This window comes from Cottoperca gobio, chromosome 19 (genome assembly GCF_900634415.1).
Source record: "Cottoperca gobio chromosome 19, fCotGob3.1, whole genome shotgun sequence".
Lineage (NCBI taxonomy): Eukaryota > Metazoa > Chordata > Actinopteri > Perciformes > Bovichtidae > Cottoperca > Cottoperca gobio.
Window position 1 is genome coordinate 6,942,586 of NC_041373.1, and position 62,918 is coordinate 7,005,503.

Here is a 62,918-nt window from a genome sequence, read left to right on the forward strand (position 1 = left end):
CGTTGCATGTCTGTGCACCCAGTCAAAAAGCTCAGACTTGGCCGTGAGCCAGGCTCTGGCGATGGGTATCGGCATGCTTGCTGGTATTTGCACGCTGAGTCATTACAGTAGATCTGTAAATAGCAACCGACCTAAAAGGAAATATTTAGATCAAATTAGAACACGAGTGTCTCTAACTACTTCCTAAACCAGCACACACACACACACACGTACACACACACACTCTGCCTCGTCTTCTGAGGATTAAAGGATTGCTGAGATGATGACTCAGCCACACCTTTGCTATGATCATGTTAACAAGCGATTAAGTTAATTTTATGAAATTGTTGCCACACTGCTTCATTGGCAGTTGATGGAGAATCGCAGCGGCCTCTGTTGACGTGTCCCATTCACACTTTTAATTTAGATTCTACACCAGATGTCCTTTGCTGTGGCACTACTCAGTGATCCCCGTGGTCGATATGTTTTGCTCAGATTACACATTTTCCTCTATGTGAGCGCAGCATGTCAGGGCATAAGAATGAAGTGATCAGCGGGGTCTCCTCTGAAAAGGCTCCCACGAAATGAATTGAGATACTACAACAACTTCACAACACACTTCCCCGGTCCCAGAGGCTACATCCAGACTAAAGTGTAGCTGTTAATCTTGTGGATACAGGATACAATGGCTCCGCTATGGCTGCAATGCAGACTCAAATCTCCCTTTTGTCCCCTTTGTTTAGGGGACACGCATCTGATATTGTATTTGTCTTAACTAGGGTTTATTTACGGTGGTCCAAACTTTTAGATTTTCATCTCTTTGTGGTAGAGTAGGAAATGTAACAATCCAAGTGGTTTTATTTTAAAATTAGGTTGTCTAAATGGCCAAACATCAGATTTTATGCGTTTCTTTTTCCTTGCTCAGATCAGACGGGCACCCAGGCTGTTAGTCGTTTTTATTATAATAATTTGATATAAAATTTAAAGATATGGCATGAATGTGAGCTTCTCCTTACTGAGAAAATAAACGGGAATCCACATGAGAATGATTTTATTAAGAGACCGCATTAGTGCCACAAAATGCTTGAAAACAGATGTGTGTTAAAAATGTCAATACAGCCTTAGTCCTATGGGTAATGTGTCAGGATTATGCAGAGTGTGTAAATGTAGCCAGTGACATTTGCGTACATTGAGAGTGCAGTCGTATGTCATTTTACTTTGCTGGAGGTTTTTGTCCGATCCAGGAATGTATAGGAGGCCCCATGAGGTGACATCACCATCCTCTGTACGACTCCCTGGAGCTGTAATGATGACCACGACCAAGCATTGCGGTCATGACCTTTTGGTCTGTCAATGACGAGCTCAAAGACAGAATGATGCAATTAGTTTTAACTAGTGGCAACGACCTACACAGCACAAGTAGAAACATGTTTCCCATAGTGCTTAATCACCAATGTAAAGGTGGTTTATTGCTCAAAATCTTATCTGAATTACACAAAGACTATAAAGAAATCTTGTTCTCAGGCCATTACACATAAATAAATTAGAATCTACAGTCATGTTATGTGAGGATGTGGTTAGGCACAGCCGTTTCTTCTTTGAGCTAAATGTCAGCGTACTAACAGGCTTACGTTAAGAACACATAATGTTTACCATGGTCACCAACTTAGTTTAGTGTTGGCATGGTTAAACTTACTGTACTAAACAGTAATGATGGGAATGTCGGGAATGTCATTACTTTTGCAAGAATGCAGTCATACACCAAAGTCTTGAGACACATCAAATTGTTGTTCTGATGGCGCTAGAGCAAAAGTAAATCACCAAGGTTAACTAATCAAGAGGGGGGCATGAATGTCTGAACCATATAACATGACAATCCATCCAATAGTTGTCAAGACATTTGATTAAAAACCACAAATGTTAATCTCATGGTGGCGCTGGAGGAAAACTTTGGGGGTAGCCAAAGTCGGTAGAATAAATCGCCTGGGAACCATCAATGTTTGTACAAAATGTTGTGTCAATCCATCTTGTAAATGTTGGGATATTTTACTGAAACTTTGAAAATTCAAGAGATCACAAAAGTCAGTAGGATTAATCCTTTTCAAAATGTCATGGCAATCCATCACTTAGTTGTTGAGACCAAAACTATGAACTGACTGGTGTTGCCATCCCTAACACCACACCAATTGTGTGGCTAAAAAGCATGATGATTGAACTATTACTACTTCATCGAGGTCATTACTCTACAGATGAATATGAGGCAGATCGGGCATTAAAAACTCCAAGTACTGCAGTCAAATGCAACACTAGCACCACAAAGTACAGCTTCAAAACATACCACAGAGCTGAAGCATCTGAAGACATAATTCTCAGCTACTCAACAGGTTTATTGCAGACAATTACATCATACTGGGGCTTCTATTTTGCTAGTCACTTTTTGGGTCACTCATGTGCAGTAAATTAGCTCTTTATTGCACATTCTTGTGGATGTTATTATGAAAAGATAATGGGTTTTAAAAGTACAGGAGGTGTGGGGCAAGCACTGCCAAATAATTGTGTAGAGAAGATAAGCTTTATCATTGTTGTTGTGAGGCCTACTGGTCATTGTTAGAGCTTGACAAGGTAATTATTTAATGGCCCATCAATCTCAAAACGTTAAAATTAATAGTTAGGATTTTATCAATATAAAAAGATTCATTTGAAAACAGGGTGCAAAATAAATAACAAGAGTTATTGTGCAGCTATTAATAAGGAAGGTTGTAAAAAATACTGACGGTACCAACACCCAGTGCCCATGATGTATGGCAGTGGTGGTACCTGTGTTGCTGTGTGTGTGTGTGTGTGTGTGTGTGTGTGTGTGTGTGTGTGTGTGTGTGTGTGTGTGTGTGTGTCAGTTCTGTGGTGGTGGAACCCTGAGCTGGCTCCCTCCCAGCAGCTCAGAGGCAGAGGCGAGCCTCGCTGCCAGGCCTGGCCCCACTGTGGGAAACAGCCTCTGTGTTATTGTACGAGCTATGAATTGCTGATGACGCATTTGTTTATGCGCTCGCTCAAATAATGGGAACATTAAATATTTGGCATCAAATAATAATAATCCATTTCCTTGCCACCACAGAAACATGAACAATCACATGAAAATTTTAAATAAGCGACAAATGTATATTGTGGATATGATGGAGATGTGTCTGCACACGCCCTTCATGGTAAACATTACCTCAGATTTATGTGCACCATTAATGGGATCCGCCCTTTACATTAGTGCGGCTGCACATTCCTTTGGAAAATCATTACGTTGTTAGAATGATTGGAAAATTCGGCAATTGAAGACCCTGTCCATTTTTGTAGTGTCTTTAGCAGAAGTATGGAAATTCTGATCAAGATCATGAATCTCATAGTGTTTGGCACTGAAAATAATGCCTGGAATTAAAGGATGGATCAAACTGTGCTGCATGTGTACCCTCAAAGTCAGCATCTTCGGTGGAAACTCCAACCCTCTCATGCAAATCCTTCCATCTAATACAGAAAACTTTCCTCTCACAGTGAATCTGACCACAGAGCTGTTATTCCCTTGTGACAGATATTCCTCTGTCAGGAACTATTACTTTCTCCCACAGTCATTCTCACACGCTCCTCGCCTCACAAATGCAGCGGGAGAAAATTCTCTGAAGAAACTAAAGGCCAGGACATGTGAAGATCAAACACAGGAATATAACACTATAAACATCACACGCATACGCAGGACTCTTTATGGCCAGCAGCTCTTGACTGACAGGCAGCATGCTGGTTTGCATGTCTATTCATTGAATTTCCTGTTTATATGTGGCGTGATTTGTCTTGGGCTGTGTTCGGAGGCTGAGCTGTGGGAGTGTTTATAAATGGCTGACTGGCAGAGAGGAGAAGGGAAGGGTGTGAGAAGTCTGGGGGAGAGGAGACAAACTTGACGAGGTCATTTAAATTAGTGAGGTTTGCCTGAGAGGGTTAGGGTGTCTGTGTGCTGGGACAGCAGTATAGAGTTTAGAAGAATAGCAGAGTGACAAGCATGGTGTAAGGTTTACAAATAGGGAAGCATGCTGGGAGGTGGAAAGGTCTGCAAGCAGGTAGGCCACCTAGGCAGACAAGAAGTTATGTTTCCAGTCAAATGTTACTCACGTTTTAAGCCAATGTTTGAAATTTCTCAGATAAATAAAATGTGAATCCATCAACAACCTTTATGTAAAGGGCCATGGCCTGAACTTTGGAAATACTGAGGTTATGAGACCAAGCACCTAAATGCCCCCCAGAAAAATGTAAAACATGTGAAATGTTTTCATGGATGATTAAAAATATATTATTGTGTCTGAGACTAAATAAAATGCATTTTACCAAATAAAATATACAAAACAATCTGATAAAATGATGCAGTTGCTTGTTTTTTGGTCCTCCCAGGGTTCAGAGAAGGTAACATAGCAGTCAAATAATAAGTAAACTTTTCTATAGGAAAATACCAACGTAGTTCACATATATAGAATGGTTCATGAGGTGCATAACTATCGTAACAAATAATTAATTACCAAAAATAACAACGACATTCATAAGTATCAATATATTAACTGCTACGTAGTTGCTTTTGTTGGCCTAAAAGTAGTCATATTTAATATATTGTGTGCAAAATGTGGAATCAGCCAACAAAATACCTCCTATGCGTAAGTCGTTAGGCTATCCACAAACTATTTCCCCCAAACTTTCTTTGACAGTGCTTAAAACAAGACTTCAACAGATGTACAGTATTTGTTTTTCTCTGCAGCTGTTATTTATCAGTAGATGGGAGTAAAACAAGTCATCTTGCTTGTGTATCTTTCTCATACATCACTACTGATCAGCCTCGATCATTTCGCAGAGCAGACTATGATGAAATACTGCAAGTCACATACAACATCCGCAGGGACAAGATCATATTCATAGTTCAGACAGCCTGGAGGAATAACCAACCTGATGCATAGCAAACAATAAAAATGCTTGATTCATCAAGCTTGGCCCTTTTCACCAAAACCAATCACCCCCAATTTATTTTCTTGGCCTTTATGTTTAGGTGATAAAGGCATTGGAATGTGTACTCTTCTGTCCCAGAGAGCAGAAGCAGGGGACTTTTAAGAGAAGAAGACTCAGGTTAAGACTTATCTCGCCAGACATTCCTAATGAACTCAGCTGTCTGGGGACTTGCAATGTCAGCCTGCCTTCCGGCAATCTTATCATCACCCACACAAAGCCTTCCCACCAATCAAACTGGATTCTGGAGAGGAAGTTGAAAATGTCAAAGGCTATTAATTCTGGTGCAGCCCTCTTTGTCTGCCTCAGAATACTAATCGGGGAGTAAGTGTGGGCCAACCCTGTTTTTGTATTTCTTTTTTTAGGGCTTTCTGTGAGGAAGCATGTGAATGAGGCCGTCGATTACAAGGAAAGTGAAAATCTTTTAAAGACGAGCGTGGCTACAACTCAAATGGGAACCATGTAAAACCCTGTTATTTTAAGATTCAGCCTAAGACCCTAAGACCACCAACACAATGAGGTATTCACATTTTTAATAGCAGGTTGTTGGCACTGGTTAAGCCTCGTTTCCTCTTTAATAGTAATGATATCCTGTTCTGCACACTTTCTTTCAAAGTAACTCAGGTAAAGCATGGGTGGGACCTTCCGCTTCATGACACATTTTGTCGAAGTGATGGCTTTTCTTTGTGCCTGTGCATATAAAAGGAGCTAAAGTATACTCTTTCATACAGACACAGAACCCTTTAAAGAAACTCTGTAAATGTTTTCCTTGAAGCAGTCACACTGTGTCTAAACAGTTATCTTTGCTTGAAGCTATAGTACTTTAACAGCACATGTGCCCTGCTATTATCATATTACTTTGGTTTGTCATTTGTTCCAAAAAACTAAAACCATACATGCTGGAGTTCCAGTAATTTAGGACATTTGTTATCTCAATGTAACTTGCCTCAGATGACAGTAAGCATATTGCTTGTTTTTTTCTTAGAGCAATTGTTCCCATACTGCAAGCAAACATATTTGTTAGATACAGCATGGTTTGAACACACTCCAAAGTGGGCCTATCTATGTCAAGAACAATTTTGCTTTGTTGCTTCTACAAAGCAAATGAGGGACTCATTTTAAAACATATGTGATGCATGGCCTGTAATACTTTTTCCACAACAAGCTATAGAGTTGTATCTGCATCATACAGTTTATCTGCATTATATCTACAGCGACCATTTTTAGACATCTCAATCGTTTGTGTGTATTGTTTAAAACCAATATGGTTTTATTGAATTAGTGCATTACTGCAGTTGGAATTGATTTTCTAGCCAATCCCACTGGAAATGAAAACTCCACTCTGCAGCTTTGTAGAGTTTTTAGCCACTTTCATGTTATTGTTTTTTTTTGGCCAAGCATTGAATGGCCTTCAACAACTTCCAAATACAAAACTATAGGCAATGTGCCAAAGTAAATAATTAAATAAAAGATACACATGTTGTTCTGTCTTGAATATGTAGCTTATTGATTGCTAACACAATAGCAATGAGACCTCGATAAGCCAATTGTATATGAAGCGGTCAAATATTGGGTATTCTTTAAAACTGATCTTTGAATTACTCCCTGCAATGTGAATGGGTTGATATAATTGCCAATTACCCTCAGTTAATTACAGTGAGGTAAAATAAGATTAAAACAATAATAATACCTTTTAGACACTTTTTGGCCAAACCATAGCTATAAAAAGGTCAAGTAATCACTGGACTACAATTCATTAAGGGATAAAGAGGACTCCAATGTGAGTTCTGGGTCTGCTGATCATGTAAATAACAGTAGATAGTTAATTGCTAACAAGCTAGCGATAACAACTTGATAAGCCGATTGTATACAAAGGCGTTGTCTGCCCCTTAGTGGTCAAATATTGTCTAATATAGGTTTAAAAAAAGTTAAATATAATGAAATTAAAGTGTAAAAAAGGTGCACTATATCAACAGCAAAAGTAATGTCTTTGATGTTTTTGATTTGTAATGCTTCCTCAACTACCATGAAGACTAAAGGATAAGTGGCCAGGGACATTTGTGTTTAACATTTTCCTTTCAGTGAGACAACACAAACCAACTTTCACTGCCAGTTCTAATTGAAGAAAAACATTTCTGTCCCCAAGATGATTTCATTGCCATTGTAATTCAGCCCTACTAATCGCCAAATCATAATGCATATTAAAAAAACTGATAAAAACATCAAAGCCCAATGATGGTGAAAGAACACTGTTGATGCTGACTTGGAAAACAAACACACAAATAAATGATGAAACAGGAAATTCTTGTGTAAGTGTGTTTTTTCAGAAGTTTTGGATCTGAAATCTGACATCCTCATGCCATTTGAAAGTCGTTTTTTTTTTTCCCTTTCCAGTTTTTTGCGGTTGCGTTGAAAACAAAAATCATCTGTTTAAGTGTCCTCCTTTGGGCCATGTTGCCAAATGTAGCCAAGAGTGGAGGCTCAGGGGTTGGTGACTAAGGCAAGATGTAATGTTTGGCATAAGACACAAGCTCTTTTTACCCTTTCCTCTAAATTCCCTCACTTTGGAGTGTGCTGGAGGATCAACAGGCTAAGGTGCAAACTGTTTTGTGTGATGTAAAACATTGAACTTGGCTCATGTTCTTTTGTTCTTATTTTTCTCTTTCTGAATCATCTTCCCTGATGTTCTTGACATTACACTGAGCAATAAAAGAAACAAAGAGCACATAAACCTCACTTGTTCTTTTCTCTCAGCCAACGCTCTTCGCTGAGCTTGTTGTCTGGAAGCTGGAACGGATGATGGGAGCGTGCTCAACAGACCTTAGAGCGTCTTAAAATGGACATATGTGTAGGAGCTTTGTTTGAGCATGAGACCTCTGGCAGGGTGCGCCTGTGGTGCCGTAGGCGTTCAGAGACAACCAGGAGGTACATCAATGAAGTCATCTCTAACAGTAAAAATTCTGTTCCAGTTGAAAGGAATAACAGGTCAAATGCAGGGGCGAAAGTGTGGGATCGGCATGGTTTACTTTACTTACTCCACAAGATCTGTTCCGATGACCTCATTTCCTCAGGGCATCCCACTGGATGTACCCTCTTGGATGCTGGTCAACCACTCAGGGCTGAATGATAGGGTGTGATTTAAATTGGCAGATCCATGAATGTTTTGCACATCATTGTTTTGCAGACATGATCCATTATCCATGACACCTTCACATTCTTCCTTTCAGTCCAGTCCAAGCCAGACCTGACCACACTGAACCAGACCAGGCTCTCTTCTGTCCCTGGGTAAGGGATCTGTTTGGGGCTAGGTGGTTTAGGGAAAGGTCCCTAGAGGTTGATATTTCCTCCTTGCTGCTTGTGTGCAGACCTCCGAAGTTTCATTTAATTCTTAGGGCTGAATCTGCAAGTTGGTTTTGTTGAAGTCTCCCATTTGTTGACGTCAGTGGAATGTTGTTGAAATGGCCCAGTTACCATGGTTGCACTTGATGTCTATGTGATGCTTCAGTCTCGTTCTGCTTAGCAGGCGACTACTTTCCTGATTGGCAATACTAATAAAGTATTTTCAAACCAAAGTCGATATACTAAAAGTGACATATAATGGTACTATAGTGTGTAACTTCATGTCTTTATCAAGGAACAAATTACCCTTTTCATCATGGACCATTTCATTCATTAAGCTTGATAGATTTTTACTTAATTTAACAATAAATTACAGGAGGATTGGCCATCTTTGTTGCACTTGAAACACAATTTAATTTAACACTCATCTACTTGCTGAATGTTATAAAGTTGTTATGGCAAATATGTTAGCAAACAAACAACAATATTAGCAATCATTTCAATAACGTAAATCTAGTAATTAGTCTTCTTTTAGCAGATTTTCATCTGTATAAATATATTTGTCTGTTTAACGTTTGGTGCTGGCCAGGTAGTGTACAGGGTGTTTATAACAGCTGCCATCTGTGTCTGGAAAAAAGATTGATGACAGCTGAGTTTGCAGGCTGAAAAACCAAAATAAGAAGATATAAGTGGCTCTATAGTACTGCTTCAAATTTGCTTATAATTCTCTGTGGGTTCATCACATTACATAGTCCTTCGATCCATTGTTAATCAGCCTTACACAACAATGCAGCTTTAATTTAGAAGAGAAATGTGAATTTAACATTTATGTAGTAAGGTACTATATCTTATGAAGAAGTAGCTGAAGTGGAGGAAGTTGTTGGTTGTTGGCTGTTGTGGCTGAGTTTAGAGCCCATGGTGTGGTGTTGTTTCTGGGTATTGTGGGATTGTTTCAAGTGCTCTTGAATGCTCCATTGCAGCCCAGTGTATGGAGGTATCATACCACTGTGACAGCCCTTTTGTGAGCTGGTGGAACGTATTAAACCCTGCTCCGCCCAAGTTGTAGAGCAATCAAAATATAGAATAAAAAAAGAAAGAGACAAAAAAAAGAAAAAGATACAGGTTTACACCTCTGTCTCCTCCTCACTCTGTCTTCTTTCATTCTCTAACCTTCTCTTTCCGTTTCTCATTATCTCTGTATCTTCACCACCTGTTACCTGACACACATTGGCCCTCAGCCACAATGCACTGCTTTTGGGACCAGGACAATAGCTTGCCCTATGAAGAGCTGCTAAATCCATAGGGTGGTGTGACTGTGAGTTTACAGTCAGCTATTGTTGGCCAACACAATACAGAAGCACATCCCCTCCTTCACAGTATTATGGCAATTGTGCTCTAAACAGTTATTCTGGGGCTATTCCATGCGCCGAGCTGATTTCCTTTTGCAAAGTATCATTTTTCAGCTTATTGATGTCTCGTTTTTGTTATTGGAGGCTTTCACGCAGAAGGTCAATGGTTCTCTTGGAACAGGTTGTCCAGTTTGTGTGAGAGAATGTGACTGGGGAGGAAATATTACAGAAACATAGGATGTAGTCAGCTTTTCACCTTTATCCTCTGGCTCATTTCTCTTATACCCCCCTTTGTTTTTCTTGTCTGCCTGTGGGAAGATCAAGTTTTGTTTTTGCAAAGCAGATACTTTGGGGGTTTTCGGCTATAATTATATTGACCAATAAACAGATTAAACACTGCGGGGGAGTAAAAGTTAATATTTTCAGAACTAATTTAAATATAATGTGTTCAGTTTGTTGTTTGAAATTAAGTGTTTACTCCACTAGTTTTAACTACTTGTATTGTACTTCATTACATTGCAATTAATCAAGCTTTCAATGTGAGTGTGTGAACTTTATTTTGTGAAAGTTCATTAAGTGTCACCATGTCCTTAAACTATATATAAATAGTGCATGTTTGCCAGTAAGGAGGTGATTGATGGGTGGATTGTCAGGTCAAATAGCTGCGTCGTCAATATGTTTGAACACTGAGACCTTTTGACCTCTGATCATCTGTTCCCACCAACCTACTGCTACGGGTGTCACTCATGCTAAGTTTTACTTAATTGGCCTAAAAAACACGAACTCATGTAAAGGATGATGAACAAATCTCATAAATGTATAGGGTAGAATTTGACTATTAGTCATTCTTATTAACACCCTTCTTTACATTAAAACTGCTCTGATCAATATGCTCATATTTACAAGGGACTAAATGACTACATGACAAACCAATAGCCAATTATCAACTGTTTTAGTGTTTTTCAGCTCACAGCAGAAACATTTCTGATTAATTCCACAATACACTACCAACACATCACCTAACAGCAGACAGACAAAGTTAGTGACTAGCTGGTGAACACTGTGGAGCATTTAGCAGCTAAAGATCTATAAATTTCCCTCAGGAGTTGTTGGAGACCAAACCAGAGCTGAAAGAAGAGTAAATATTGGATTAATATTTGTCAGATGACCAGAAACAGTACTCCAAATAAATGATAATGTTGCTCCATATCTGCTGTATGTGTAAAAAGGCATTTCTTCTAAGGTGATGATAACAGACGGTGTGTTTTAATCTTGTTCAGCTACCCCCAAAATCAGTGAGATGTATTGTACAGGGTATCTGCTCACAATCTTTTAAAATACAAATGTAATGACTTTAAAGACCTATTTAGTACAGGCTTCAGGTCGGGACGAGGACCAGAGTGAGGATTGGTTGCAACAGTGTGCCGGTAGCACAGTGGCAGCTGCCAAGCTTCCTGGATACTACCCTCCGAGGAGACCAGCGAACACCGACAGGCAACGATCGACCACTGAGGCAAACGTATATGCCTCAAGCTTTTGACTTTTTGACATTATAAGTAACTAGTAACTAGTGGCAGTTCTTTGCCATATGTGTATGTGGTGTTTGTTCTTTAAAAAAAAAAGAAAAAAGCCATTCATGTACATATAACTCTTGGATTACAGACCACACTAAACCAAAGCCTTACTTTTAATTAGATCAAAGTTAGTATTTGAATCAGAGGAATAACTTCTAATCTGTGACATGGCCAAAAGGTTTCTGGTGTTTACTTGGGTGGTGGCATAAACATACGAGAGCTAGACCATATTGGAAAAACAAGTTTGAAAATATTTGGAAATTCATGTGGAATCGCTCATTTAACTAATCTCACAGCGGCTCACACAGCTTTATGGCTCCTTGACTGATTTGGTAGTCAACCTTTCATGTCTGGTTGTTCAAATATTTTAAGCTATTTAGGTTTACAAATATTTTGAAAATGTTTTTTGAACTATAGCATGCCATCCACTGAAAAGAGTCTCGACAGGGTAAGGAGAATATTGGACTTGGCACACACATATACACACACACACACACCCTGTCTGAGAACCAGCTGGCCCTGGTAACCTCTGGCAGCATGGCACTATGACTTGGGCCTTGTAGCATTGACCCCCAACTAGCTAGAGACAGCCCAGGGAGCCATGGGGACCAGTAATTAAAAATGGGGGGCTTCCCATGAGCCCACGTGTGGTCCCTAATTAAACAGAATCACATTCCTTTAGCTGGGATAGCAATGGAATAGCGGGAGCATTTGGAAGAACCAAATGCATCCCTTTGACTTCATTTTCCCACAGAAAGTGTTGAAGGCGATTCCATCATTGCCTCGGCAAACCAAATATTTACAAGCGTGGGCAAGACCATTATCATCTGGGGTTGCAGTGTTGTTGAATCATTAATTTGGCCGTGTATTTGAAAGCAGAGCAAGGCTGACTTAAGCCATGCGGTTTGTTTGGTTAATAAACACAATGAGAGAGGGGCTGGTTTTATCCTTTAATCTTGCTTTAACAGGGGCTAAATATCTTGACATTACAGAGCTTCTGAGAGATGCAGCCTTCAATTAAGATTTATGGCCATGAAGCTTTGGATGACCTTTTAAGTGAGCCAACAGAAAGCTCTGTCAGAAAATACAGGAATGAGATATGTTCTCTTCTCAGACCAAGACCTCTGTGATGTTGAGCATAATGACTCTTCTGTGGTGCAATATAAAAAAGTCCCTTTTTTGAGGAATTTAATTATTTCATCATTTCAGTGATATCTGGTTCTTGAGCCGAGGGTTAAATGATGACATGATCATCAATTCAATCTACTGGCAAAAAAACAAGCCAAAATCAGCCATGATTTGTGAACATTTGCATACAAATTAAAAAGGTTTTTTCTTGGCATCTGCCAAATACAGATTTCATGGGAAATCACTTGAGAGGTCTAGTCCAAAGGTGAAACTGCAGGTGTGGAATATTTGTGTGTATAACATGGAAAGGGGATAAAGATTTAGTATTGCTCACATCCAGTTTTTTATTTCAAATGAGGCAAAACATCACCAGGGATCTAGTGAAAGACTGAAAAGGTAAGGTGAAAACTATTGTACCATATAATCAATTTGAGGCTGGATTTGCACCAATGTAAACACTGGCTTGATGAAAAAGTGATCACAGATTCTTGACAAAAGAACTTCCAGTGTGACCTGCATATGGGTTTGTTTTGGCTGATTTTCATGGCTAGTTGCCACTCAAAAGCACAGGGATCTCTAAATCCTCTTTTCTCAGTTCACTTTATACAGACCACTAGCACCTCCTGTATCTACATGCACACATAGGCATGTACACATGTAGGCCTTTAGACTGCTGGGAAGAGGAGGCCATTCAGCGGTTAACAAGACTAAAGGGGCGTCCACACAATAAGAACAAGAACAATAAGCATAACGATTACTATACATATATCAATGTGAGCATCCATACTGATGAATGATAACTTTCTGTTCTGTAAACAGTGGCACCAGGCATGCGCTGTTCACTCAAGCTGTGCCAGAGCCCCAAAAACGATATTAATGACCAGTAATTGCTAAGTGTTGCGCAGAGGAAGAAATTAAGATAAAGATATAATTAATGAGAATAAGAGAACAGTTGAAAGGTAGCGCTGTATTAAGTACACTTTATTGCTTATAGGAAATATGTTCAAGGAGCATTTTACTAATCCATCCTCCTGTGTGGAAGAAATATATCTTCGTATTCATATGGATTTTGATAAGCTGTCAGTGTTTCTATCGTTCTGAAAGTGATCCCAACGATATTGCTATCCACTTGAGTTAGAACCAATTTTAAAACAATACATTTCTAATAATATAGAGAGTCTACAGCGATGCCATCAGCTCTGTGGGCTGTACAAGAGCTATGCTGCTAGCTAAAAACAAAAAGGTGGACCAAATGATAGTTAAAGAATGCAGTACAAAAACAAACAAAAAAAATTATTCACAACTCACTTTTCACATTGACAGGTGCTCTTTTATTAAATAAACTAAACGCTTATGCTATTGATCTAATTTATGTGCACGATTCAGTCTGCACTGTCTACTTTGCAGCATTCGCATTCACATTCTCTCTTTCGCTCCATTTTGCGAAGGGCGGGGCTTCGCAGCTGACACACACACACGTGCGCACACACCTACAGAGCGGAAGAAAGGAGAGGGGAGAACTAAATAGAAACCGAGCCATGCACGCACACGCAATCTCCCAAATGGTCGCAATGGATCTGTACTATTTTGTGCAGTGAGTTGAGAAAGCTTCTAGATTTTACAAAGTGGCTTTTCAAAAGAAAACAGTACAAACCTATTCGAACACACACACACACACACACACACACACACACACACACACACACACACACACACACACACACACACACACACACACACACACACACACACACACACACACACACACACACACACACACACACACACACACACACACACACACACACACACACGGCAGGGCAGGGCAGGGCAGGGACGGTAGACTGTTTATTCATCACCGGGGCGGTTTAGGGAAAACAAACACAGGAAAATGTGATTCAGGTGTGTGGGAAATGATGGTATACAAAGCGCAGCGCAACAGGCATATAAACTGGGCTGTGGAAACATTTTTAATTCTATGAGTGGGTGAGAAAGAGACAAATTAGGCATCCTGTACTGGGTGTTGTCTTGGAGAATGAAGAGAAACAGAATAGAAGAGGATCAAGTGGCATTTAAACATTCAAGAGGCAACAGGTCATCCTTCACGGTCAACAGATACTCAGAAATGGCTGCTGTTGTCTACTTCAATGAATTATAAAAGTCTGTATCAAAGCTTTTTTGCACAGACCAGAGGCGTTGTTAGGGTATTTAATTGACATCAGTGAGTGTGAAGTGATATTGTTTATGTGCAATGTTGTGTGGCATGACATCAGCTGCGCCTCTAAAAGCTGGCTTTCTGCCTCCCTGATTACAGAAATTAATGCACAGCATGAGGAGCGTCATCTGATGTGCCAGACTCCCACAGCGTGAAGCCATGTGCCATCCCCCCCCTCCCCCCCCAGTCCTCCTTCAAATGTTAAAGGGCCTCTTTAACCCTGGTAATCATTTTAAGATGTCAAAAAATGGCCCAGCCTTTCTGGGCAGAGTATCTATCACAATTGATGTCTGTGGCATTCTAATGGATCTTAAGCTGAGATGATAAAGGGGCTAGTTCAAAGAACAACACCCCCTTGTACCTTGAAATCTTTAAAAGCCCCCCTCCTCAAAGCCTGTGCAAGCATCTCAACTGGGCCCCACCCTTAAATAAATTTGGCTCCACTGCCGGCGACTGCCAAGAATGTAATTGATGGGGGCTGACCAGTAATACTTTGAATGCAAACACTTTGGGAGGATTGTGATGGTTCAACAGCATTTCTAGGAAGGACCCTTGGTCTCTGGGCAGTTTACTGGCTCTCTGCGACCAATGGGAGAGGTGATGCAAAAGGCTGATATGTAATGCACACTGACAATAGGCCCTGGTTTTCATTTGGACCTGCATTTACTATATTTTCTGCCATTAACTCTCAGAACAACACAGAATCAACCTAAAGCCCCTACACTGAAGCAGGGGACTAAAGCATTGCATTTAGTTGATGCATAGATTAGGACAGAGTGTATACAGACATGCACAAGGGACGGATGGTAAAGCTCCGTAACGCAGCTTGAATTTATTAACCCAGAGCACCTTAACAACGGAACTAAAAGCTCCATCTGTCAGAACAGAATAATTCTCAATACACGTAAACCCTCCAGTGACCAGTGTGACAGCCACTCCAAATATTTAGACTAAAACTCTATAGTGTAAATCTACTGTAGGTAAATGTACGTGGTTCATCTATGCTTGTGCATGTCTGTGAGTGTTTTATGCTTGTATGTCTATATGGGTCACTCCCATGTTGCTATGCCAGCACAGGGTGGCAGCTGAAGAATTTGGCCACAACATTTATCTGGCTCACTTACTCTCTTATCTTTCTCTCAATCCATCAATCAAAACTACTACTCTGAAGCTCTCATTCAATCGCACCTGTTTATCGATTAAACTGGAATTGTATTTCAGCAAAGATGCAATGTGTAGTGTTGCCCCGAGCGTCACAGAAGCCGATTGACTGATCCATCTTCCTGTCGATAAGCAGGTTTGAAATGGACACGATAGCGTTATACTCAAAGTCCATACAAGTACAACAGAAAAAAGCTGTGCGAATCTCTACGAACAACAACCGCACACATTCTTTTGCAGACTGGAAAGCATCATCCAGCTCTTTGCCAATTGTCAGAAAATGTATAAAATATTTTCAAATCGTTTAAGTAATTTATTGTGCAAATATGTGCCGCTTCCAGCTTCTTAAAGGCTTATTTTCTTACGATTGTCTAGTTATTGTAATTTGAATGTCTTTGCGTTTTGGACTGCTGATCAATGTGAGGCATTTGAAGACGTCACCTTGGGCTCGGAGTACAGTTCTCACATTTTTTATCTGCAGGGCTAAACGATTAGGAGATTAATTTAAAGAGTAATCAACAGATTAATATAATAATAATAATTACAACAACTAGAAAGGTTAAGTTATAAGGAAATCAGGCAATAAATTATGCTAATTACATGTATGAGATAAGTACAGAGCCAGATGTGAATTCTTTTTGCCAAAAATGTATGCATTTGCCCCACAACTGTTTGACTATGGAAAGTAGGATTTTACTTATGAGAGTCTGTACCAAGTTTGTATGCATACGGATATGTATTTTGAAAACAACCCTATGATTGACACAAGAGCAGCAAAACATTGAGGAGCTCATGTTCTGCCAAAAGGCCAAATCAAAAAACAATCAACTGAGGAATTAGTACAACATTCGGCTTTTATCAGATGAAAACCACAGTTACTCCCTTGTTTAGAGAGCCAGGGATGATGAGTGTGTGAGACTGGGTGCTGGAGGGATGAGGGGATGGTGGATGGTGGGACGGAGGGATGAGGGGATGGTGGATGGTGGGACGGGGGTATGAGGGAGGTATAGAAAGTGAAGGTTTATAGGTTCGGCCTTGACCCCAGAGCTTTCCCAGGTTGTAAGACTGTCGCAAGGGATGCCGGTGCTGCAAAACTCAGAGATGCAGCCCTGTGATAAGGCCTTTCAGACTCCACCCTTTCCCGCTATCTTCATCTATAGCCACCACGAGGGGGGTAAAAAGGGGCACTCCAAGCCCCCACCTTCCCCCCTCTCCTTTCTTACACCATCTGCATTCCTCTAATGCCCACGGGATAGGTTTAGTCCTTTTTTTCATATGGTTGCGTATGTTTCACAGATGTATGCAACAATGCTTAGTACACAGAGACACCTTGACACAGGCACAAACACATTCGCATACACAATCACACTCTGATCTCAGAATTGATAGATGTATGAGGGCCTCTCTAAGTGTATAACATGTGTGCCATATGAAGCTACGGCCCCAAAGAGGGATGACTCAATCACGTTTCGAGTATGTACTGACAGATCTGAAGTCGCTGTCCATTTAGAATAGCTTTTTACTGTGGTGATGAGGTTAGGGCCCTCTGCGGACGGCCGTGATGCATTTCCCCACATCTGATTTGCATTTGTTTACATTCATTTTTCAAAGCATTTGATGTAGCATGATTTATTTGCATGAGCATTTTTGTTTGTCCCAAAGGAGTTTTTGAACAGAAAGTTGGGAGTTTCATGAACAAATACTCGAGCCAAGCTACATTTATGTGAGACGTCCACAGAGGCTGGTAGAAAATACTGAGTTGGCTCGTCAGTGACATTAATCTAAAACACTTTTTAAACTGTTTTTTATATTGATAAGTGAAAACATTCCTAATCTGTTGAATATTGAAATAAAAAGCAGTATTTGTTGAATAAAAATGCACAAATGACTTTCAGATACAAACATGAACTTTTTTAATTCTCTGTAAATCTGACAATTCACCATTTATTCTATGTTTCCCTAAAAATGCCCAAAATAGTCTTATCAAAGATTAAAGCTAGCCTAAATATAATATTGGCACAACAAGCTGTAAACAAAACATTGACATGCTATCACCATCAAAGTTAAGGAAAACATGTTAGCAAGCAGCCAGCAGAGAGTCGTGTTTCTAGACACCTGATGTTCTTTCCTTTTAGTTCTGTTTTGGTCTTCATCAGCTCCTGAGAAAAATAGCTGGCTCTATAGTTGCTAAATGCTCACTTTGTTTACAAGCTACTATCTAAACGTGTACCGCTGCCATTTAGTGCTGGTCAGGTAGTGTAGCACAAATTTAATAGAGCTTTTTCACAGCAGGCTAAAAACAAGGTTGATGAGAGAGACTGAACCAAAACAGTAAAGTTAGAGCTGAGCTGTAAGTAGTGATAATAATAATAATGATAATAATAATAATAATAATAATAATAATAATAATAATAATAAAACTATATATCAGTTATTTTTGAACATTTAGAGCACATTTTAATAATTTGTCACTATAATCCTAATATGAAATTTTAATACCGTTTCATCTCCATCTTTCACGTTACACGTCGTAATTTGATCCACTTTTAAAATAAAAAAAATTATTGCAGCTTTAAGTTTCTGCAGGACACAGACAACATCACACATGTGCTTCCAGAGCTACAGCGTCACACGCCAATGACGCAGGTGCCTGTAGCAGGTACCACACACACACACACACACACACAACACACAACACACAACACACAACACACAACACACACACACACGCTGTAGGCCATGCAGTGCTGGAGGGGGAGGGATGAAGCTAGCAATGATAACTCAATTCTTCCATGGAAAAGCCTGAGTCACAGGGTGAACATCCTCTGTTACATGTGTCTGCTGGAGTGGGCCGCACGTTCATGGTTATTAGATTACAGCAATACCTGCTCGCCTTGTATCCTCCAGATGAAAGTGGTTAGGACAGCCCAATTAGGAAATTATGCTTGATGTTTCTAATCAGGCACTCTGCTAGAACAAAGAGAAAGAGACTCACCCTGGCCCATGGGGCTAGTGCGCACGGATGTGGCCACGGGTATGTGTGTGTTTATACGCACATGAAATCTGGATGAGCCCCAGTCCCTTACCGAAATAAAGAACACTAGTTCAATCACTTTTCTTGTGCAGATACACAACATTACTCCCTGGCGTGTCTTTTTCCCCAACAATAATTACAATTCTGAGGATAAATATGGTCTTTATTAACTAACTGCAGATTTCACTTTAAGTATGACTAAATAGCATCATCACGGTTGTTGTTTAGTTGTCCATAGGACCTCTCTGTCGGTTTATATTACTAAACTGTCCTAATGAAATAGAAAACATCATGTTCAACCACAACCATTTTGCATAAATTGCACTGCTTTGAGCTGAACTCCTTTTATGGACTGAAGTTCATAGTGTGCCATGGTTGTCTTTTGACCCGAGTTCAAGCAAGAGAAAAGTGGTGATTCAAAAAAAACAAAACTTAACTGTTGTTTTAACTATTTAAGAGCGAGAGAGAGATTTTGACCACAAGCCAGTGTGCTGTAACATTATCCACTTTTATGTGCTCATAAAGCCACCACTGCACTGCTTGTTTGTGAAAACACTGGCAACAGAAAATCTCTTGAAGTATTTTATCAATAGATGCAGAGTTAGACAGTAATGCATGTCTGGAGAAGTAATCATTTGTTTCCTGAATGCTTGTTACTTTTTATGGTGATGTGATGAGTCAAGACAGTTTTACAAATTAAAAATGTAGTCAAAAAGAAAGAAAACTAACAGTGTTTCTTACATTCTGCTGATTATTTATTCAAGATTCAATTAATAATCGTTTGGTCTGTAAAATGTCAGAAAATAGTGAAAAATGTCTGTGTTTCTTTAAGTCCAAGATCAAGTGTCTTGTTTTTGAGAAACCGAAAGATATTCAGCTTAATATGATATAAAACAGGAAATTTCCATATTAGGGTGCTGAAAACAGCATTTTCTGCCATTTTTGCACAAAACAATTAAAATAGTTGACGATTATCTTTCTGGTGATCGACTAATCGATTAGTCGACTAATCGTTGCAGCTCTACACACAATAATAAACAGGATTAAACTCTGATTCCATGGCTATGCTTTTGACTGCACATATGTACATACATCTAAATAGTATTGCTCCCAGGCAGTTGGCCTGCAACATTATCACAATGTAAATGTCTTTTTCGGGTTCATGTTATCGTAACCACATTGAGAAACCTTGAATAAATTGACTTGAGTGTACAGAGTTGGAACAAAGTGAGCCGATAGAGCAGCGAGGTTGTCTGTGGGTCACATTATGAACATGAGGGGTCACTGTTAATATCCTCTGTGGGGGAGATCACATCACTCCAGAGGGAGGGAGGTTTGGCAAAGAGCCACGAGGTGTCAGATTGTCATTGTTCACAAAGAAAGAAGATGTGAGGAAAATACTCAAAGCCAAGCTAACTGTACTCACTGCAATAAACACAACAGTGCTGTCAAGTTGGGTGAAATATCGGCCCAATTCAGTCTTCACCTCTTTTTCTTCTTTCCTCCTCTTGGCTGCTTTTTCATCCTTTATCATTAGTTCCTGCTTTTTTTAATCTCTGTCAGCTGTCTCCCTATCTGTCTCCCAGGAGGGCAAAGTGCTGTTCTAATGAAATTGTTCAACTTGACTTTGGAAGCACATTAAAGAAGGGGGTGGACAACTGTTAATGGTGCTTCTGCCAAGACGAACAGAAATGGCCAAAGTAAGTATTCTGCCCCCTTGGAAGCTGAGCTCAGACACATTCACTTCAGGAAACACACAGTCCATCTCCTCTCTGCCGACACGTAGCATTTATCTTTCTTTTCTCCTTGTTTTCACAGTTTCATTCCAAGATTATAAGCCACGCTAGTGGTGTTGATCTAGGAATGTCGGCTGTTGGTCCACCACTTTGGTCAAGACCGTTATATCTGGACAACTACTGGATTGATTGCCGTGAAATGTGTACAAATATTCAATATATGCATATGTTTCCCAGACAATAAATCTTAATGAATTTGCTGATCCTCTCACTTTACATCTAGCGCAATCATATAGTTTTATTTTGTCCAATACTTTAGTTTATGACCAAATACCTGCAAAACTAACATACATGCTTGCCTAGTAGCAAATAACGAAAAGTGCGTTCCAATACGTTTCGTCCTAGAACTTAAACCTTTTTACAGTGTGTTTTCAGTTTATGAAAGTTAATTGTGACATTTTGGTCGCCTAAAAATGTCTTGTTTAGTGTTCAGTTGTGCGAAGCTCCACACTATTGTTAAGTTAAAGTTAAATGAGATTCAGAGTGCAACTCTGTCCTCGTGTGCAAAAAATACAAAGACATACATAACATTAAAAACACGGCAGTAGGACAGACAACATAAGTAATCATACGGGGGGAACAAATCATTAAAAATATTGATAGAAAAATAGTTTATACTTTTTAAAAGTGCATTCAGAGTGTGTATATGTGTGAAAATGGTTATGGTTATTGCATTAGGTGTGGTGGTTAAGCAGCCTGACGGCCCAGGGGTAGAAACTGTTTTTAGTCTGTTTGTCCGTGATTTGAAGCTCCTGTATCTTCTCCCAGAAGGCAGGAGAGAGAGCAGTCTGTGACCTGGGTGAGAGCTGTCCTTTATTATTTAGTTTGCTCTGCTGAGGCAGCGGGAGGTGGAGATGTGTTCCAGAGAGGGCAGGGGGCAGCCAAATTGTGTCACCTATGGTGCTAAAAAACGAAGACAGAAACAGCTAAAAGCCAAGATGTGACAGCCAAAAATGCCAAACTCGAGGCTTAAAAACAGTAATCCACAAACCAATGGGTGACGTCAAAGTGACTACATCCACTTCTTATATACGGTCTATGCTCAAAGCATCACTGTGTCACAAGGATTCTAGATCATTTCTGTTTCAGGTGAAGCGTTCTCATAAATGTGGTCAAGCTGCAACACACATCTACATATTTCGATTGTCAAAATTACACAAGATTTGTGTGACTTTTTGTAAAAGAAAATAATTTAAAAAGCCTTCCTCTTGCTTGCAATGTTTTCTTGACAAAGAAAAGAGGCGGTCCAGTGAATGAAGTCTGAGTCATGGGGCTTATAGGCCAGTCGACCTCTCCCAGCTGGCTTGTGTGAGTGCCGCGAGCAATGGGGTGAGTGTGATGATGTTATGGGATTATTTTTATAGAACTGCAGCATGAGGACACTTTGCCTGTGTTGCCATGAATTATTCAACCCCCATCTGCGTTGTTGGAGAATGCAGTGTTTTTTTTGGGAACTCTGCAAAAGAGGGAGCTGCTCTTTTTCAAGGAGAAGGGGATTAAACGCTCGCTGCCTTTTTTATATGACGCGTCACCTCAGATGTACGTTTGGCTGCCAGTGCTAAGTCCTCAGTGAGCTGTTTAAATTCACGACAGAGTTGCTTGCTCCCACACTAGACGCCCTCCCCTCCACCTTCATCACACACACTCACGTACCAGCTTGCAATGTGCCATACACACTCATTTTTTTCTGCATGAAAAGCCACTTTGCCAGGCTTGCCTCAGTGCCAGGTCTTTCTCCGAGCACTTAGATGACTGAACGCGTTGACTTTGTAGGTTGAAGACCACCAGGAAAGAAACGAAAAGTTGCCAGATTTGCTGTGCCAAAAACCCTATAGTGACAACACACACACACACACACACACACACACACACACACACACACACACACACACACACACACACACACACACACACACACACACACACACACACACACACACACACACACACACACACACACACACACTGAAGTTTCCCACAACAAAGTCTAAAAGACATCAATGTCATGCTTCAACACAACATCATTTTGCGATCTGAGGCCAGCTGTGGACAGGTGAAATTGCTTGAAAAATAGGAATAGTCAAAACGTAAGCTCAAGGGAAAGCCCTCGTTTTCCTTGCATCATTAAATTGAAATACGTCTTGGGAAACATAACTGCTTTTGCTACCACAGAGCAGCACGTCGGCCATGTCTGGCACGGGCCTTAAAAGCGTGCATCACTATTTTCCAGCTCTTCCATAGTGAAAGTGGCCTGATTGGGTGAGAATTAAATAGCAGTCACAGCCAATAGTCAGTCTGCATTAAGAAGAACAGATGAGGGATTCTGTTGGGACTCCTTAGTCACGTCTACTCAGTCAATCAACTCCCCACAAGAAATGCTCAGAAAATATAAGGTTACCACCAACTAAATCTCCCAGAGATGGAACAAATTCACTCCCATATGTATTCACTCACTGGCATTAGGGGCTCTTATGTCTCACTGCATTACGAGAGATACTTGGTAAGAACACAGATTTCTAGCCAATAAGTCCAAATAATTCCCAAATATTAGATTTGTGGTACTGGGACTTGATGTAATAAGCACTCTGGTAGAAGTCCAATAATTTAATTTGAGAAGATTGAGGACTGCAGTGGTTGACCAACTTAGAAAAACCCTTACATAGAGAAACCAAAGTTTCCACTTCTATTTGCAGTCAACGAAACGTAACATGTAGTAACACCCTAAACACCCTACTCTGACCTGCAATCAGAAACAACTACACAGCCTAATTTAGGCTTATTCAACATTAAATACCAGACAATATAAATTAGAATTATTTGCTGACAGCTCGATTGTGATTTACAAATACTATTTTGCCTTCCTTACTTGTAATTAACCAAACTAAAAACTTTAAACAGATAATAATATATTTATAATAAATAGGAATAACTAAAAATATCAATAACCCCAACTAATAAACATATTTTCTTTCTACACAAAATAATTCAAAAGGGCTGCAACTAATGTTTACAATCAAGAAAATGTAGCTTACTTAAAATATCAAAAGAAAAAGTACTCAATTCTGAAACAATGCTGCTGGGAGTGAGTGAGATCATTATCACTCATTCATCAATGTGGAAGCAGACCATTTCTAACAATTTCATATTGGGCTGCAACTAATGACTCATTATGAGTAGGGGGTAATTAGTCATTACCGGACTTATAATGATTATGGATTCGTCTGCTGATCATTTAATCAAGTGATTGTTTTGTTTGTAAAACTTCAGAAAATAACCGTCAGAATTACCCAGAAACAAATTGACTCCTTCAAATTGCTTTTTATTTCCCCAACCAATACTCAAACCTAAATCTTCAGTTAACTGTATTTCAAGACAACGAATAAGCAGCAAATCCTCACATTTAAGAAGCTGGAACTATGAAATCGCCTTTTTGCATGAAAAGTTACTTACATGCTTATCAGTTATCGAAATAGTTTCAATTGTCTGTCTATTGATTCTAATTTTATATATGGTTGGGTAGTTTAATGTACAACAATGCATCCTATTAAATTAGCTCTGTATATGCTGTGAATGCAAAATATTAAATGGTGAAGTGCAGCTGTGCTTGTGTAAAAAGTCAAGTACAACATTCATCTCTGAATTGTAGTGGAGTAAAAGAACAAAGCAGAACAAATAAAAATACTCACGTAAAGTACTACAAGTACCTCACATTTGTAATGTTGTGCAGTAGTTATATAAAAAGTCCCTGAATGATCTGCTTTGGCAAATATTCACTTAAATACTCAATACAACATTTAACAAAAGATTTCACTGCAGTTCACTAACGTTATATAGTAAGTGTGCGTGCACACTTAATAATACAACACATTGCAGACCTGAATGTTGCTCAGTGCTGAAGTAAATACCTCTTCACTAAATAAATCAAATGTAAAACTTACAGTTCTGTCTGTCTGAGTGCCGGAGAAAGGAAACTGTCGGGCTGCTGCGGCGGAGGCTGAAATCTTTATTAAACTGTCCACCAATGGCACCTGAACAATCCAGCATCTTCATCAGAGGACCCACAGCTTTCCCGGTCACTGCGGGGGCTTTCTGAACTTGAGGCGCTTGGTCCAAGTTCACCCTCGTCTGTGGTTTTACTTATCTAGTCACGTTAGTCCCACTAGCTAACTTTAAGAGGCTAGCGCCAGCCGTTGTTAGCGCGCTAGCTTCAAGGTTAGCATGCTTATTTTCACTAGCTTAGCCGCTAACATAAACACAATAACCTACGTCCAGCTGTCTACTCTTAATTTCCATTAGGTGAAGAAAAAGTGTGTGAAAGCGTATTACCGGTACTTTCTCTTTGCTAGGCTATTCGGACAACATCCAACCTGCCGACCACCTGCCGTTTTTTCGCTTCCCCCATACTTTGCGTGTCACCCCGCCATCTTCGTGTCTCTTCCTCACCTACAACCGATCTCAACAGGTGTATCTGGCTGACCACTGACCGGTGAACAAAAAACCTAAAGGGTCAATAATAAAGATAAAATGTTGTATATGTTTTAACTTAACGTTTCACCTCTGTGGTTATTTTTAAAGTTTAATGTTTGTAGTTTTAAGTATTAAAATGACGGTCTATTGCCAAGTAGGTTTTCACTTACAAGGAATGTGCCTGTTTGGTGGATACAATAAACAAATAAAAAGAACAGTCAAAGTACTTAAAAAGTCAAGAACATAAATATAGATTAGAAAAAAACACAATAAAAATCTGAAAACGATAATAGAAAAATACTATAACAAATATGTACAATATAACTGTTTTAGAATAAGAGAGCTGTACAGCTATGTGCAGTATATGCACAAATATTGATCAGGGATGTGCAAACGTTCAGAAGTCTCTTACATTGGTAGATGAGATCTTTTACGTAAGTGAAAGTGGTATTTCTACAGTGTAGAAATACTCTGTTACAAGTAAAAGTCCTGCATTATAATTCTTACTCAACATAAAGTGCAATATTTGCCTCCAAAATGTAGTAGAGTAGACGTTTAAAGTAGCATGAAATGGAAATACTAAAGTAGAGTACAAGTACCTCAAAATTGTAATCAAGTATAGCACTTGAGTAACTGTAGTAACATTAGTTAGTACTGTAGTAACTAAGTTACATTCCACTGCTGGTCCCTTACTTAACTATTTAAATATGTTCTTCTTTATTTGAAACAAAATTATTTTTAGGTTTGTAAACACACTAACAAATGTACTATACCTCTCACAGGACTATAATCTATTGTATCCCAAGTTTACATAGTATTAAACCAAATCTTTCCTTTTTGTGTAGCTGTGAATTTATAGCAAAAGCTTATTTTTTGCAGCCATAACTTAACAAACGTCAGCACTTCAGTCTCTTAACTGACCTGTGTCTTGTTAGCAAGTGTCATCAGTAATGTCAACAAGTCTGTAGGAAGCTACAGTGTTTGTCTCAGTTCTCTAAACATCTTGTAAAACCATTATCACTTTTCTTTGATATGTTAATCACAGACACGAGTGGTTACAGAGAGTCTATGTTTCGTTACACGTATGAGTGATTCTATTTTTTCTTTACTACTAAGTATTGATTGAGTTTTGACGTCTTCTATGGCTCTATCAACAGCTCTGATGTTGCCATTTGTTATTATAAATTTCCCATTATTGAGTCTTTAATTCTTTCTTAATTTTTAACACATGGATGTACTGAAGGAGCAGGATTTGTGACATTATGTTATGCAACCTATGCAAGTGTGATGTGGAAACTTGAAGACTGCAGTGCACAAACACTGAGAATGGACTTTTCACTGAAGTACATTTTGTGTTCAGCTGGTAAACTTTAGTATTTACATATTTAGAAATGTATGTGTAACTCCAAGATTTTCTAAGAAGTAATTTAACTTTTTTGTGGAAAACCATCTCAAACAAAAGACAAGTTTTTGTTCCAAGCAGAGTATTTTTATATGTCTTCAAATGTGGATAGTTGGCTCAATCAATTAATTGTTTTTCTAGTTTGACATTAGAGTAATAAGAATCAGATTTAACTGCTTGAAACTGCTCTGTAACAGCAACAGCCTCTCTTCTTCTTTCTTTGCACTTGTTGCTCCATGACTGACTGCTCCGTAACGTGCACAAGCTTGGCTGATTTACTGAGTGTCAGACAAGTCGTGATCTCTGGACTTTACAGACAGCCAGTGGCAGTAAAACACACTCCCCATATGTAACCAACCTCCTCCACTAATGAAGCCCGTAAACTAGACTGTTTGACAAGCAGCGAACACAGCTGAGAGAGCAGGCTGTTTTAATCGGGCCTCTGGAGGGAGACCCACACCTACGGGGAGAGGACCCCGGGACACGCCGACATACATCAGGCACGACAGGGAGGCCCAAGGCTCCATGCATGGCTTGAACAGGGACCGTCCCTGAGGTCCTCGCCTGCACAGGTGCATGATGGAGCCACAGGGGAAGAGGTCAGGCTTCACTGACTGTGCAGGATTGGAAATGGTTTTCGGCTCTTTTTCTTTTCTTTCTCCTGTGTCAGGTTGTGGGAGTGAAAAGAGTGATGTCATCCGCAGTTGTGATCAGTGACTGGAGTTGTTACCATGGCCTGGGAGGTTATATTTGTTTGTCCGTCTAGTCGTTTATCTGTTACCTTTCATTAAAATAACATATTCAGAGGATTGCACAGCCTTATTATCAGTAGAGGCCAGCTGTAATACATTAATGCCCTTAGTAAATGTCACATCAGTTGGTATTTCATTACTGGGTTGTATATTATTTTGTTTAACGACTCTTGTGTTTAATTGCTATGATACTAGACTAAACTTTACTACCAAAACAATGCAAGAACGGATCATTTCCGACCAGAGCAGAACCAGCTATTATCCTTATTTAAACAAACTCATTCCATTTGATATGCCTCTATTAAACTGATCACGTCTCAGGTTTTTCTTTACTTAAAAAAAAAAGTTATAAACTGGACTCAAGATGTTGGACTATTTCAGAATTAAGGCTAGTTCTGCTATTTCAGAAGATTAATCAATTTCACATGGTGCAAGAAATCATTTAAGCAGAAAAAAAAAAAAAAGCTGAAAGTTCCATCGGAAAATAAAGCAACAGATGCTGAAGCACTCCGAGACAGAGCCTGCCAACCGAGGGTTTAGCAGAATGATTCCCCGGCCGTTTTTTTCCCCCTGAACTTGCAAGGAAAATAAAAATCTCTCCTTGGCTGCAGATTAAGCATAGATGGAGGGGGGTCGACCTTGCTGATGCCTTTTCATCATAATTTATACTCCATCTGCCGGCTCAATCAGCACCTCAGAGACACCCTGCTCTATTTGTCCACAGAACAATTATTCCTAATGGATAATGCAGCACCTTTCGATGACCAGCGTAAAAACACATTACACAATTATCTGAGCCATCCTGAGTTTACCCTGCTTTGCTCCTGAAGCTGAACTGTAGATACAAGAGGAGTCAGATGGCACTATATTGCTCAAGATGCGTGTGTGATAGTGGTTCCAAAAGGAAGACATTAACTTGCAAAAGGTTTTTCTTTCTCCCTGCGGTGATCTTAGGTTTCGACACAACAGCCCATTTGGACAGCGTTCTGTAGTTATTCACAAGAGGACGCATGTTTTTAATGGCGCAAACATCAGTGCAGCGTTTTGCCTCCCCCCCCCCCCTTCACTTGTTGAACTTGTAACATGAAGTCAAATGTTTGCTGTATATGGCAGATAGTTTTGGCTGAACAATCTTGTGTATTATTTCAACTAGATCTATGGTTTTGTACAATTCAGGGTCGAATATGTAATGCAGAAATGTGCAATTACAGCTAAATTTGTTAAATTCAGTCCTTTGGGTGTTTGTGATTTAGCAGAAATATGCCTCAGGGCAATGGAATCTCTCAGAAAATATTTGGATTGCAGCTGCCTCGAACGCAAAATATCCTCCCAGCGGAGCCAAATAATACACACAATTGCAGACAAAGCTCAAGAATAACTTGTGAGCTGTTTCTTACAGTACAATTACATATGCATTATATGACATGTTTGATTGACTGATTAATCTTTATTTGGGCCTTTAAAATAGAATAAATAATAACAAACATGTACATGATTGCTTTCACAGCCACAAAATAATAAATCAAGTGAAAAGCCGATTGAATTACAATATAATACCTAATACCAGTACAAACATTTATGAACAAGCCACACAGTCCAGACTATAAATAAACTTTAGTAAGGCAAGTACACAAGTGTATCCAAGCATTGCATGTACACACACACGCACAGTATATACTCACATGTATGCACACACACACACACACACACACACACACACACACACACACACACACACACACACGCATGTCCAGCCTCTCTACATTATGGGTTATGGCAATGAGCAGTGGTCACTCTCTAATACCTCAGAACTCAGGACCCCTTTTTGTTTTTAGCATTGTTGGAAAACCTGTGACTTTCTGTTCTTTACAGACTCAGAGGGACATTTGTGTTTTTGAGTGTTTGGTCTGTTTCCTAACAGACCAAATTTTACAACCTGAGAAAAATTGGCTCATATAGACACACGCCATGCCAGCGCCTTTATAAGAACTGTGTGTGTGTGTGTGTGTGTGTGTGTGTGTGTGTGTGTGTGTGTGTGTGTGTGTGTGTGTGTGTGTGTGTGTGTGTGTGTGTGTCCAAGAGTATATCTAGTGTTTGGAAATCCATGAAATGCACTAATTGTTTGTCGAGTCATTTACTTTAATCGCAGCCCTCCTGTTTTTGACCAATCGCAGCTGTGGAGGCATCAAGTGAAAGAGTAATCATTTATTTGATGGGTGGCTGCAATAAAGAAAGAGTACACATCAGTCTGCCTGTCCATGCCAGGTTATCAATAGGCTAACAATTTAATCATGGAAGAGGAGATGCCCAATGTGTCACAGCCTTCATAAAAAGAGAAAAGGAAAAACAAATAAATAAAAGAGGCGTCTCTTTCATTGTTATAACGTGCGTCAGTATTTCTCAAATCAGACATGTGTCTGACATGTGTGTAGCATATATGAAGCTACAGCAAGCAGCTAGTAAGCTTAGCTTAGTTTAGTAGTTTCAGGCAACCGGGCGGAGGCAAAGTCCACCTGGAAGGAGGTTGAGGTGGAAGGATGGGTCAAACAAACACATGACTTTGTGTCTTGTGTGAAACCAAAAGTCAACACATAAAGTTGTTTAGAGTTACGTATGTGAAAAGGTTCCACGTTATGTTGGCATACTATGTAACATACTTATTTTAACCCGAACCATGATCTTTTCCCAAACCTAACCATGTAGGTTTAACCATGTTGCCTAAACAAACGTGTTTAAAACTACAACCTTTTCACAACGTTAACGGTCACATGTTTAAAACTATATAATATAATATATAATATATATATATATATTATAATATATAATAATATATGTCGTTTTGGCAAACAACATATTCTGGCTTTTAGGTTTGAGGACGAATCTTACAGGAGACCTCTCTCTCTATTAGCTTGTTGTAGTATCACCAGAGTGTAAGTTAACACAAGAATGCTTTCCTCTTTGATCCTTTACCCCTCCACTCGCACACATATGCTGCTCCTCGCTATAGTTGTTGTCAGATGTGACATCCAATACTATACAGCCCGGCTTGCAAGATCTCCTGCTCACTAATGACTAAACATGGCGTCGTGCACTAAGCCCCTCCATGGCTGTGGAACATCTTACTGAGTGACGTGATGGAGCCTCAGCTTAAAGACGCTGCGAGACGAGACGGAGGAGAAGAAGAAGAGCCATTTAGGGGCTTTTTGACTGGCTGTGACTCCAGAAGGAACAGGAGGCACCTGCACAGAGTCATGAGACAGCCTGACAGGGGCCCCGGTGGAGACTTATGGCTGTCACCGGTCCAGGGCTGTGTCCTCACAGTCACACGGCATGATGGAGCCGAGAGAGGAGAGAGAGAGAGAGAGAGAGAGAGAGAGAGAGAGAGAGAGAGAGAGAGAGAGAGAGAGAGAGAGAGAGAGAGAGATGCTTTACAATTGAACAGTCTATCCCACAGACAGGCACACTCCCTCACAGAGCAGGCAGTGTTTTCTCTTCCTTTCAGTGAAAACAGTGATTCTATTGGAAGACAAGTTGAAGATACCGAACAGGATAGAAGATAAGAACATTTATTAGTTAGTTAGTTCTCTCTTTAGTTCATTAAGGCCCCTCCACTGTTTGAACACTTCCTTCCGCAAGGCATCAGGACACATTTATTTGTTAAGAACTCATTAATCATTACATGATTAATGTATTAATATTAATATAAGAACCTTCTATTAATGTCTTATAGTTAACATCTCTAATAACAGATGACTTACTCTTTTCTGGCTTATTAGAAAGTGATAGTTTAAAGTTTAATAACATTTATAAATGCAAACTTGATTTTTGTTACCCTTTATTTACAACTTAACATTTAGGACTTCAGACTTCATGTTTATTAGCCTTTGTTAATATCTTTATCAACATAATATTTGACTTTGACTCTCAAAGACCCGTTATCAGTGACTTTATTAAGGCCTTTATTTTCTACACTAGTTTCTACAGTTCATCACTGTAAAGAAATGATATTGGACCATCTGACCTCTGACCTTCTGAGAAAGGGATGTATATATTTGGACAAATTAATGAGTTAAGAGCTACTTATTAATAATTACAAGTGCAGAGCTGGATTATTGTTAAACCCTCTATTAATTACTTTTTATAAAAGTTACCTCTGTAATTGCAGAGTTTATTTCCCTGGCTTATTAGAAAGGGAGAAATGTGTTATCTTTTTAGAATATTAACATTTATAAATGCAGACGTAATGTTCCCTTTGTAACACCCTTTATTAAAGATGTTTTAACATTTAGAATTGCAGACTTGTTTTTATTAATTTTTATTGATATTTACAACTGCAGATTTGATGTGTATTACCCTTTAACATTGACTTATTAACATTTGAAACAGCAGAGTTTTATTATCCTTTATTTAAAACTGTGTTCACATTTATGACTTCAGACGTGACGTTTAATAGCTTTAATAAAGACTTATTAATAACCGTAGGCTTATAACTGATGGCTTGTTTGAAAGAGAAACATTCATCAGTGGCATTATTAATGCTTTTATTTTCTTCTATTTTCTTTACAAGTTTCTCTGTGTTATGTTCTACCAATACATTTAACTTCTCTTTATCTATGACTCAAAATCCAGAGAGATTTTAGAAAGACCGATAAAAACAGTTTGAGATAAACACGGGTGTAAATCTTAGCTTTTTACAAACTGTACAACTCCATATCCTGATGCTTAAGAGTAAAATCACCATGATAATAAAAGTTCAAAGACACTGCAGTTGTTTGATGGAGAAAACACACTTAACGTAGTCTATTCATCAATCAAGCATCTGCTTCTGCCCCGTTGTGCGGTCAGAAGGAATCCCTGGCATGTGGAGAGTGGTTTTGAGGAGTGCTGGAAGCAGCCACCTCTTCAGTCTTACTCAACGACACAATGCCGTTGACTCCCTGAATGATCTAACTTGACTCTTTGGGATGGCTATGTGAAACCCATGGAGACATCGAGAGTCTGCAGCATTCTCATTTAATTAATCGGAGCGAGGTGAGATCAAACGGCCTGCGCCACTCCCACGACTGGGTGGGGTAAAAATACTCAAGCTGGGGAATTTTACTGGTTGTTGGGATTTTGGAGAGAAATGTTTGTTTCTTTTTCTAATGATTATGTTTTTCATTTAGATATTTTATAAAGTGATAAGTGATGATCAAACACATACATAACTGGGTCCTGCCCTTAATAAAGTAAGGCATTTATAAGTCCAGATGCATGCATTTAAAAAGCTTGGGAATCTACAGTGCAGTCTGTCAATTTCAACACCTGCTTGCACTGCCTCATAAAAACCACCTCGTTCCACTCCCGAGGTGACCTCAGGGCATGTTAGACGCTATCGCATCCCCTTAGACTCCCACTGCAGGTTGACGTCCCAAACATCTTGTGTGTTTATGGAAGGATCGCCGTCTTGCCTGCTGATTGTTTTCGCAATTGGTCTATAAAATGTCAGAAAATAGTGAAAAGTATCCGTCCAAGGATGTCTTCAAATGTTGTTAATTGTTTATAATTGTTTTTTTTATCAGTCCAAAACCCAAAGATATTCACTTTATTTTATTTTATTTTATTTAAATCTTTTGCATGAAAAATTACTTTTAGGATTAATCAATTATCAAAATAGTTTGGGATTATTATTCTGTCAAGAGACTAACCGATCAGTCGACTAAACATTGCAGCTCTATTTCGCATTCAGTGTACAATAAAGTTAAGCTCAAATTTATTTATCTTTTCAAATTTCAGCTTTAATTTCATTTTGAGCCCCAGCTGTACTGTAATCATCATTAAAAGCTCCATTATAATCCTCAGCTGTAATAATCGTCATTTGAACATGAACACTGTCAAATGTCGTGTTTGTGAACAATCTTTACAGTTTCTGTGAACAAATCAAAACTGCATTGACCTTTCACTGTATCCCGCCTACATCCTACATTAACACCCGTGTGACTCTCTGTAAGACTGAAGATGTATGTGCCTCCATTTCTCCTATATCAGCAGACTTATGTGCCCGAGATGTGCACTAAAACTTTAAATGAAAAACCTGTTGACATGTCCACGGGGACGAGAGGAGAGCTTGTGGGACTGCAGCTCTCTCTTCGGCTCAGCTGGCCCGATAGCTAACGGGCTGCCATGAGGTGTTTAATGGCTGCGTGAAGTTCCCACAGGGGAATGGCTGCTGGGAACATGGATGAATCTGCCCCCACCCCCCTCGCTCCCTCCTCCTCTACAAACACAGCTTCAGCCCAGTGATGGATGAAACAGGCCGGAGCCTACGTCGGCCTTATTTATGGGAGCAGAAAGCGCTCTCCCCGTCTGTCCGCACACGGCGCAGTGAATGCTATTACATTGTGGGGGGGGGGGAAAGACATCTGACATTGAAATGAACTACACGTTTGTAACAGTTCTTCTAGAGATGGGAAGTGATTGCACTTTGTAATATGGACATTCCAGAGGTGGAAGCAAGGCAGACCAACAAAAGTATCCTGAGCTAGTCTGCTGTTCCAATCACATTCATCATCGTCCACGGGCTGCTGATCCGGAAGCCCCGGAAGGGTTGTTGCCCTGCAAAGTGGTACTTAGTGTGCTAATGTTGGGAAAGGGTCAGTGAAATGGTTGGGAGCTTCCATGTAAGAAAGAATAAGGTTGTTTCCATCCAGTTTTCTACATTGTTTTTCACCGTTTGAGGTTCGACTTGCACTCTTTAAAGTACGTCCTCATGTTGCGCCCTCCTCTTCTGACATGGTATAATGGTTTTTCAACTGGAGAATTGCCGCCACCTACTACTTATTTCGATGAACCACCTTCTAATAATTGCATAACAATAGTATATAGAAACACATTCATGTTCTGCCACCTCTGTCTGGTCACGTCAGAAAGTGGCACTGCAAACTCATTTGGTTCTAGATGTTTGGTGACGTAGTTACGACTCGCAGGGTTAGTAGATGAACTATAATGAGCTAACCGCTAACACACTAGCTGGCTGGAAACATACTAGTGCTGGCAGTCACATTTCCATTTTCTCTACTATGACGTTTACTCCTCCTGGCGCTTGTGATTGTTCATCATTTCATTCAATGAAGAGTTATTGAAGAGGGGGAAAGCTCTCCTAATGAGCTTGCTTGCTGAAGTTAGCCCTAGAAACAATAAACTCACACAATTTGTCCGTATGTGTACCATCGACTCACAGAGGTGGCTAAATAGAAGTGGATCAAAGCTAACAAGCCATGATAGCTTCCTCCATGTTGCTGCCTCAAAGATCAACCCTGTTGAGACAGGTTTCTATTGGTCAAGGGTTGTGTGACAGTTTACCATTTACTTACTAAAATCCACTGATCACAGCGATTCCATTAAAAATAATTGATTTTGCAACAACATTCCTCTGTTTATGGATGCAGGGATTCGTTCCCATTCAGCCACAAGCACGTTTGTGAGGTCAGGCACCAATGTTGGACTCGCAGTCTGCATTCCCAAAGGTGCTAGTTGGGGGTTCTGTGCATTTTCAACACGTCAGGAGACGGCCTTCCTCAAACTGTTGCCACAGAGTTGGAAGCACACTGTTGTCTAAAATGTAACTGTGTGCTGTAGCATTAAGCTGCCCTTTAATTCTAACTAAGGGACACAGTTAAAAAAACAAAAAAGAGTCCCAGAACGAGAGGTGTCCACATTCTTTTGGCCAGTCTATGTATGAGTGCCGTGCTGATCCTGGGTGGGCCGTTGGGGCCTCAAACTGTGACCTCAGCCATTTCAGACCTGGAGTCTGGTCCCAGAGCCTGATGGGGGTCTGGGCTGTCTGCGACAAGGCTTTACAAGAGGGTCTGTGTTTTTAAAGGACTACACAATAAGTGCCTCTCCACTTCTGGAATTCCTTTCGTACAAAAACAAGTTTTGTTTTTCACATTGTTGGGTACAAGAAGTTAATCAAATTGTAAATTGTACTTACTTATGTTGTTTTTTTTCTAGTTTCAGTTCAACACTTCGATAAGTGTTTCATCGCCGTCCAGTCTGAGTCTGAGACATACATCATTAATATAGCAGAGATTGGAGGGAAAACACAGTGTCTGCGCTGTGGTGATTAACTGTTAGCACAACAGCAATCAGGTTTTATTTATTGCATTGTACGCATTTCTGAATGTGCTTTGTTCTCGCCAAGCTTCTGCAAAATATGATCGATCATGTCATAAAAACCTCATCCCCATTAATGTAGCCATTTTTCAAGAAGGTGTTTGGCCTTGCTGTTTGGCAGTTGTATTTCGTTTGGCGTGGAGCGCTGTTATTCAAATTTGCTTGATTTCTGTAAGCAAAATAGTGTGGAGACATATTAGTTTCCCTCCAAAGTTAATGTGTTTGTTGTTTTTCACATTGGGTGATTGAGGCACCATACACAGAAGCCTGAGACGGTTTTCTAATGCATTTAATTATCTATATTCTTCTCACTCGCTTGCCTGCTAAAGGGCCCAGAGGCATCTGCTGCGTGAATCAACTCTCTCCTTGTCTATTCCTCTTCAGCGGAGGTAGAAGACTTACTGTTTGCCCCGTGTTCCTTCCTGCCGGCTCAGATATGCTGACTAAAGCACTGCAATAATGACATGAAACCAACCATGGCCTCTCCGAGCAACAGTGAAATTCAGGCATGCGAATGCGGCTGAACAAAACAGGGGGAAGTGGAGAAAGAAATTGTCGCCCTCAGTATATTGTAAAGGCGATAGCAGCACATCATATTAGATGTTGTCAAAGGCTGTGAGTTATATATCATCCATGTTATTATGTTTTGGAGTCCTGTCCCAGCTACGGATCTCAATGAGAATTTGGAGATGCTGATATTTTAAATGGAAAAGTTCTCCGCAATTGGACAGATGGTAGACTGTGAGTCATGAAAAGAGACACTTTCTCATAGAAGTATTTTATGAACATTTAGCTTTAGCTGTCATAACATTAATAATGCTGCCCGCGCCCCAGTATCGGACTACTCCGTTCACACACCACACATTTCCCTGAGAAAACTGTTTCTATGAGAAAAGCGAATACGCCATTTGATAGTCATGGCTATCAATTATGCTGTTGTTTGTCGAGCAGAATGAGGGCTGACGTGCACAAATGATATTTTCTTTGAGAAGAAGAAGTTTCTAATGGAAAGTATTACTTTATAATGGAATAAACGTTGACGGATCCTCCCAGAATCATCTGTTTCACACAGAAAACCTAGATACACAGACTACAAACTACTCACTTTCAGGGACCTTCTTTGCAACTTGGGTCAAGACTGGGACACATACAGTACAGTTCCAAAGGCTCTTTGACATCTGATAAGGGCTGGAGAGTTGAATTGATCCCGATCTTAAACTCTCCTAAGCTGGGGAGATTGTGGAGATATCTGCTTTGGCCTCTCCTGGGTCGTGCACCCACGGCCACACGGATAGGAAGCAATTTCCTCTGCACTTGGAGCTGATTGCACGGAGCTGGTCCAAAGGGTTCAGAATGTAAAAGAAAAAAAACTGTCGCCTGATTAATCAGCAACGGGCCTCAAGAATAAAACAGCTTCCATGTGGGGAGAAATCTGAATTTGCTGGCTGTTTATATCCATGTATGTATTAGAGGACTATTATCAAGTTCAGGGTGAAAGCTGCAGTGTTGTTATGCTGCACTTGTGCCCTAAAATAACCTCCTCAGCTGAGGAACTATGACATAAACATACAAACAACCAAAGGCACCGACCTGTCTGTGGAAGTTGCCATGAAGCCTTAGGAAAGAACTCCAGTTTGTTGTTCTGGGAAGGAGAATACTCCACTGTTTACTTCTCAATCCTGCAAAGTCTAATTTGCGATGCCAGTGAACTGAGCATGGTGTCTGTGGTTGTTCAAGATACACTAGATACGATATCCTCCTCGAGGGAGGGGAGCTGGGGAGCTACAGCCGTATGGTGATATAATGCCACGGAAATTAATTTAATGCATGCAGGACAGAGATGCTGTTGTCATCGTCTTGCTCCTGTCCAGAGAGCCTTATGTGAATACAATCGGCATCATTGTGGTTAGCAATGATGCCATCAAGAAAATTGATTTGATTCACTCTCTCTGTGCTTCTTTCTGTGAGGATTCAAAATGCCAGGGGAGGTTTCAGTTAGAGACTGACTACTGCCCGTCATAAATCTGTTTCTCAAGGGCTGCATAATCCCCGACTTGCCATGTCTACCACCCACACAAATACTTTGCTCCTGTTTGAAAATCATCCGCAGCAGATTTAATTGTTGCTGTGCGCTCTTAAAGGAAAGCTTTTACGATCCCTCTTCTTATTTTTCAGAAATTCCTTATTGAAAACATGCTCGAGCTCAAGTGTTTCGGGCGACAACCAGTATTATGCAACTGTATGTGTGTGTGAGTTTCCATACATGTATAATATGCGGGTAAAATTGAAAAAACATCTCTTCATTACTCAATAAATGGATCTGGTTTGCTCAAACAACATCTGGAGATGACATGGTCGCTGATACAAACTCCTGAATGCCATAGAATAAAGCAGACATATCTTTGACATGATGACAAGCAGCAAATTACGGTACTTCGAAAGCCATTTTGCGCTCCACCCTGGGAGGGAGTGCTGGGAGCTGGGACACTGTCTTTGGAAAATGACCAGTTGACAGTGAGGACCGAAGTGAGTCAGCTCATTTTATACGGATTTAAGTAAACTGATTACATGTGTGTGTGGACGTCAAAGAGCAAAATGGGAATTTGTCCTAACTGCTGAAACATGCTGTCAGTGGTTTTCTTCTGTCTGCTTTCATTTGAAAACTTGTTATCCCGTTCTTTAAACCATCTTATTGCATCATTTCATTTTTATTTATCTTATCATGTAAAAGTCTCAGAGTTTAGTGAATCGAAGGGTTGCCAATGCTGTCGACTTTGTTGAGATTAAACCCCAAACCTGCCGCTTCTTGCTGCCATTTCTTTTCGTTCATCAGTCTGTTATGACATGAAATAACTACCAGCTCCAAATAAAAGACAAGCGCTGTCCAGCGTGATATATCAGTGGACCAAAGCATATGAGTGACGGGTGAGGACGGGGCAACAATTAGCTGCTTTCCGACAAGCTAGAGATATTTCTCTCAGACGTGATGGGACCAAACCTGCAGAGCTGAGTGAAAATCTGACTTTACATTTGATAGTTTGCAAACAAGACAATTACAATGGGAAGTAAATATTGCTCGATGTCTGCTCGATGTATTCGTAGGTAACTCTTTGCTAACATGTTTGACATAATAACTTCATAAGTGCATACTTAAAGTACATCAAGATTATATTGCTGAAAGACTATTTCCGAGTCTTTCTGCCCCCTAGTGGCCAAAAGAAGACTTAACGCAGCTTTAACAATACATTTAACGAACTGACAGATTTATTTTTATTGCCTAACAATGTCCTATTAGACAACTTAATTGTTGTGTACTGCTGCAACATTGAATTAAACAAACACAAAATGTGCACATTTTAAATTAATTGAATTCTGGTCTCTCAAGCGGCCGTCTATAGAGAAGTATACTTATATATATATATATATATATAAGTAGTATATGATGCTTATGTAGTTCATTGTATTTCTCTCGTCTGTCTTCCTCACACAAGTGAAGCGTGTTACTAAGGTTCAACTTTAATATTCTTAGACAAAATAGAATCCAATGAAGCACTTACTGTTAAAAAAGTAAACCTTTGGGTCTTTTAATGGACCCATTACACTCATTACTTTGTGGGCACTGAAAGAACTACAGCGTGGTTTTGTCAATATCCATAAAATTCACCAAAGTTCTTTTAGATTTTTTCAAATTTTATAGCTGTAATCTCGACTATGTCTCCCGCTGTTATTGCAGAAACAATTGAAAGTTTCAATATATCAAGCAAGCCACATGACATAATGTTTAGAAAGGCTCTGTTCCAAGGCTGGACATTTAGTTTTTAGCGTTGTTATAAATGTCAATGGGACTTTCTTACCTTTGGAACAAAACCCAGAAAGCTTTCTGTATTGGCAGGAGTAAATATCTTTGGTGTATAAGCTCACTTATGCTTTTTAAAATGAAGATTTGCAATTGTGTAACTGACATAACAGTGTACAACTCGTCAAACGTAAACGCTTTAGTTGCTTTCCTGTGTGGAGAAACTGGCCTTGCTTGTGTCAGCTTTCCTTGAGTCGTTCCATTGACCTCAACATAATTACCAAATGACAGGTTGTGTAAACTCTCGATACTACACGTGTTAGATTGGCCTTTACATGCCCCCTTAGTCGGCCGCGCACACAATAGCATACACATACTACAAAGTGTGTGCAGCACATACAGCAATCCTTTTTCAAGGGGCTGGAAAAGTTGGGAACTTTTGCAGTACAACTAAAACTATCCACAAACAAAACCAACAAGTTGTCTTTTTTATCCAGAGCTGAAATATCGTATATGTTTGTGCGAGATACAAAGTCCATAAGGTGATGATTAAGCAAAGAAATGCATTCTGCCTCCTCAACCTTGGGGCTTGTTGAGGTTGTTTAGAATTGTTGACAGCCCTGTTTCCTCTCCTCTGCACCTCCTGTTGTCCTCAGCACACATGGTTGGCGCGTCTCTCTATATGCCTGGCCTCGGCTGAGAGACTGAGGCTTACATGGCTCAGTGGAGGCTCCTGACCCGCGTGGTGCTACTGTCCATCTCTGGGAAAGGGTCGCCTACTTCTACATCTTTCTACTGACGCAGAGAGAGTCACAGGCTTTCTTGTAGTCACCCAGAATAGTGAATAGCAATGAATCACTTACTAAGATGCAGTCTAGATGCTGGAGTAAACATTGGAGAACGTCTTTCATCCGTCTTTGACGAATGACACTCTGCAGGAAACACTATCCACCTTCCAAAGCCGGCGTTGTTTGAGGAACACAAAGTTTCTTGAACTTTTTCCGTGTTCCTCATTCCTTTAGCCCGCCAGACATTTCTTCTGGTTTCCATTTGTTTTAAGCTATTAGCACTCATGACCTGATAAGGGAGTGGTCGGAGGAGCGCAAACATCCGTCTCCGACTACATCCGTCATCGTCCACATGTGTTTGACTTGAGCAATAATATCCGCTCCTGGAAAGATTTGACTCGAAGGCCCGGAGGTGAAACTACCGCTGTGTAGAAGCATTTATGTAATCCTTGACGAAGGTCTGAAAATGATGTGTGCAAGTAAGTTCAGTAAATATATTCCATCTCAATAAACGTCTTGGACAACCTACAACATTGTTAAGCAATTCAACTGCTTATAGGCAGCGGAGCAGAAACACAACACTTTAAAGACTTTTATAGGGGTTAGTTTTTGGCATGTGAGAGAAAGTGCCTCACATGCTATGAATGTCACCTCAAGTCAGTTTCCACTTGTGGTTTTTCAGTCAACAGAAGAGACTCGCTTGCTTTTGTAAGACGGATACCACTGGCAAAAACACACATCAGTCAAGGAGCTCTTTATTTGCAGATGATATACAGTCTATTTTATTTGACTGTCTCTTCTGCATTTGGCAGAACATCAGTTAGGTCTGTGTTGACAGTGCTTAAGCCATTCAAGTGGCTGCCTTTTAGACAACTCTCTGGCTGTGCGCTAAACAATAAAGCTTGCGCTGCACAAAGCTGAAATTAGATATTTCACCGTTCCATTATGGGAGTTCAAAGGAGGAAACATGCATTTGTGAGCAACATTTATTCCACGTAGTGGGTCCTTCTCTTCAGGCAGCAGAGTTAAAGTGAAGACGTGGCGGGGTGGAGATTCTCTCGGCACACAGAGCCGGATAGAGCTTTGTTGGGAAACAGTGATTATCTCCAGGAGTTGAAAGATAAGGTTAACAGAGAGTGTGACTGAAGGTCTGCTCAACACACTGGTGGAAGAAGTAAAAATACTTACACCACACTGTGTTTAGTAAACATCCTGCATTCAAAACCTCACTGAAGTAAAACATGTGTAAATATAAGAAGAATGTACTTCTAGATATAGTTTTTGATGATATAAGTATCATTCTGCAGTAAAATGTTCCCCGTTAGTGTTTTACTAGTATATATTGTTGGATTAATATTACTGCTGAATTAATGTGCGTGTTGCATTTTACTGCTGTATATGTTTCTTGGTTTTTAATTTCACTTATATATTTTAGCATCTACTGTCTTTTTTTTGTCTAAATGTATTGTCTGTTGCTCCTTGTTTAAATTGGTTGCTTTGTCATATATATTTATATATATATATATATATATATATATATATATATATATATATATATATATATATATATATTGTAAAGCTCTTTGAGCTTCATCTCTTGTATGAAAAGTGTTATTAAAGGTTACTATTAAAAAGTCAACTTTTCATAATTTCTTCTCCCGCATTTAGACTGCAGCTTTTATCTATTGTGGTCGGTATGTCAGTTCTATAAATATTCCTTATAGAAGCCATGAGTCAACCAGGAACTGTTTTTGAACCCTCGGCGTTGTGTGGACCTCACCAGGTTCAGTTTCTTACACTTGTAACAGAGCAGGGATCCTCGGGGACTCCTGCACCTGGTATTCAAAACTTCATCGATGACACTTACAACGCGGCTTGAGCGAAGTGTCGTAGACTTGCTACATTTGTTGGGAATAGATCATGCCTGACTCCTCATGCACCTCCCCAGGTCTGCGAGGGTCACCGGCAGGTCGGCGTATGTGCACACAGTAACACGGGGCAGATGCTTTGCGAGCATCGATATCTTAAAAGGTACTGTTCACGTACTGCTCTTAAGTATGTGTTCTTGACTTTCTTGGGAAACTTCTTCTGTGCTAGTTGCCTGAGTAAAAGCATGGCACGTCTGTTCTCTCTTGGAAAACAGGGCTTTAAAATGACATAATGACTGCACATTAAGGATGATGTAGTGAAATTTGATATCTACTGTTCTCCATTGGCACAACAAGAGACGGGCTCCCAGCCACAGTTGCCACAGTGATTTTTCTGTTTTGTGTTTATGCTCAGTTTATTTGTCGCTCGAAGGGAGCTCTTGTGCTGGTAATTAAAAATAACATTTGCATATAAAAGTCAGCATAAACACCTCATTTAAGTGTGGTACATTTTCTGTGCCTGGATTAACTCCTGTTTTAGTGAAGCTGGTTGTGCTGTTGGGAAGTGCGCACCAGATATTACAAGCATCCACAGCAGAGCGCTCACATGAAGAGGGATGCGTTTTGAACTGTCAAACTTGCGGCGTATCAAGCCCGAAGCCATGAGGGAGCAGAGGAAGGTGAATGATGACCGTTGCTCATATCCACCCTCATAAACAAAGAAATGGAGATCTCAAGAGTGGACATTCTTCTTCTTCTTTCCAAACAATTGCAAATCTAAACTGTCTAATTGCCTGAATTTGTTTGCAGAGACATCAGAGATTTGCATAGAAAGACAAATACACAGGAACACTTGCCTTTAACCCCATATTTAGCATGTACTATATAAAAATGTCTTAATACATTTAAAATAACACTAGTTGTAATTGACATTTTTGGAGTTAATTAATGTAAAGTATTTGCCATCGATTATAACTTTTCAAATGAAGACCTTTAAATTATTATGACCAGTTTATCTTTATTATGTGTTTACACCAGCCTCCACTTATGAGCAGTGGTGGAAGAAGTACTCAGATCGTAGTACTCACAGAAATACTCTGATACAACTAACAGTCTTGCATTCAAAACTTTACCCAAGTAAAAGTACAAAAGTACTTGCATTAAAATATACTTTCTGTAGGAACAGTAAAAGAACACATTTTGCAGAATAATGTATATTATTTAATTCTTATTCTAATTATTGACGCATTTTTGTGACATCTGCTGGTGAAGGTGAAGCTCATTCTTTATTACTATACTATATTTATATTTATATTATATATATATATTTATATTTACTATATTTCTCGATAGCCTAATCCATAATAATACATCATATTTATTTTGTTGATAATATTTTGTTTTATTCTCTGCAAAGTAACTAAATCTGTCAACATAGTGGAGTAAAAAGTACAATATTTTCCTCCAAAATGTAACAAAGTAGAAATATAAAGTAGCATAAAATGGAAATACTCAAGTGAAGTACAAGTACCTCAGATTTGTACAGAACTTGAGTAAATCGCAGCACTGCTTATGGGTGCACACAGAATACAAATACATTAAATATTTAAATCTGATAACCACATTAAAGTGTGTTATAACCCATTCATTAAATGTGTATGTAGTAATTATAAATGCTCCGTGGTCTGAGGTTAAAGTAAAGTTCTACCTGCAACACATCCAGATAAGAAAGATAACAAATAAGCCAGCTCTTTCAAATATATCTTCCTTTACTTTATTCATGTTCTGTACAGTATTTCATTTCCAATCTCTATCATACTATATGACAATAATGGCTATCATTTACTACAAAAGGTTGCATAAATAATTTAAATGTGGAAATAAAAAATAAATATGCAGTTCATTCTTTATAACAGTCCTTCTTTAGTGTCTGTAGAAAACAGCCCTCCCTCCCTGTTGCAGTGAGGGCAGCACTGCAGCGGACCACACAGGTATGATATGTACAATCACAGCTCTCAGCTTACACCACAAACCCCTTCCAGTTGCTATTCCAAAACATACAATCGGGAAAAGAAGCAAACATTGTCCGTACAGTTTAGACAACCAAACAAAAACAAAACAAAACAAAAAAAAGAAATCAGGAAGCAATATGAGCGGAATGACACTATGTGGAAACATTGTGAATACTCTTGGTGAAGCACAGTCCCACTGCTGAGGAAGCAGGTTGTGACAGAGCGGGGACAGATTTTTATCTGAATTATTGTTTTCATTATGTTATTTTTATTCCTATCTTTCCTGTTTGAGCTATTTACAGTGTGGGAGCAGAGAGGGAGCGGACACGACCAACACAAAAAGTTACAAAAGAATTCCGGTGTGTGGGCGTGCTGGAGAAGAGCTCTACCCTTAGGTAACAACACAATCACGCTCAATTTTCTGATGCCTCCTACACACACACACACACACACACACACACACACACACACACATGTGCACTTGTTTTGTTTTTTCTGTGTGTGATTCCAGCAGGACAGGAACTGGCTAGAGGAAACGACTTTTTATGACTCAAAAATAACACAGGAATGGGCTCATTTAGTAATTAAGAGGAGTCACAGGAATGCCCCTGTGGTGTCAGAACCGCTTCATTTCTCCGTCTCTCCTGACTCTGCATCGAGTTGTGGGAAAGGTTACTGTAACTGACAGACCTGGAAGAGTGAGCGAGGCCTTTAGTGAGCTGAATGCACCGCCGCACAGAAACCTGTCAACATCCCACCGTCAGAACCCCCAGAGCTGCCACCATCTCCTCCACACACACACACACACACACACACACACACACACACACACACACACACACACACACACACAGCCAAAAAGGAGATGGATTACAACCACTTTGGAGCGAAGATACACCTTTTCAGCTTTAAAAAAAACTTAGCTCTGCATCCGCTGGATGTTTGTACAGATGGGCTCGAGGCCTCGGGGAGAACTTCTCATTAAATTAAATCTGTTTGAATGCAGGACAGAAACCGAGCCCAGGGATGTTCTGAGCTGTTAGGGTGATCAGATTTTGACTTGTTTTGTTGTTTTCTATCCAACATGGTGCTACATCTGTGGCAAGCCCCTGGCACTGACTCATTTTGTCATGCAAACAAGCAGCAGAGTTCACAAATACGCTGAAAAATAAAGACTGGTGACTTAAAAACCAGCCCAGCAAATTAGCTTATGAATTCGCGCTCTTTGAATATTCCTCCTCCCTATTTGAAGGAGACGTTGTTGCTTGGTGTGTTGTGTAACGTGTGTGTGTTGTGTAACGTGTAACGTGTGTGTGTGTGTGTGTGTGTGTGTGTGTGTGAGTGTCCTTTGGATGCTTGAAGAGGAGCATCAGTACGAGTTGCCCATCACTGTTGGCGTGTTGTTCTTGCTCCGGTCTTGAGACAAGCGACTGTGCTTCTTGTTGCGTTTCGGGACCTCCTTGGCCTCCGATTGGTTATGGTGGGGCCTGAAGCGCTTGCACTTGCAGGAGGTGACCACGCGGATTTTGTAAGTCCGAGTGTTGCCGTTGGGACACTGCAGTTGGACCCTCCTTGTCCGGGAGTTTGCTGGGATGCAGCGGTAGTCCGAGGAGCTGCCCCTCCACCACTTGCCACGGCCGATGGAGTTGGGCATGAGATGCGCGGGCATGCACTGGCCCGAGCACACCAGCTCCTTGACAGGCTTGGCACTGCGGCAAGATCCGTCGGTGATGTAACGGGTGGAGCGCAACTCCCTGCAGCTGAGCTCTGCGGCACCTGGAAGAGCAGAATATCACAGTTACACTCGTGGCTTTGGCCCAAAACAAACACTTTGAAGTGCCGCACACTGGAATGGACACACTGCAGGTTAACCGCCTCAATGCTGCAGCTGTGTCCAACTCAAATATGTGCTAATATCTCTGATTCTGTCAACATGAACATCAGCGATTGTGTTCTGTGTATGAGAAACAACACGAGCCAGATACAAACTGAGGAGGCAGTTCAATCCTGACATTATTAGACACAAAAGTGCAGCCGAAAAATGCGCTTTTATGAATCCAACGTAATACAACAATTTGTACATTTAAAGTACAGATTTGAGAGATCATATTAGAGATTCTGAATTCGATTCATGGTCCGATCATTAGCCGACGACAGGGCTTGACAAAGAGATCCAGCTGGCAGCAATCAGCTGATAGCAAATCCAGACCAGAGGGCCATTAAACAGCTCAATCAAACTTAATGGAGGTTTGGGCTGGAAGGAAAAGCTGGCATTCAGCGTTGGCCCTCAGGAAATGTATGTGGTGATGGAGGAGTAAATAGCTGTCTGGTTATTTTAAAGCAACTGTACAGTTTTCAACAAACTGGACATCTGCCAGACTGATTTGAGAAAACGCACTCCAGCCTGTAATCCCATGTTTCAGCCGCAGCTTTTTAACAGCAGTATGCATGAGTTATTGTCACGTGTGTCCTTCTCCCCTTTTTCTTTTTACAAGCAGTGTGTAAAAAAGGGGCAAAGGAACTATCCGTTAAGAAATGATACACTCGAAGAGGGATCTGTTTTCCTCTGTGGCTTTCTTTGCAAAAAAAAGGGCTGAACAAAGGATTTATGTGAGACGACTTCCTTTTTTTTCTCCCCACGAGAACCTGATCTTGTGTTATTCTGTGGCCGCCGCTGAAGGGACCACAGTATACAATGCCTGCACTGGGCAGCGGTTTGCATAAATTACCACCGTATCCCAGAGTCAGGTTGTCTTGTTCAGAGAGTGTTTTAATCCAGTCTCACTGTGCCTTTTCCCCTACATTTCCTGTTCTCCTCTTCACTGTAAGCCTGAAAAAACCATGACTAATGATGGTGGCCTGCACACAGGACTACTGTACAGTTGCATGAGCGGTCCTTCTCCCCCGGCGGTGAGAGACGAGCCTTGGGAGAGGACTGGAGGGAGGCCAGGCGGCCCACGAGTAGGACGTCCCGGGACAACAACTAGAGATGGATAAAAGAAATAATCCAGGAGATGTCTGTCTCCTTGTGTGAACCACAACACATACTGTTTATCCAAATGAAAACAAGAGGATGTGCTTTTCCACCCCGTTTTTGGAGACTTATAAAGATTAACATCAAGTTTAGTGTGGATTTGGGATAATTATTAGGGCTGCCCCCTCTTAGGCAATACGATTTCTTCAGTAGAATATTCATTTTTAATGGTTTTTCATCTGAATTTCCAAAGAAACTTTGTGTTTTTGCATGATTTTTTGTGGAGAAACTCAGCTAATTAAATCAACCAATTTAGTCGACAACATCGTATGAGTGTTAGTCACCAAAGGTTTATTTTTTAGTCAAGAACAGCCCAGTAATAATATCCTCACACAAAAATCTGTCACACTAACACATCTTGACTTGCTAATTCCCCTTTGTCAGCCGTTGTTCTTCTAATCTAACCAATCATCTTCTTCTCCTTGAGTGCCCGTGATTAAATGAAGGCGAATCTGTGAGAACATTGCACCACCCATCTTGAATCCATGAGCGTGAGATTACTCTACATGCACCACTCCATCAGAACATACAACCTTTACTGGCCACAGGTGGGAATCATTCTCAAAGGCAGTGTTGCATTTAAAAAGCAATTTCTTAAACCCCCCCCCCAAAAAAAAAGACATCCCCTGAAGAACTTACTGCAGGGTTTCAGGAGACATGTTGTTGCAATCAAATGGTAAGTAGAGCTTGACTAATAGTATAAAGAGAGAAGGAAATAACCTGGAAGACAACGTAAAAATGTAGCCCCTGATGTCTCTCTGAATGCTCCACTTGAGATATGTAGGAGAAGAAACCACAAGAATGTGTCTGTGCCGCTCTCAGCACCCTCAAACTCTGACAGTGGATTAAGCAAGAAAACACTCTTCCCACACAGCAGAGCTGCATTAATCAGGGAATCAGTGCAAGAATGAAGTGAAAGGAAAAGGCACAAGTCTTTGTCCAAATCAGTGAATCTGAAAAACATACAGTTTAGATTTCACCTATCCAAGATTCAATTCTAAGAAATGTCAGAAAGGTGGATCAAGTCGACTTAGAAACATTTAGTCCTTTGGAACAAAACCTTAAAACAAAACAAATGTATCTTATATTTGTGGGGTCAAGCAGGACTGTCTGAGCGCACAACTCATAAAAATACTTGAAATCTATAAATATATTTACTAAAATCTATGAAAAAGAATATATATATCTTGTTTAAAAAGTACTATGAACTAAAGTATAAAAGGTAGTTTGTCTATACGGATATTAAATGAGACATTTAGTCATGTTCTCGCGCACTTCACAACAATGAGGTTTCAGTGATTAAGAACGGACAATTTACATAATTAAATAATATTGTGTGTCTTTGTTAATTTCCTCACATTTACGCACCAGGCCTATATAATAAATACAATTACCTTTAAGGTTGACCTGGATAAAAACTTAATTATTGCACAGAATTAATTATTAGGCTTCAATTGTATTTATTTTTAAACCCTTCACGTGTGTAACAATGTTTTTGACATGTGATGAAGTTACTGCACTACTTACTGTAGGTGACTGTGTTTGCGCTCCTCCCGCCGCCTTTCGCCCTGTTGTTCAGACTGCTGCTGCTGCTGCTGCTGCTGTTGTTGTTATTGTTGCCGTTGGACGCCTGTGGTATCGCCTCCTGAGGTGTCCGACTGTTTTCTCTGTACTCCGGTAAAATCTCCGTGGCATCATTTTTTAGTACCTTCCATCCCTTCACGGCGGTGCAGCATCCCTGGAGCAGCAGGAGCGCCGCGCTGGAGACGAGGAGGGCCAGAGACACCTGCATGCTGGTCGGTCGGCGGCACAAATAAAGACAAGGCGCACGAGGAGAATAAAAAACACACACACGCACGAGAGAGAGATAGATAGAGATGCCCGCTTGAAGAAGTTGGTCAGTTCCACCCTCAATGCACGAGGCGCACACGGTATTTAAGCCTACGCGAGTTCTCGTCAAAGCTGACAATTAAGCGCTTACACGGAGTGGGAGGGGCTGAACCTGGAGAGACATTCATTGAGAAACCTGGAGGGTTGGTGTGTGCGCGCGAGGAGGGGAAAGAAGAGGAGAAGAAAATAGAAAAAGGGAGAAAGAGGGGAGGAGGAGATGGAGGGTAAAAGTGAGGAGAGGGAAAACAAAATAGAGGAGTGGGAGGAAGAGGGGAGAGAAACGGGAGGAGAGGGGAAAGGGAAGTTAGAGGAGAAGAAGAAAAGGGAGCATGAGAAAGGAGAGGAGGGGGGCATAGAGAGGGGGAAAGTGAGGAGAAGAGAGGGGAGGATAAGAAATAAATAAAGTAGAGGTTAGGAGAGAGAGGAGTGGGAGAAAGAGGAAAGAAAAGGAAGATGGAGTGAAAAAGGAGAGGAGGAGATCATAGTGGTAAACGTGAGGAGAGGAGAGAAAGAGGAGAAGAAAGTAGAGTGGGAGAAAGAGGAGAGGAAGCAAAGAAAAGGGAGGATGAGGGAAATAGAGAGGTGAGGAGAGGAAGAGAGATAAGGGGTGAGAAGAAAATAGAAGAGGAGAAAAGATGGGAGAGGTGAGGATAAGAAAATAGAGTGGAGAAGAGGAGATAAAAGCAAGATAAGAGATGTGGGGGAAAGGGGAGATAACAAAATAGAGGAGGAGAAAGTGATGAGCAGAGGAGAGGAGACGTGATAAGACATGGGATAAGAGAGAAAATAGAAGAGAGGGGAACAGAGGACAAGAACAAAAAAAGAAAATAGACATGGGGATAGAGAAGAAAGGAGATGGGGGAGAGAGGATCACTCTTATGTCATCGTGTGTTGAGTGAGACAGTGGATCTCTTGTTGTTGCTGTTGTTGGACTTAAGTGTACAAAAGCATCTTCTCCCACCCCCTCCTTTAATGATTTCCGCAGCATTACGTGTCTGAAAAGCATTTAGGCTTTTTTGAGCTGGTTTATTTTGGACTGCTTGTCTCAATGTTCCACTGCCGCAACATGCACTCACTCTCCTCCTGAGAGGCTCCATCCTGCACCGTTCCTGATACGAGGCTGTACACAAGTTAATCATTCATTCCTTCACGTTAATTATCCAGCATTGTAGCTCTCTGTAGAGACATTCAAACTATAATGAGTCGTCCGATTCAAAAGCAGGGCCTCAATCTTTCTTCATCCGCTCCTTCCTGCTGCAATAAGATAGTGTTGTGTACATCATACACATGTATCTAATGTTTTACATGCAAATCCAATATTCAATTGTATCTGGTTTGAATAATATGGACTGAGGACTGCATCATGTACACTCTTAAAGTTCTTGGCATCCCTCACATCCCAGTGATGTGATGAGTGCTGACAGATGGAGGCTCTTTTATTCAAACACTGCCCTCTTGAGGGGGAATATACAAGCCTTGTGAAGGGATAAGAAGATAGGATTATAGGTTCATTAGCATCACACTGGGCTTTTATTCATGTCCAGAATGGGCATGCAGAGGCAGGTCGGCCTGGAGAGAGGCTTGAACGATAAATAAATAAATAAAGCCAGACATATGAAGGGGAATTTTCCCTTATGCCTTGGTCAATATCACTGCTTTGACACATCTTGTACCCATTCATTTGAGGCACAGCGATACTTCCATAATAATACATCATGGTCCATCTACTTTTACACAAGCCTTAATTTAGGGTTTGTCGAGCTGTGGCCAACTGGTTGTCTATCGTAATTCAAAATGGTGGACATGATGGCGGAGAAGACCAAATTAAAATAATGATATTGTAAGATGAGGTCAAAAAGATTATTTTTCTTCTATAAAAAGGAGTGGTGACAACAGAGCCGTTCATCAGATGTGAAGTCAAACAAACGACTCTTGAAATGCTTTAGAAGTTCAGTTATCTTTTTGAAGTCCGACCACAATATTAATAATAATTTGCATCTTCTTGTGTAAATAAATATGTCTTCTGTTATTCTACAGCTGTCACCTGCAACCACGTTTGTGATCAGGTACAGGATAATGTCTGGAGTTGTGCTCCGGAGAGTGAATTAACGATTGCATGTATCTAGGACATTGGTTTTGTCTATAATATTCAATTTACACTAATAATTGATTGTTTAATACACTTTAGGAAAGCAAAACATACTCAAAGCAACACTGATATGTTAGCACTACATACATTTAAACATTCATTAGTAATGGAACATTAACATTCATTTGGAGTCATATTTCTGACCACATGATGAATGTAGGTCCTATTTTCACTCCCGTTTTGGTCTCTAAGGGAAATATCTGGCTCTTTATCTGCTAAATACTCCACTATGTTCACAAGGCAGTAGCTAACGTTGCCTGTCTGTTTGGTGCTGAGCAGTTAGTGTACAGTTTGTATTTCAGAGCTGTGTTTGCTGAATTAAGGGTGATGAGAGCAGAGAAACCATAAGCTCAAATGCTTTGTAGAGCTGTGGTTTGTCACGAGCAACAGACGCGTGTTGTAATGTGCATATAATGAAGAGGGAATATGTATGTCTTGGAATGTGGACATTGTTTTCCAATAACCTTCAGATGGTCACTGTACGTGCAGCTTAGGACTTAAAAAAAACAAAACAAGTTCAAGCTCACTTCTTCTTTGTGACGAGGATGAACTGTAATCATAACGAAGTATAGCTTTTGGCAAGATGTTAGCGCGTTAACATACTTATTTGGTCCTGGAGTCTAATATTCGTCGACGTATGGCAAAAATGTTTCCAACATCACGTAGAATTGTGTTTCCACTTTTTACTTAAAAACATTGAAGTGCAATAGTAAGCATTTTAAAACGGGGACATATTATGAAAACCTGAAATAAGACAACCAAGTCAGTTTCCTGTGAGCTGCCTTGATCAGAAAACAAGTCGTTTGGATTTGGCTCCTCCTCCCATGTCATATGCAGGCTCACTAGAATATATCGCCCCCCCCCCCCCCACCCCCATCTGAGGATCTTCACCAACGTCTTGAGAACTACTTGCAGTTTTTTTCAGGACAAGTCAATCAGAGCAGACTGGGTTTTTTTCAGGAGGGGGGGGCTTAAAGAGACAGGCGACAAAACAGAGCATTTCAGAAAGACATACAGGTATATCCAGACAGACTGTGTGAGAAACATAATGTGTTTTCTGAACATTAAAGCATGTAAACATATTGTAGGAGAGAACAGAAATACAAGTATAAAGCTGAAAATGAGCATAAATCCCCTTTAAACTTTAGGCATTAAAAAGGTAACAATGCTATAATTCAGTTCATTGTGTGTGTCCAGGAAAGTCTTGTCCAACGTGTCTGAATCTCAAGTGTTAACGGGGCTGGTTTAACATTTACGAATTCTGAAGTCGAACATAATTCTCATTTCATAAGCCAAGAGGTCTTAAAGTAACGAGAGCAGACAGCCCTGTCCTTTTATTGTGTTCAAGCCTACAGCTCCGAGGTTGTGCCAGAATGTTTTTAGTGAGCGATGGATGGTCCCACTGTCTCCACAAAGCCAGCTCTGATTACAGCCCTCTCGCCGACATCGCAACCGATGTCAGTCCCAGTCTCAATTTAGACCTCTCTGGGATTCTTTATAGAGCCCTTGGGCCCCTGCACGGTTTTTATCACGATAACAGTACGATGAGGCCCAAATAACAATCAGATGTGCCACAGATTGCAAGAAAGCCTCCAGCAGTGCAGAGGGTGGCAGGGCGTCATTTTTATGGAAATGGTGAAAAAACAGTGTTTTCAGTCCATAAACAAACCTTCTCAGCTCCTCGTGTTGTGTTTGCTTGTGTGATTCATCATACGAGTTTAACTGATCACACAGGTTACAAACAAACTTCCCTTTTTCCCCAAACACAATCACAGGCGAGGGAAACTAGCACAAGGAGGTGTTGTTACAGTGCTGCATGTTCCAAACTCTGCAGTGTTGAACTCTCGAGTTTGAGGGTGTGAATTATTCATAACGTGTCCACCACAATTATGCAAAGTAGGTTCAAGTTCAGCTTTCTGGCTTCCCACGTTAACCCCCTAGACAGATATTACAGTGAAAGCTTTATGAATGTGAGTAGAGTGAACGTCTGCAGCAAATGGCGACACACAGCTATGACCCCGGCCCTGCCACATATTAAGTCAAAATTCATGTTTTTCCTATCATTAGCGCCAAAAACTTTGAAATGTTGGTATCAACCAAAATGTGTCTTCAGTATTGAAAACTGGCATTTTAGATATGGTCAGATATCCATTTCCATACTTTTGTTTACTGCTCGTTTAAAATGTTTAGGCAAAGTTCTTGTACTGCTCGTTTCGACAACATTTGAGAACTTTGGCTCATTTTGTTTAATAAAAACAGATTTTTCTTTTTAGAAAACCATTTTTAGGGAAAACGTACGTTTTGATATCAATACTGAAACTCAGGTAATGCACTCTCACCGAGACATTTGAAACAATACCCAGTGTTAAGGCTAAACATGTCACCTTTGTCACATTTCATCTAGAAACAAATGACAGAAATCAAAATTGGAGTACAAATGTAGCACAGATTTGAATAAAATCAGCAAAAGAAAACACGATTTAATGCACATTTCCTAACACTACTCAACATTAGGAGTTGAACAGTTGGGCGACATTAATCCACTGCAGAAGAAGAGGGCACAATGAGATGACGAGGGAGAAAACACGATGGAAATCTGGCATTTATGTTTGTTTCATGTATCATTTCTGAGGAACTTTGTCATCGCTCCACAGATCAGATGTTTTTGTTCGCCCCCATTTTAGTCTCTTCGGTGGAAGTTTAAGTCACATGCTTCATGTACGTCATGATTTATTCGACAACTTGTTTCCGTTGCCCATATTTGCTTTTCATTTTAACAAACTTCTCCAACTGTAAAATTGTAAACTTTTTTTTATGCCGAATTGAAAAGGCATCTATCGACAACTTGTTTGTCTCATAAAATACAATGTGAGATCATTCATAAACTACATGCGACACTCATCACAAGCTCCAGATATGATGCCGAGTGCAGCACAATCTGTATAAAGTGTAACCTGGGCAAAGCCACATAAACTCTCTTTCCAGCTGCTAAAAATAGGAGACGGACTCATCGCCAATACACAAGTATGTCTTTCTGTTTCCTGTTTGTCATGGTCGCGGCGGCTGGCACCGGAAGCAGGGTAAGTAAACAGTGAAGGATGTTGCAGTGGTTACTTCTACTTTCTTTTTTTATATCTGTAACTTATTCAGTCTCTCTGTCAAACTCTCAAAGCAGAGTTGGGGATTGTTGGAACAGTGGAAAGACTCACAAAAGACGGGTTTGAAGAGTTTTATTTAGTTTGTCGAGTTTGAATGAAGTGTCATCAGCGAGTTAAAATGACTGTTTCTGACAGCGGAGTCTGGCTTTGAGGAGAGCATATTAACTCCATGTTTTTGTACGTTAATAATTTATTATTGTCCAAACCCCTGTTTGTTTTTATGTATTATACATATTTACTTAAACACGCGTCACATAGCATTGCGCCTGAAGAGGGGAGAAATGAATGCCGAATGTAACTATTCCCACTAAAGACGAAAGCCAGATGTTAGTGGATGTTTAGTGTTTTTTTTGTCCAGTGCGAAAGGGTTATATTGTATATTTATGCCGTCTGGAGCGGAAGATACTTCAAAACATGGTGTTAAATACGGGCATATTTTGAATTATGTACTCTTCAGATGTGGATCAGTGATAAATATCCTGACCCTTCAGTGTGGTTTATTCCATTTGAAAAGCTGTCATATTCTGTAAGTCTAAAATCAAATTGGACTAATTCCTATGCACAAATTAGGCTTCAAAAGAACAGGAACATATCACTTCTGACAGAACAAAGTTAAGAGCACAGATAAAGTTACAAAGCAGGCAATGCTGGAAAATCTGTGATCATATGTATACACACAGATCTTTATCAGCGTTTGTGCATCATATCTACATTTCAAGTAGCTGCACATATGGATATATTTAGCTCCATGTATAACCACTGCCATTTCACATGTAACAATGTATTCCCGTAAATCTGTCGCCCTTCTTAAAAGCAGCTTTTTCCACAAGCAAATATCTGATTGTGATACATTTTACAAACACTAAATGGGTTCTCTCACTTAAGCTTGCATTGTTCTTTCTAACAAAACTCCCTTTCTTCAATTTTGAATGCAACTGAGGATGCACAAGTGAACATGTTGTTGCTGTTGGACATTGCACTCATCACTTGTGTAAAGAATCTAAAAATGACTACAAAGAGTGCTGTAATGTTGATCAATTGCTGTGCATTGAGCCCTGGACGTATTTGAAAGGGTTTAATTATTGACAGTGGCTCTGCTCAGTTTCACTTTGTATATCCCACTGCAGAGAACACCAGAGCGAACTCCTCTACACACTTTCCAACAGCTCAGACATCTCTTTCATCAACTGTTCATATTATACACCAAACCATATCTGTGCATTGTCGGGGAATGACAATAATTTAACGCTGAACAACAATGCTAGAGAATAAAGTAACACTCCTTGTCTTCATGGATTGCATTGAACAGAAATGTGGACACGAGAGAGAGAGAGATAGAGAGGGATGACACTAAAGACTGTAGAATGGATTATAGCTCAGGATGCTGACTTCTAACTGTAAGAACAATTTGTTTGTCTGCTGGCAGCCGTGATGGGTTTCTTCAGGGGAGCAGGAGGTCATTGGGAGGTGAGTGAGCTGAGCTAAAGCCAAGACACGATAAGCCTGAAAGTGGGATTTTTCTTCCACTCTGATCTTTTTATGTGGTTTCCACACGTGAAAACTGGAGATTAAACCCTGGCTGTTATAAATTAGACTTCCCCCATTCACGTTGTTTGTCTTTGGGCTTTTTTAGAGATTCATCAAAATAGAAAGTACACCCATTGAAACAAGCCTTGCAGCCAAGTATAAGAAGCTGTGGGAACAAGCCTGGCCGGCCTTCAGAGACCACACTAAGCCGTTCGCTGACCACCCCGAGCCTCTCTGCACACTGACGGCCAGGCGGCTGCAGGTGCTATTCTTAGCAGAGAGAAGAATTACACAACAAATTATTCACCACAGAAAGTAGAATGTTATCTCTCTGTGTGCGAGTGTCTCTCTGACACACACACACACACACACACACACATACACACACACACACACACACACACACACACACACACACACACACACACACACACGCACAACGTGTCGTCTGCTGGTATTTACATTATGTAGCTCTTACATAGTCCAGAATAACCGTTGCACATTGCCTATATACATTACTGCATATTTATACCATATGCAAATGTATGCATACTCAAGTACTGTATTTAGGTACAATTTTGATGTACTTGTACTTTAGCATTTCCATTTTATTCTACTTTGTACTACATTTGAGGCAAATATTTTACTTTTTACTCCACTACATACAGTATATTTGACAACTCAGTTACTCTTCAGATTTATACAAAATATCAACTAATAAATGATAATGTGGTATTATAGATTATAAAAAAAGGTCGTTAAAATGACCTCCACCTTTACCGGCTGCAACATTAAAGTGATGAACACATTAATGCATCAATAATAATAATAATCCAGATATTATTTTGAAAAGGGTCATTCTGCATAATAATATGCTAATATTTGTGTGCCTCTACTGAAGTAAGCTTTTGAATGCAGGACCTGAGACACTGTGGCATAGTATGTCTTCCATGACTGAATATAAGTCAAATGCAACCAAACTTAAAATAGTTTGACATTTTTGCAGACTGTTAAATGAGACATGGGAGTGGTCTCAATCTTCTCACCCAGAAAGAAAGTGTTCTTTCTTAAAATGTTGAACTGTCCCTCAACTTTTAATAACAATGTACTTCATTTTAGGCTCAACTTTTTAGGTTACGTATTTGGACCCGTTTTATCCAAATAGCTCCACAAAAAAGACGAGAACAACATTCTGTCTTTGCAGGAAGTTAAAGTCATGATTTATTGTGCATAACATCAACAATGTTTTGTTTCATAAAATCTGCAGGTTTACAAGACTGTCCTATGAAGTGCCCCTCTTCTCTCAAGGTGCCTTTAATTGCATCTTCCCATACTGTACCTTCCCTTTAATCTTAACTGTATATTGTCAGCAGTGCCATAAAAAGTCTAAATATAACCGTGTAGCAGACATGAAGCAGAGAGGGTAATTAACACGGTTGCTTAGGCCAAGCAGATGAACGACTGTCTCTGGTCCCTTTTAGTGGCTAAACATAAAAGAAGCCGTCATAAGCTCAATATAGAATGAGACAATTAGCCACCAGAGGCTGCAAGTTTGTGATTTTACAAAAGCGAAGGGGCATTGTCAGGCGTGACGAATAGTCATTCTTCTGCCAAGAAATGACATTTTTCAGCATGATTTAGCAGAATGGTTGCCAAACAACACACGGACGCAGTGGAAACACTCGAACATATTATCTCACTATAACTAGAGAAAGGTGAACAGAATATGCTCTCTATAACTACTTCCAACCACTTACAATGAGGAGACTAATTGACATGGCGATACTTTCGTAATGTGATCACAGCTGTACAGCGGGTTAGGGTTAGGGTTTTATCATTTGTAGATTAGTTCTACCAAAAACAAACCCTATATGGTTTTATATGTACTGTATATTGTGAGTAATTTGTAATATCATACATATAGCCAACATGATAATGTGACATTTTGATAAATAAGATAAGATTGATAGAGAGCAGAGAGGCTGTTAGCCTAGCTTAGCATAAAGACTGGAAACGTAGCACCTACTACACCTTGTTAGTCAGCATACAAATAGAAATTCACAAACTTATTTTCATGTTACAGAAGAAACAAGTTAGTTAGTTTAGGAGGTGTTGGTGCCATTTCTCCTTGCTGCTAGTCTTTATGCTAAGCTATGCCAACAGCCTCCAAGAAACAGCTCCAGCTTTGTACAATGTTGAAATAAATCCATTCAGATGTTACTTTATATGGAGCTCAAGTCATCATTTATGTATTCTGTAATGCATGCTTGTTATAATACATAATATAGTGTTTCAAGTGTTGCATCAGGTGCCAGGTGATGACTGACGTGATGTCTCTCTGAAGTTTTTATAGCAAGTTGAAACAGAAAAAAAGATTCTTTAGGATATCACTAGATACAGTCTATGATGTGTGGGTGGTGAATAAAAAAAATCTGGTGCTGCTTCAGCGCAAAGGCTTCCTGACTGTCGAAATCTCCCAGAAGACTTTGCAAGGTGTGCTAATTAAGCATGAAAGTACAAACGGGCTCCGCTGACAATAACCAGCCCTCTGTGCACAGAGACGGTCATTTTCAGGGAGAATCTCTCACAGCTTTGATATTTCTTTTTTACAAGATTAATAAAACAACATAACAAGCATGTGAGAATAATCCACCGCTCTTGTATTTAATCCAATAAAAAGTAATTGAAGGCAGAGGTATTAAAAGAGGTCGTGCCTCAGCTCGTCACATGAAGGTGCTGCAGCTTTGCTGTCCGTTCCAAGCCCACCCACTGTGCAGCTTCCTGAGTAAGTCTAGCCTTTGTGAAAAGGTGCAGGAAAAGCAGCTTTTGTGCAGAAAACAAAGCACCACATCAATCTGGGACAGAAATGGTTGCATGCTTCATAGATATGATCACTGTTATGGTACAGCTGAAAGAATATTGCAAGAAAACCTTCATTGGCATGGTTCTGTAACAGACTAACATCAACAGGGTGGAGCGCTGCTGCAGCTAATACTTGATGTGATGTAAGAATACGTAATGGGGTATTTTGCACTTGTGTGCATATATTTTAAAAAATCAAGTATGGTTTTTATGGATTCTCATGAACAGGATGTCACTGCACTTCCTTTAACAAAAAGAAATGAAAGCTGCACACACTTGCTTTTCTGGATAGAAGACTTATGAGCTTATTTAAAAACCTAAACCTTGCCTTATAAAAACTAAAAGGCACCAACACTTGTATAAATGAAGTGAACACTGCCATAGTATAAAGCTCAGCATAAAGCTGCAGTAGTTATAAATATGAGGCAGTTAACTTTGAGCAGGTGATGCTTATTGAGTGGTGCAGACCATCTGGAGCCGATTAAATCAAATGTATCACTCAAAAAGCACACTAGCAAGGATACAGAGTGCACAACACAGTCTGTTGTATTTGCATGCTTATAATGAGCAGACATTTAAAAACAAAAAAAAATGTTTGGGGAATACTCAACTTAATTTTGATTTAGAGGGCTGTGCTTGTGCAGTCAAATATGTCACTTCATGTGACACAATGAGTTGATAATGTACAGCCCTTTGCAAGTTTTAAAGCTGGGTTAGAGAGGCCTGGGTTTCAACAATGTCACCGACTTCTTTCCACTACTATTAAATGTCACTCTTGAAACCACAAACTGATTCTACAAGGATGTTTTGGTTTATGGATAAGTTTATGACATTTTTCTTCTCACAGCAATCAAGTATTTTCCATTAAAGCTGGGGTGGGCAAAAAACTAAAGTACAAGAACACTAGTCATTCATTTTAAACATTATCCTCCACACAGTTAACATGTCTGGATACTAGTCAGGGGATACCGGAGGGGGATTCATAAAATGTACCCAAGAATCCGAACATTACATATATACTGCTGTAGAAAGCCTGCACCTGACTTTTTAGTCATTGCACATTTCTGCAAAATATGTTTTTGTAAATTCAAAATAAAAATGATGTACATGTTTATCTGCATGTAGAGCGGGAAAGTGAGATCCGATCACAAGTTGTCACTCGAGATAATGCCAGGTGTGACCAGGGCCTCAGAGAGCTTGTGGAACGCAACAAACTTGCCAATCAAACACATTTTTATTTTTTATTTCTGTTTTCAAGCAGCAAATGTCAAAGTTTTTGTATTTCGCCCAACCCTATGATATGGCAGCAATTGATACGAATCACCGTCCTGTGTTCTTTGCAAACTTGTGGGCCTGTAAAGCCCTTTAAGATTACATACTGGGATTCGAGGTTCTAGCTACATGAGACTTTGGCTACGGTCAGCAGAAGGCGGAACTATAAGAAACTCATCTACATCTCTGAAACACTTCACCTATATTGACAAGTGTGTTATTACGATAACTGTCAGACTCTTTATAAGTCGTCAGTCTTCCTTTTTGTAGGTTGCTTTGCAGTGTAGGCAGGTTGATGACAATGCCAGAATATGTTCTGCAGGATTTTCCACCGTTGAAATCAGGCTCTCTCTGAAATGACTTGTTATTTGCCAAAGTCTTCAGTTACCGGCTGGATTTTGAACCACATGTATGACTTATATGCTGAAAGGCTGTTATTGATGACGCAAAAAAAAACTGCCTACCCCAGCTTTAAGCGTTTCCCATCATTATTTCCAAGTGTATATGCATCTCCTTATTTATCACTACAAATCAAGCAGCAAAGTCTTCAGGAAAAGACAACAGGTTCTTGTTACTTGTTAACTGTCTTGTGTTGGGCCTGGCAGCTTAATCTTCATATCTGTGTGGTTTTAATGTATAAACACTGAAACCGCAGGATCAACAATCAGCACAGAAAGTGCAGTAAAACGGCACTTGATAGACAGAGATGAAACAAGCAACACCACCACGGGCACAGACGCTTGGAAGAGGATCTGAGGATAGCTCAACTGCAAAGCCCATTTTCTCTTTCTCCCTCTCCCCCCCTCAATATTTCCTAATAATTAGCGCTGCGCCACAGATGTGCATTTCTTCCTCTTCACCCTGCTGCCTTTCAATCCTCTGACTGTGTTGAATGTGGGATGTTGGCATGACGATTTTAAAGAGAGCATCATATGCTTTCTATTTCATAAAGCCATTAAAATTGAGGACAAAGATGAAAGCTGAAAGGTCCATATGAGGAGTCAAAGCTGTGGAGAATTAAAAAGGAACGCGTATTTAAGGACCGCAATCATATTTAAGTAGTCTGATGAACCCAAACATATGGGGGATAAGAGGAGAAAAAGTGACTTTGGAGGAGGTTCGAAAATCAACTCACTGGACTTCACATAGCCGGAGGGAAAGGGGATAAATGAGTTAACTCGCAGTAAAAGTTTCAAAAGCGACTCAGAATTTTTATTCAATGAGATTATGGGAGGAAAGTGTATCACAGCTGAAACTTTCTGCAACTGATTGGACGTCCTGTTTCTCACCAATGAATCATTTCCTCAATAAACAAGTATCAAACAAGATCTTCTACCCATATCATTCAAACACGAGGAGTGACTCGGAGACCCAGTACGAACTAGACAATGATTCAGTATTTAGAAAATACAGATGTGAGTTTTTAGCTAAAACATGACATTTAAAGTTAATTTAAAACAAACCTGAAACCAAATCCATCTTGAATTTAAAACGTATCCTTCCTCAGCGTTACTAATTAAAAAGTGTCACCAGCGGATGTGACTGAATGCAGGAACTCGTCTGCTTTGATTCCGGCTTTAACTATAAACATTTCCAAAAAAAAAAACGTTGCTGCACATAACTGAAATAAATGGCACTTCATCACACGGAGCCCAGCGCTGTTATTGATGAGATTTCGGAAACAAGCATCCTGGATTCTTTCGAGTAAGCGGCAGAGAGGGACCTATAACCTGCTGCAACACATAATCCCTCCATTTTATTCCGGCTACTTCCTGCCCCTCGCTTTCCCCTTGTGAACGCTGTACCTGGCACATTTCTCCATCAGACACTCTGGATGGGAAGTTATACATGTAGGCTAATAGCTCTTTTTTTTTTTTTTACTCTGTTCCATCTTCAAACCATTTTTGTTTTTTAAAGTAATAAAAATGCTTGCTTTCTTGCTAAAATTCTCAACTTGTAGTGATTCAGCCGGAGTAGAGAGGAGGTCCCTAGTTTACTGGGGCCCCTAAGGGACCCCACAGCTGCTCTGCAATAATTGCTTGTGCAAGCGACCATGGAGAGAAAGAGGCAGGAGGTAGAGAGTCAGTCTCCTCAGTAGACCTGCTGTGCGACGAGTCCATCCCAGGTGAGTCTCTCCTGTCATGTGAAACATAAAATAGCATTTGCATCAACACTTGGAGACCTGGAAGGATTTCTCTCTCTCTCTCTCTTTCTTTCTCTCAACTTATTCACACTCCTGATGTCATTTTCCCCTCTGACTTTCATGCTTTCTGTCTCTGTTGCTGTATTTTTGTCCTCACTGGTGTTTTCAATTGAGAGTTTGAGCAGAGGTTTGCCTCCACCTAGTGGTGAAGCCGTGCAGCAGACACACACATACTGCATGTCAGACTAGTTAAGTGCGTCTCTACAGCCTTTATTCAGGGGTGGAAGTATTCCGATGTCTAAGTAAAAATACCACACTAAAAATACTCTACTATGGAGTAAAATTCCTCAATTCAAAACCCAACCTAAATAAAATAATAGTATAAGTATTAAATGTACGAAAAGTCATCATCATTAAGCAGTCAAATGTTCCCCGTCAGTGTTAGTCTATTATATATGATTAATATTACTGCCGCATTAATGTGTACGTTGAATGTTATGCAGTATACGTTTAAGGTTGCGCTGTGTATTCCTTTATATACTGTTGGGTAGTGTAATCTACAGCAATGCATCATATTCTATAATATCATCATATGTTTATTTAGCTGAAGAAGTAGGAGAAGTTTTTCAATACATAAACTCTTCATCCTTCAGTTTACCAAGAAAAACAAAATACAATTCAAAATCATCAAATTTGAAAAGACATGTTTTCACTGAACAGGAAGCGGATGGACAATTGTAATCTGGAAAGTAACTAAAGCACTCAGACAAATGTAGGAGTAAAAAGTGCAATATTTACACCTGAGATGTAGAAATATAACGTTGTGTAAAATGGAAATACTCCAAGTACCTCAACTTTGTACTTGAGTACATGTACTCAGTTACATTCCATCACTATATGTACTATATGTAAGTATTGGCACTTTGAAAGCATTTGCATTTGATTATAATTGTATTACTTTACTTCACTCCATTACTCCACTACATTATAGGTTATTATATTACTTCATTGATCAGATGGCTGTATATTATAGGTAATTGGCAGAAT

At 40.0% G+C, this 62,918-nt stretch overlaps 1 protein-coding gene across 1 annotated transcript; it reads right to left on the reverse strand.

Moving 5' to 3' along the window:
• Positions 1–43,572: 43,572 nt before the first annotated feature.
• sost (sclerostin) lies at positions 43,573–49,008 on the reverse strand. The gene is made up of 2 exons (XM_029457132.1): positions 48,398–49,008; positions 43,573–45,612 (listed from the first exon to the last, which is right to left on the reverse strand). Exons 1-2 carry the CDS (start codon positions 48,660–48,662, stop codon positions 45,206–45,208), a joined length of 672 nt encoding a protein of 223 aa, XP_029312992.1. The 5' UTR covers positions 48,663–49,008; the 3' UTR covers positions 43,573–45,205.
• Positions 49,009–62,918: the final 13,910 nt, after the last annotated feature.

Coding starts and splice junctions, on each gene's coding strand:
- sost (XM_029457132.1), bottom strand. CDS start 48,662: ATGCAGGTGTCTCTGGCCCTCCTCGTCTCCAGCGCGGCGCTCCTGCTG. Junction 45,613..48,397: donor CGCAAACACAGTCACCTACA/GTAAGTAGTGCA, acceptor CTGCTCTTCCAG/GTGCCGCAGAGCTCAGCTGC.